The 72,089-nt window shown below is 36.3% G+C and overlaps 3 protein-coding genes and 1 pseudogene across 4 annotated transcripts; 1 reads left to right on the top strand and 3 right to left on the bottom strand.

The window, feature by feature from the left end:
* The first annotated feature begins 28,523 nt into the window (after window positions 1-28,523).
* Window positions 28,524-32,331, top strand: LOC141684119 (putative E3 ubiquitin-protein ligase RHY1A). Of its 2 annotated transcripts, XM_074488958.1 has the most exons (4): window positions 28,524-28,642; window positions 28,763-29,016; window positions 30,605-30,804; window positions 31,588-32,331. In XM_074488958.1, exons 2-4 carry the CDS (start codon window positions 28,780-28,782, stop codon window positions 32,006-32,008), a joined length of 858 nt encoding a protein of 285 aa, XP_074345059.1. In that variant the 5' UTR covers window positions 28,524-28,642; window positions 28,763-28,779; the 3' UTR covers window positions 32,009-32,331. The 2 variants fall into 2 exon arrangements, with proteins under 2 accessions (XP_074345059.1, XP_074345060.1); XM_074488959.1 differs by lacking the exon at window positions 28,524-28,642 and having other exon boundaries at window positions 28,652-29,016.
* A 624-nt stretch (window positions 32,332-32,955) lies between these two features.
* On the bottom strand, window positions 32,956-34,372 carry LOC141682468 ((S)-8-oxocitronellyl enol synthase ISY1-like). Its single transcript, XM_074487165.1, has 2 exons — window positions 34,219-34,372; window positions 32,956-34,113 (listed from the first exon to the last, which is right to left on the bottom strand). The coding sequence occupies exons 1-2, from the start codon at window positions 34,255-34,257 to the stop codon at window positions 32,986-32,988; spliced, it is 1,167 nt and encodes a 388-aa protein (XP_074343266.1). The 5' UTR covers window positions 34,258-34,372; the 3' UTR covers window positions 32,956-32,985.
* Window positions 34,373-38,761: 4,389 nt separating this feature from the next.
* Window positions 38,762-40,402, bottom strand: LOC141684448 ((S)-8-oxocitronellyl enol synthase ISY1-like; annotated as a pseudogene).
* An 810-nt stretch (window positions 40,403-41,212) lies between these two features.
* LOC141684983 (uncharacterized) lies at window positions 41,213-42,866 on the bottom strand. Its single transcript, XM_074490112.1, has 4 exons — window positions 42,775-42,866; window positions 42,332-42,669; window positions 41,798-42,145; window positions 41,213-41,427 (listed from the first exon to the last, which is right to left on the bottom strand). The coding sequence occupies exons 1-4, from the start codon at window positions 42,864-42,866 to the stop codon at window positions 41,213-41,215; spliced, it is 993 nt and encodes a 330-aa protein (XP_074346213.1).
* Between the last annotated feature and the right edge of the window lie 29,223 nt (window positions 42,867-72,089).

Genomic DNA, 72,089 nt, shown 5'->3' with positions numbered 1-72,089 from the left:
AGGATGAAGTTGTAGAGCGCAAGATGCTCGGACCCGCAGTAGTCCAAAGGACCAAGGATATGATAGATCTAATCAGAGGACGGCTGGTAGTAGCCCAAGATGGACATGATAAGTATATTGATTTGACACGAAAGGATAAAGAGTACGAAATAGGGAACCTAGTAATGTTATAGGTATCCCTTGGAAAGGATTGATGAGATTCGGAAAGAAAGGAAAGCTAAGTCCACCAATTGTTGGACCCTTGGATATATTAAGGAGTATTGGGAAGTTAGCATATGAGCTAGCCTTACCCCAGAACATGTAGCAAGTCATAGCGTGTTTCACGTATCAATGTTAAGAAAGTGTAATTCAGATGCCAGATAAATAGAGGCATATGAGCGCATAGATATGCAACCCGACGTAACCTATATGGAGCAACCAGGAAGGGTTATAGAGTAAAAAGGAACAAGTGCTTAGGAGAAGGATTATCAAACTAGGCAGAGTTGGTGGTAGGACCACAATGTGGAAAATTGACTTGAGAGTTAGAAAGTGCAATACTAAGAAAGTATCCCTATTCATCTCTATCTGATTCCGGGACGGAATCCTTTTAAGGAGGGGAGACTGTAATAACCCCAATTTTTGAGAAATTTTGAAACCCTTATGAATAGTGTTTTTGCTGAACGAGAAAACTTTTCATGCCACACTATGTAGGGGTTCTGATATGAATATTCTGGGATATTATTAGTACTCTATGTAGTATATAAGTGTATGTAAAGATCGTCAGAATCCAAATCCGAACACTTTGATTTTTCCCGGAAATCCAATAGATACGGAAAGAATTGAGTATAAGGTAACAGGATAAAAAGGATTTAAATTAAAGGATTATAAGAGAGGATCATAAAAGGAATACAATATATTGAGAAAGGTTAAGGGAACCTAAGTAATAAGATCCCGGGTATGATCCCTCAAACGATAAACGAGAACGAAAGTTAAGCGAACCGTATAACAGATCAGCGGTCATTAGGCAAACAATTAGGAAGTTAATCAAAGGGATTAGAGAGGATGATGTCACCCAACCAATGAGAAGAGGACAAGGAGGGGAGGATGACATCATGAGGATGACACAAGCATGACATAGAAGGGAAGGAAGTGTGGTTGAATTATAACCACATAAAATCAAGGTTAATTAAGTCATTAACCAAAAACAACACAAAAATCTAGCAACCAAGCAAAACAAATCAAAAAACACCAAAACTCTCTTTTTTCCATGGAAGCTCTCGGCTTCTTTCTTAGGAAAATGGAAGTCCAAGCTCCTCCACTTACTATTTAGCAAGGTAATTATCCTAGCTTCTCCTAGTTAAGTTACATACTTCCTATAAGTTTAAGCTTCTAATTCCAAGCCAATCTTTTTCTATAAATCAAGGAAGAAGATGGTGAATAGTAACCTTCAAGAAATAACTTTAGTTTTCTTGAATTTTTATGAAAGATTAAGGTTATACAAGCAAGGATCAAGGTTCTTTTAGGCATTCAAAGCTCTTGGGTTGTGTTAGGAAGCTTCAAGGAGGTATAAACAACTTTCACCTTTAACTTATAGTTTGAACTTTGAGTTTTGATGAGTTTATGGATGGATTAATGTATGTATAGAAATATCCATGTATGTATAGCAAGATTCATGTATGTTAGATAGTTTGGTTGGATTTGTGGTGATTTTGGATATGAATCTTGGTTAATGGTTAATGAATTTTTAAGTTATGGTTAGTAGATCATGTTTGTGATTGAATAAGATGGAAAACCTTGAGATTATGGACTGACTTTGCCTTGATATAAGTTGTGTTTGATGTATTGATGATGGTTGGGTGGGTTGTAGTGAATTGGTAAAGAATTGGAGTGGTATAAATATTGGAAATCGCGTAAACATAGCCGTCGTAACGTCCGATTTTCTTTGGACTGTTTTTGTGCATAGCATTAGGACCCGAGAACCCCCTGCTAGATTATGACCACTGCCATGTTTAGATAGCTCATGTTACGAGCTTCGTTTTGATATGTAGTTCGTTCGATTCCGATTTACGGTTTAGGAGAAACGACCGTTTCAAGTAACGGCGTTTCGCGAACGAAACTTTTTCCCTCGCCTTACTTTGAAACATAGGTTAAAGACCAAAAAGGGTTAATTAATGTATGAAACATTTATGGTAAGTGTGTTAGGCAGTTGGTAAGACACCCGCGAAGGAATCGCTTTAAAACTCGTAAAGGTTAAATTATTAAAAATGGTGGAGCCGAGGGTACCCGTGTGACTTAAGCGAATCAGTGAGCGCAAAACTAGCGTTAGAGTCTAAGTTAGTTAAAGTATAGATTTACAAGTGATTTTGGTTTAATTCCAACTTACTTGTTGTTTATAGGTTACCAGACTCGTCCCGAGCCTTTTATCACCCCAAGTCGCTCAGGCAAGTTTTCTATCCGTTATACTGTTGTTGTGATGTATACACTTGTATATGCATTATCTTGCGATAAATGCATGATGTTTATATTAGCAAATGTTGCAATATATTGAAGCATGCTGCTATGGTATATATATATGCATGCCTGTTTCATATTCTTCCATATATAATTGTTGATTCAGTTGATAATACCTATGCTAGAGGATAGCGGTATTTGCGTATACCCTTAGTATAGGGACCCAAAGGTGAAAATATTTTCTAAAACCGGGAGTCGAGGATCCCGAGTAGATTTTGTATATATGGATATATATGGATATATATATATATACTTATATATATATATATGGTCATAGTTTCAAAACTATTAATCGAATAAGGTTTATTCGATTACTTTATCTTTATTTTATTATTGAATATTATTTTTGAATATTCATTCGAGGACTTATGACTCCTTTTATTTATTTATCTGAATATTATTTGAATATTCATTCGAGGACTTATGACTCCTTTTATATTATTTATTGAATATTATTTGAATATTCATTCGAGGGCTTATGACTCAATTTATATTATTTATTGAATAATATTTGAATATTCATTCGAGGGCTTATGACTCAGTTTATATTATTTATTGAATATTATTTGAATATTCATTTGAGGATCTATGACTCCGATTATTTACTGAGATATATTCTGTATTTTATTAAAGAATAATGTTTCGATAATCAAACAAATTTTCGATTATTCAAATAAAGATAATACCTTCATATAAATATATCTTTGGTTATTTAATACTCGTTTCAAGTATAAATTTTAATACTTCTACTTCAATTATTTTTATAAAGATTATTCTTTATGGGAATATTATTTAAATAATAATATTCAGTCATTTTCTAAATATTCTGGGGACTGATTTACTTCATTAAATCAGCTTTACTCCAAACACTCTATAAGTGTTTTCGAGTCTTCAAAATGATTTTTAAAAGTTAGAGCGGGTCCCAAAACTCAATTTTATATTTAAGATCTTCCTTTTTAAGGGGATTTAAATACTCGCTTAAAACCTGAGGGATCCGGCTCTGTGGTGTATTTTATATTCGCAACAAGGTTGCAGTTTTGGTAAATGAATTGATTACTTACCCAACGTTCGGGAAGTAAGTCCATCTATTGAGTCGGCATAAGCAACATGGGCTCAGTGGGCGTCCATGATAGTGTAAGTGGCTCAGTGGGAGTCCATCAAATGCATAAGTGGCTGAGTGGCAGTCCAGCATAAGGTCCTAATTACGACCAGGGTGATGACCAGTGGGGAATTCGTCCATCTACTAGTAGAAAAGGTTACTAATGGGTATCTTTGCCTGATCAGCAAGATATCTAGTTTATGCCAAAATTCTTTTCCTTTCCAAAATTCATTGGATGTTACAAACTCTGTTCATACTTTACATAACAGAGGTTCCAGGAAATGTTTAAAGAGATATATATGTGGATATACATATATCGGGATTAAATAAAGTATCTCATAACCTTTTCATTCAATAATATTTCAAAGATTGAATCTATTCAAGTCTTATCTTGTGGTCTCATCTATGGGATGTTTTTCTTAAAACTTATAATACTTTGAACAGTGGTAGTTCAAGTAGCTTTATAAAGGATATAAGTGTGGGGAAGTATTGGTAACTTCATTCCTTGTTTTTATTTATATCTAGTAAGTAATTATCTTACTCAGGATAGAGATTCTATTAAGTATCCATTTAGATACTTATATTATTGTTATCACTATATATTATCTTGCGAGCTGTAAGGCTCACTCTTGCTTTATTTCTTCATCACACAACAACAGTTAGGAAAGATGGCCAGACTCCAGCAGACCCAGCGCAAGCGCGTGGGAAGCGTCCCGCGCCTTCCCGATGATGTTGTGGCTGCTATAGCTCAGAGGTAGATCTATTGGTAGATCAGGCATTCTATTGTTGAGAATCAAATTATGTATAATTATAACTTGTGGCAGATAATGGCAATTAACTGTAAATTTATCAAGTAATCATTTTGGATTGTAATAACTTTTAAATTGTGGATTCAAAGACTTGTACTTATTTGAATTTCATCTCTGAGACTATAATGGGTTGTGGTGTGTGTTAGTGTGGGGTCACAGCATAAGGTTGTTTATTATTAATTACGTGAAGTGATATTGTGGAAAGAAAGACCGTGACGACCCGGATCCCCGACCCCGGATCTGGGGGCGTTACAACCAGTAGTAAAGATAATGTCCCAATCTGGGTTCATCTATGAGAAAAACAATTTCATAGCTTTGGTGGAAAAGAAAGAAGCCCACTCGGATTATCACAAGATGATGGATTTCATCAAGAACTGCAAACTAAGCTATGCAATGCTGGAGGCCCCAATGATTTACTGTGAAGTAGTTGAGGAGATTTGGACAACTGCTGAGTTCAATCCCACTGATATGACTGTCTCCTTCTCTCTCAAAGGTAAAGATTACTGTATTAACTGTGATGATATACAGTCATGTCTTAAATTACCTGAGAACAATGCCATGACACCACACACTGATAATGATGTATCTAGCATGTTAGATTCCATAGGCTACTCACTCAACTCTGCTAGTCTAGGCAGTATTAAAAGAAAAGGCCTTAGGAAAGAATGGAGTTTTCTTGGTGATGCCTTTATCAAGGTTTTCTTTGGGAAAATTAGTAATTTTGATGCAATAACTTCATCTCTTGTTAATATGCTCTATATGCTAGTTTCTGATAGGTACTTTAACTTTAGCAATTATGAAATGCTAGAATTGGGTACTAGGTTAGGTAACAAGGCTAATAGACCAAATAATGTCTACTATACTAGATTCTTTATGTTATTGGCTAACCATGTTGCTGAAGGTTTAGTCATAATCAATGAGAATAGTAAGCTCAAGTGTTGGGCACAAGAGAAGAGGGTCCTTGCAGACCTTTTAAAGATGGATCTAAACAGCAGTGTGACATTGGTATATTTACCAATCATGAATGTACCTCAGGTAAGTGAGGTAAATGCTTCTTCAACTCCTGCTACTTTCAACCCCATTGTTTATTTGCCTTCAAGTGTGGCCATGGAATCTGGGTCTTTGCCCCAACAGATTCCTACCAAGGTCACCAAACCTAAAGTTTCAAAACCAAAGTCAAAGAAAGCCACCTCTGTTGTTTCTCAAAAGGCAACAGTTGTAACAACTCCCATAAACCCTGAGGGGAGTGAACAGGGTGTAAGTGGTGAGGGGAGGGGTGAACATCAAGAAAACCCCCAGGATAAGGTAGGAGAGGTGAGTGATACCCCAGCTAGCCAAGCCACAGTTTCTCAAAAGACTGTGGTGATTGAAAAGGATTCAAGCTCATCCCTAGTTGCATCCTCCCAAAAGGGTGCAACTATTGAAAATAGTCCCCATCCAGGGACACAGAACAAAAGAGGGAGGGACACTGAAGCCACACACTCACCTGCAAAATCCTTTACAAGAAGAAAGAGGGTCAAAACCCAAATTTCTACACAGGGTGCACACACTGCACAGATACACCCACATGTATCTATGCCTTCTCAAATTCAGCTTGATGTGACTTCAACAAATGTGGAGTCACAGCCTCATTCTCTAACAATTGACACACATCAATCACCAAATTCTCCATCACCATCTCTGGATGTGGACATGTTATTCACATCAATTCCCGATTCTCCCTCTTTATAACTCAGGGAGAAGCCCCACTCAAATACAGGTGATCATCATCTTTTAGATGATTTGTTGGATCATCCGCCAATTCTTTCAGACCTAGTTGAAGGATCTGTGTCACCTAAGTTAAAATCAATCCACACAGATTCAACAATTATGTCACTTTCAATTTCTACTTCTTTTCCTTCTTCAACGGATATCACTCATCCGTTGACAAGTGGTTATTCTTCAACGGATAAGCTTAACAGCAGTTATCCGTTGATACCATCAGTTTCCACTTCAACGGCTATTCCTTATCCGTTGATGGTCTCTACAAAAACAAATGAATTGATTCCAAGTGTAAAAGAAATGGTTACTGTACAATCACTTCTAGGGCTGAGGGAAGGGAGTGAAAATTTGAGTGAGCGGCTGGGTTGCTCCCAGGCAAAAGGAGAGCTTGAGAGTACAAATATGCATGCTATTTCTTCCAGCATGGAAAAAGAAAGTGAAAGGAGTACCACCTTAGTAGGTGAAGGTTAGGGTGTAAGGAGTGTGAGCCAGGGGGGGCCCTGATGCAAGAAAATAGAGAAATTGAGAGAAAGGCAGGTATAGAGGATATAAGGTTGGATCCAGCCATTGCAAGTGAGTCAATGATTGTGGATGATGTTGAAAAGGAAAGACAATTTCAGCAACATTACAAAGCTGTAATTGATAACATTTCCATGGATGCTGACACTTTTACTCATCCTGTGTCAGCCTATCAATTGTTAGCTACTCAGGGCAATGAGGAGGCAGAAAAGACTTTACATCTAGTACACACTTCAGAATCTCTTCAAAGGGATAAAACTGCTATCAATAGAATGCCTTCTACAGTTGGTGAGCCATCTGAGGAATTTGGAGTAAATTCTAATGATGATAACTCTGTTTCATTTGATGGAAGCATGAACTTAGGGGGAGATGAAGGCCCTAGTTCTATTCCAGATTTACCTGAATGGGCATTGACAAAGGAGTCTACACCAGGGCAGTTTAATGTCTCCTTAGTCAAACAAGTCATGTCTATCCAAAAGGCCATCCAGAACACTTCACATGCTGGTACCAAGGCTATTCTTCAAGCCCACTTGGATTCTCTCCATCTCATGAAGCTCCAATAACTAAGACAGAATCTAAGTGTGGATGAACTCAAATAAGAAATTGCTGACTTGAAGTCCTACAATTCTGAGAAGCTGGACTCAATCATGCCCTTTGGTACCACGCATGAACTATTGCTGAGACTGCGAAAAGAATCAGATGCTGATAAGAAGATGGCCAACTTGGAAGAAAGAGTTCAAGTTATTGAAACCTCTTTGGTCACAATTCTTCAAAATCAACAGTCTCAGACCAATCTTCTCATGCAGCTGGCTAAAGCATAGGGCTTAACCCCTCTCCTTGATGATAACAAAAAGGGGGAGAATAAAGGAGAAAGTAAGGGGGAGCCATCTACCAAAGTTCAAATATCCAAAGTGCTAGTTCCTGCCATCACTACTTCTCCAGCACTTCAACTCAAAGGAAAGCTTGATGGAATTGACCTAATCCAGATAGCAGCAGCTGAGATTCAGGTGAAAGAGCAATGGAAGAAAATTGATGAAAGGATAAACCAAGTGTTTGGCTCTACAACTTCAAAATCTTTATCTGTGAAACACAGCACAAAAGTTGAGGCAATCACTATGGAGCAAAAGCCAGTAAGAAGGAATAAGGGTGGAGAAACTTCTTCAAGGAACCTAAAACCTATGATACTCAAGCCAACCACCAAATTCAACAAGGACTCTACAAAGAACCCTCTAAACTTTGCTCAACTAAAGGAAGTGGATTTTCCCCTTCCAAAACCTGATGAAGACAAAGTTTTGGGAGTTAATATCATAAAGCACAAAGAGACCAAGGATGCAGTGGAAAGAATGAACATGGCTATCATTTATAGAGAAGGAAAGAGAATCTGTGTGATTCAAGGTCATCCCAAATTCTCAATAGCCAAGAAGGAAGAGATCACGAGGTTAAAGGAAGAAGGTAGAAAGTTGGAAGCTGACAAAAGAGCACATGCAAAAGCTGAAAAAACAGCTAAAGTCAAACCAACTTGAAGAAAAGAAGAAAGGGATTGAAGATAGGAGTGAAGACAAGACTGAAAACACAAATGAGGATGTTGGGAATCTACTTGGTGAAAGAGTGGAGGAAAGGAGTGAGGAAAGAAAGGAATGGCAGAAGGGGAACAGAAGAAAGCCAAGGCACAAGAGTGAAGATAACACTGAGGAAACCAAATCTCAATCTAAATCACTACCTTCCATTCCTGAGCCTGTTATTGCCGACCCCAATATAAATATCCATGGTGAACCAATCATCCCTAAAGAGGAACCTATTGATTGGGACACCATCAAATTGTCTACCTTCTTAACTACTCCTCCATCACCAAAGAAACAGAAAAGAAAATCCAAATCTACACCTCCCCCAACCTCAATGAAATTCACTCATAAACAAAAACCTAAGCCCAAGCCACAAACCTCAAAAGATGATTATGTTCATTCATCCCAGAGCATGGAACTACAATTCATAAATCACCTCATTGGTTGATGGAGTTCAGAGACAATAAAGGAGTCAGAAGATTCTTCAGACTTGAAGACCAGCTCAAGATTTCCAGCAATGAAACTCTCAAGGACTAACAATGAGATTTACAGAAGGGGGGTTGAATGTAAATCTCAAAACTTTTTCAAGTTTTGAGCAGTTTCAAGGCTAAGTGAATGCAATACAAATATGTGTGAATTGCTTTAAGCAGGTACAGACATATGTAAATTCAGAAACACAAATGTAAATAAAACAAAGACCTTAAAAACTTTTCTGGTGGATTTGTTGTTCCACTAGAGATGGTATTTCAGAAAATCTGAGATTCAAAGAATTGATCACAGCTGCGTCCTAGTACAAACTAGATGATTTTCTCTCAAGGTTTTTCTAAACAGCTCTGGAAAATTCATACCTAATTACTAGCTGTAACTTGGTTTATATATCACCAAGTTTTACAAGTGAAGACAAAGATAAAGTACAATAATAAAATAGTTCTCCACTTGTTTCTACTCCATTTTTATCCAGTACAATATAGGATTATCTGTTGACTTTCCTTTTTATACCAGAATGAAAACGGCTGCTTTTTCTGCTGTTTCTCAGAGAGGCTGCCGCATTCCAGTTGTCTCTATCAACCCATGTGCCTCTGTCTGCTTTGTTAACTGTCACTATCAACTGCTATGGAACTGAGCATCCGTTGAAGCTTTTATCCGTTGATGGCTTTATCCGTTGATGCTTTAGCAGTTGAAGCTTTATCCGTTGATGCACTCATCCGTTGAAGGATGTTATCCGTTGAAGCTTTAGAGACATCCATTGAAGCTTTGTTTCTCATCCGTTGAAGGCATTTAAGTTATCAGTTGATACCACTTCATTTATACAAAATTACAAGGCATGAAGTATTTACAATTAGGCCTCCTATTTGCATATCCTCTAGTAGTCAACATGACTTATAATTTCCCACAACTTCTAAGACTTATATCTCAAATACAGAGACTAAAATGTTCTACAAAACTAGAATTATTTCTAAGTAAAGCTACACCATCAACGGATAGCCAAAGTGGTCTTATCCGTTGAGGCTACAAACACTAGATTTCTACTTAAGTGTTTTGTTTATCATATCATCAAACTAATGCACATATATCCTAACAATCTCCCCCTATTTATGTCTATAAGAATTGTAGGCATAAATTCAGGGTTAACTTGATGATACAAAAACACTTAACAAATATATGAGTTGAAACTAAGTAGAAATTCAAAAGTGCTGCAAAAGTATATGTACTAGGATGGAATTGAAGATTTATAGTATTTCCATGGGTGTTCCTCTAGCCTGAGCAGATCATCTTCTTTTCCTTTGTTCCCTTATTTTCTTTCCTAGCCCCTTGTCATTTTCCTCAACTTGGAGTTGGAGTTGTCTGTAGAACTCAGCTTCATCTTCATCACTGATATCCAACTTAGATTGCATGTCCTTGAGAGTTTCATTGCTGACAATGTTGAGCTGGTCTTCAAGTCTGAAAAATCTTCTGACTCCTTTTTCATCTCTGAACTCCATCAACCCATGAGGTGATTTATGAATTGTAATTCCATGCTCTGGGATGAATAATGTTCTAGGCAATGAATTTGGCTCCCTCCAAGTCTTCATTATGCTGGAAACCTTGTTAAGAATCTCAGTCTTTGCAATTCTGGTGAAACCAGTGTCCCTTTTTATAGCAGAGTGAATTCTAATCAAGGTAGAATAGCCCTCATTTAGAACTCTATGAAGTGGCCAAGTCCTCTCATTTCTGATGCCTTTATACCTGAACACTAGCCTTTCTGGTAGATGTCTGTAAGCATCTATTCCCCTTACATCCTCCAGCTCATCCAGGTAGAGTTCAATATCTGAGCATTCTTTTATGTCACAGATGTGAACATAATCATCCTTAGAGATTGGTGGTTTGGGCTTAGGTTTGAGTTTCTGAGTGAATTTCATTAAGGTTAGGGGAGGTGTAGATTTGGATTTCCTTTTCTGTTTCTTTGGTGGTGGAGGAGTAGTTAAGAAGGTAGGCAATTTGATGGTGTCCCAATCAATAGGTTCCTCTTTAGGGATGATTGGTTCACCATGAATATTTATACTAGGATCAGCAATAAAAGGTTCAGGAATGGAAGGTAGTGGTTTAGATATTGATTGAGTTATCTCAGTGTTATCTTCACTCCTCCTTTGTGCCTTGGCCTTTCTTCTGTTCCCCTTCTGCCATTCCTTTCTTTCCTCACTCCTTTCCACCACTCTTTCACCAAGTAGACTCCCAACATCCTCATTTGTGTTTTCAGTTTTGTCTTCACTCCTGTCTTCAATCCCTTTCTTCTTTCCTTCAAGTTGGTTTGACTTTAGCTGTTTTTCAGCTTTTGCTTGTGCTCTTTTGTCAGCTTCTAACTTTCTGCCTTCTTCCCTTAACCTCATGATCTCTTCCTTCTTGGCTATTGAGAATTTGGGATGACCTTGAATCACACAGATTCTCTTCCCTTCTCTATAAATGATAGCCATATTCATTCTTTCCACTGCATCCTTGGTCTCTTTGTGCTTTATGATATTGACTCCCAAAACTTTGTCTTCATCAGGCTTTGGAAGGGGAAAGTCCACTTCCTTTAGTTGAGCAAAGTTTAGAGGGTTCTTTGTAGAGTCCTTGTTGAATCTGGTGGTTGGCTTGAGTATCATAGGTTTTAGGTTCTTTGAAGAAGTTTCTCCACCCTTATTCCTCCTTTCTGGCTCTTGCTCCATAGTGATTGGCTTAACTTTTGTGTTGTGTTTCACAGATAAAGAATTTGAAGTTGTAGAGCCAAACACTTGTTTTATCCTTCCATCAAGTTTCTTCCATTGCTCTTTCACCTGAATTTCAACTGCTACTATCTGGATTAGGTCAATTCCATCAAGCTTTCCTTTGAGTTGAAGTGCTGGAGTTACAGTGATGGCAGGAACTAGCACTTTGGATATTTGAACTTGTGTAGATGGCTCCCCCTTACTTTCCCCTTTATTCTCCCCCTTTTTGTTATCATCAAGGAGAGGGGTTAAGCCCTGTGCTTTAGCCAGCTGCATGAGAAGATTAGTCTGAGACTGTTGATTTTGAAGAATGGTGACCAAAGAGGTTTCAATAACTTGAACTCTTTCTTCCAAGTTGGCCATCTTCCTATCAGCTTCTGATTCTTTTCTCAGTCTCAGCAATAGTTCTTGCATGGTACCAAAGGGCATGATTGAGTCCAGCTTCTCAGAGTTGTAGAACTTCAAGTCAGATATGTCCTTTTTGAGTTCATCCACACTTAGATTTTGTCTCAGTTGTTGTAGCTTCATGAGATGTAGAGAGTCCAAGTGGGCTTGAAGAATAGCCTTGGTACCAGCATGTGAGGTTTTCTGAATGGCCTGTTGGATATAACTGATTTGTTTAACTAAGGATATACTGAATTGTCCTGGTGTAGACTCCTTTGTCAAGGCCCATTCAGATAAATTTGGAATTGAACTAAGGTCTTCATCTCCCCCTAAGTTCATGCCTCCATCAAATGAAACAGAGTCATCATCATTGGAATTTACTCCAAAGTCCTCAGATGGCTCACCAGCTGTAGAAGGGATTCTATTGACAGCAGCTTTATCCCTTTGAAGAGATTCTGTGGTATGTACTAGATTTAGTGTCTTTTCTGCCTCCTCATTGCCCTGAGCAGCCAACAGCTGATAGGCTGACACAGGATGAGTAAAAGTGTCAGCATCCAAGGAAATGTTATCAATTATAGCTTTAAATGTTGCTGAAATTGTCTTTCCTTTTCAGCATCATCCACAATCATTGACTCACTAGCAATGGCTAGATCCACCCTTATATCTTCTGTACCTGCCTTTCTCTCAATTTCTCTATTTTCTTGCATCAGGGGCTCCCCCTGGCTCACACTCCTCACACCCTCACCTTCACCTACTAAGGTGGTACTCCTCTCACTTTCTTTTGCCATGCTGGAAGAAATAGCATGCATATTTGTGCTCTCAAGCTCTCCTTTTGCCTGGGAGCAACCCAGCCTCTCACTCAAATTATCACTCCCTTCCCTCAGTCCTAAGAGTGATTGTACAATAATCATGTCTTCTACACTTGGAATTGATTCAGTTGTTTGTGTAGAGACCATCAACGGATAAGGAATAGCCGTTGAAGGTGAAACTGATGGTATCAACGGATAACTGCTGTTAAGCTTATCCGTTGAAGAACAACCACTTGTCAACGGATGAGTGATATCCGTTGAAGAAGGAAAAGAAGTAGAAATTGAAAGTGACATAATTGTTGAATCTGTGTGGATTGATTTTAATTTAGGCGACACAGATTCTCCAACTAAGTTTGAAAGAATTGGCGGATGATCCAACAAATCATCTAAAAGATGATGATCACCTGTATTTGAGTGGGGCTTCTTCCTGAGTTTTAAAGAGGGAGAATCAGGTATTGATGTGAATAACATGTCCACATCCAGAGATGGTGATGGAGAATTTGGTGATTGATGTGTGTCAATTGTTAGAGAATGAGGCTGTGACTCCACATTTTTTGGAGTCACATCAACTGAATTTGAGAAGGCATAGATACAGGTGGGTGTATCTGTGCAGTGTGTGCACCCTGTGTAGAAATATGGGTTTTAACCCTCTTTCTTCTTGTAAAAGCTTTTGCAGGTGAGTATGTGACTTCAGTGTCCCTCCCTCTTTTGTTCTGTGTTCCTGGTTGGGAACTATTTTCAATAGTTGCATCCTTTTGGGAAGATGCAGCTAGGGATGTGCTTGAAACCTTTTCAACCACCACAGCTTTTTGAGAAACTGTGGCTTGGCTAGCTTGGGTACCACTCACCTTTCCTACCTTATCCTGGGGGTTTTCTTGATGTTCACCCCTCCCCTCACCACTCACACCCTGTTCACTCCCCTCAGGGTTCATGGTAGTTATTACAACTGTTGTCTTTTGAGAAACAACAGAGGTGGCTTTCTTTGTCCTTGATTTTGGAACTTTAGGTTTGGTGACCTTGGTAGGAATCTGTTGGGGCATTGACACAGATTCCATGGCCACTCTTGAAGGCAAAGAAATAGTGGGGTTGGAAGTAGTAGGAGTTGAAGAAGCATTTACCTCACTTACCTGAGGTACATTCATGATTGGTAAATATACCAATGGCACACTGCTGTTAAGATCCATCCTCAATCGATCTGCAAGAACCCTTTTCTCTTGTGCCCAGCACTTGAGCTTACTATTCTCATTCGTTATGACCAAACCTTCAGCAACATGGTTAGCCAATAACATAAAGAATCTAGCATAGTAGATGTTATTAGGTCTATTAGCTTTGTTACCTAATCTAATACCCAATTCTAGCATAACATAATTGTTAAAATTAAAATACCTATCAGAAACAAGCATATAGAGCATATTAACAAGAGATGAAGTTATGGCATCAAAACTACTAATTTTACCTTGATAAAGGCATCACCAAGAAAACTCCATTCTTTCCTAAGGCCTTTTCTTTTAATACTGCCTAGACTAGCAGAGTTGAGTGAATAGCCTATGGAATCTAACATGCTAGATACATCATTATCAGTGTGTGGTGTTATGGCATTGTTCTCAGGTAATTTAAAACATGACAGTAAATCATCACAGTTAACACAGTGATTTTTACCTTTGAGAGTGAAGGAGATGGTCATATCTATGGAGTTGAACTCAGCAGTTGTCCAAATCTCCTCAACTACTTCACAGTAAATCATTGGGGCTTCCAGCATTGCATAGCTAAGTTTGCAATTTTTGATGAAATCCATCATCTTGTAATAATCTGAGTGGGCTTCATTCTTTTCTACCAAAGCTATGAAATTGTTCTTCTCATAGATGAACCCAGATTGGGACATTATCTTTACTACTGGTGCCATTGTTGTGAGTAGAGGTTGCAGAGAATAGATTAGGGGTTTTGCAGAGAGAAAATGGTAAAAGCTTTTGAAGATTCAAGAAAGTGTAAAGTAAAGATAAGAAATCAAAAGGGCTTATATACTTTCTCAAATTAAAAAGCATAAAAAAAATTAAACAATATATATATAAGTAGATTACAGCAGTTTAAGAATAAACTGTAAGTATTCTAAAAACTACCTTTAATACAAATACATACAGCTGTATATATAAGTATCAACGGTTAAGAGAATAGAATCAACGGCTGTGAACCACTTGAAACGACTGATGTGACATCTCAACGGATAAAGTAAACAGTCATCCGTTGAAGAGTAACACAGTTTTATCTATTGACGGATAAAATATCCAGAAATGTATTTGTCTTTCAACGGATAATGGACATCCGTTGATAGAACAATTTTGACATTCAACGGATAGGGAACATCCGTTGATAAAATAAACTATATTAAAAGCCAACTTTGTTCTTGCAACACATTCATTTCAGGCTCCAATACAAACTGCAATTGACAAGAATTTTAAGAGTAATTAAGCATACCTAGCTCACTTACCAACCCTGTGAATGTTGATTCATCAAGTGGCTTGGTAAAGATGTCTGCAATTTGTTGTTCACTTGGAACAAAATGTAGTTCCACTGTACCATTCATGACATGCTCCCTTATGAAATGGTACTTGATGTCAATGTGCTTGGTCCTTGAATGCTATACTGGATTCTCTGTTATGGCTATGGCACTTGTGTTGTCACAAAAGATAGGAATTCTATCAACATGAAGTCCATAATCAAGGAGTTGATTCCTCATCTATAACACTTGAGAGCAGCAACTTCCTGCAGCAATATATTCAGCCTCAGCTGTAGAAGTAGAGACTGAATTTTGCTTCTTGCTGAATAATGACACAAGCTTGTTTCCTAGAAATTGGAAGGTGCCTGTTGTACTTTTCCTGTCTATTTTACAACCTGCATAGTCTGCATCTGAATAGCCAATTAGATCAAAGCCAGATTCTCTAGGGTACCAAATACCTAAATTTGGTGTACCCTTGAGATATCTGAAAATTCTCTTGATAGCAATTAAGTGAGACTCCCTAGGATCAGCTTGAAATCTAGCACAAAGACATGTAGCAAACATTATATCTGGTCTACTAGCAGTTAAATATAAAAGTGAACCAACCAAGCCTCTATAACTTGTAATGTCCACAGACTTTTCAGCCTTGTTTAATTCAAGTTTGGTGGCAGTGGCCATAGGAGTTTTTGCAGATGAACATTCCATTAAGTCAAACTTCTTTAAAATATCATAAATATATTTAGTTTGACTAATGAAAATTCCATCACTAACTTGTTTAACTTGTAAACCAATAAAATAAGTTAGTTCTCCCATCATGCTCATTTCATATTTACTTTGCATTAGCTTAGCAAACTTTTTACAAAGTTTATCATCTGTAGAACCAAATATTATGTCATCCACATAAATTTGAACAAGTATACTTGAGCCATTAACATTCCTAAAGAAGAGAGTTTTTTCAACAGTACCTCTAGTGAAGTGATTCTCCAAAAGGAATTTTGACAAGGTTTCATACCAGGCTCTAGGTGCTTGCTTCAGTCCATAAAGTGCTTTCAATAGATAGTACACATAGTCTGGAAAATTTGGATCTTCAAACCCTGGAGGTTGGCTCACATAAACTTCTTCCTTCAATTACACTCTTGACATCCATTTGATAGACTTTGAAATTGGCATGGGCTGCATAGGCTAGAAAGATTCTGATGGCTTCAAGTCTTGCAACAGGAGCAAATGTCTCATCAAAATCTATTCCCTCTTGTTAAGAGTAGCCCTTGGCAACCAATCTAGCTTTATTCCTTATGACAATGCCATTTTCATCTATCTTGTTTCTGAATACCCATTTTGTGTCAATAGAACTCTTGTTCTTTGGTTTGGGTACCAGCTTCCAAACTTTGTTTCTCTCAAATTGGTTTAGCTCTTCCTGCATAGCTAATATCCAATCTGGATCCAATAGAGCTTCTTCCACTCTCTTAGGCTCCTCCTGTGATAGAAAACTACTGTACAGACATTCATCTTGAGTAGCCCTTCTAGTTCGCACTTTAGATGTTGCATCACCAATGATCAGTTCAAAGGGATGACTCTTGATCCATTTCCTTTGAGGTGGAAGATTTGCTATAGATGAGGTGGCCTCAGTATTGTCATGATGTGAGATAGAGTATTGATTGGTTGAAACTCCCCCTGAGTTGTTGGTCCTTTGCAAGGAACTTGGAGTTCTATCAACTGATGATGTAATTCGATTATCCGTTGATGAACTATGATCAACGGATGCTTCATTATGTACTTCAACGGATGATGCACTATGTCTTTCAACGGATACTGCATTGCCTCTATCAACGAATGCTGAATTATGACTTTTAACGGATACAGTATTTTGTGCATTATCCAAAGGCAGGTTTTGAATCCTTTTTGAAGTGTCATCTCCACCATTTTCATCTTCACTATCATCATAATATATCTCAATGTTGTCAAATTTGAGTCCTTCATGGTGTCCCTCATCTGTTAGTCCATCAATCTTTTTATCATCAAACACAACATGCACAGATTCCATAACAATGTTGGTTCTTAGATTGTAGACCCTATAAGATTTTCCAGCTGAATAACCAACAAATATCCCTTCATCAGCCTTTGCATCAAATTTCCCTTTGTGGTTAGGTTGATTCCTTAGTATAAAATATTTACATCCAAAGACATGAAGAAAGTTTAGAGTTGGTTTTCTTCTCTTGAACAACTGATAAGGAGTCATGCCTTTAGCTTGATTGATCAAAGAGATATTTTGAGTGTAGCAATCACAATTAACAGCTTCAGCCCAGAAATATGTTGGTAGCTTTGATTCTTCAAGCATTGTTATAGCAGCTTCAATCAAGGATCTGTTCTTTCTTTCAACTACCCCATTTTGCTGTGGTGTTCTTGGAGCTGAGAACTCATGCATGATTCCATTTTCTTCACAGAACAGCCTCATTGTTGAATTCTTGAACTCAGTTCCATTGTCACTCCTGACATTCCTAACCTTCAAGCCAGGATGATTGTTGACTTGCCTAATGTGATTGATAATGATTTCACTTGCTTCATCCTTTGAGCCAAGAAAATATGTCCATAAAAACTTGGAGAAATCATCTACAATCACTAAACAATATCTTTTTCTTGCAATTGACAATACATTGACTGGTCCAAACAAATCCATATGCAGTAGCTGTAGTGGTTCATCAAGTGTTGTTTCAAGCTTCTTTTTGAATGATGCTTTCCTTTGTTTACCTTTCTGGAAAGCATCACACAAACCATCCTTTGAAAATTCAACTAGAGGGATTCCTCTAACTAATTCCTTCTTAACTAGATCATTCATTGTCTTGAAATTCAAATGGGATAGCTTCTTGTGCCATAGCCAACTTTCCTCTTGACTTGCTTTGCTGAAAAGACAAGTGATGGATTCTGCATCTGTATTGTTGAAGTCAGCCAAGTACACATTTCCTTTTCTAACTCCAGTTAGAACCACTTTGTTGTCTTTCTTGCTGGTGACAACACATGCTTCAGAATTGAAGGAAACAGTATTCCCTCTGTCACATAGTTGACTGATGCTCAGTAAATTGTGTTTGAGACCATCAACTAATGCAACTTCATCAAGGATGAGATTTCCTGTTGAAATCAAGCCATATCCCATAGTAAACCCTTTGCTGTCATCTCCAAATGTTATGCTAGGGCCAGCTCTCTCCTTAAACTCTGTGAGCAGGGTGAAATCTCCTGTCATGTGCCTTGAACAACCACTGTCCAAGTACCATAAATTCCTTCTTTTTCCCTGCACACAACAAAATCAATCAAGTTGATTTTGGTACCCAAGTTTCCTTGGGTCCATTCTTGATCTCAGATGTAGTTGGTTGAAGTGTAGGGTTAGTCACAGAATCATTTAGCACATTTGGAATATGATAAGGCATGGATTGTGCAAACATGTTATTCCACATAGGCATGTTGTATGGCATTTGAGGCATACTAAATGCAGCAAAATAGGGATTATTAACATATGGCATGTTTGCAAAATGAGCATAAGGATTATGTTGAAACATAACAGGCATAACATGCAGAGGTGACATAGACATGTTAGTCATGGAAGGAGTTAAAGGCATGGGAGCATTCTTAACATATTTGCAGTTATCAGATAGATGATTAACACTTTTACAATGCACACAGCTTTTTCTAGGAGCATACTTATCAGGTGTGTAATTGTTATGTTTGTTAATCCCTACCTTCCCATTTCTATTAGATTTTCTTTTAGTTTCCTTTTTATCCTCAACCAACTTAAGCCTATTTTTCAACTGTTCTAAAGTCATGTGTCCTATATTCACCTTACTGGCATCTTTGGATGTGCTAGCTTCTCCTTTGACAAAGTTCTTGGAAGTTGAACCAAACTTCTTGTTGAGATTCTTCAGATTTTCTCTTTTAGAAACATCTGCCTGTTTTAATTGACGAGCCTTCAATATATGCTCTTTTTCTTCCTTCAACGGATGACTTTCATCATCCGTTGATTCCACATCCGTTGATAATCCATCAATTAACTCTATTTTCTTCTTGTTTTTCTCCCAGGCATTCTCACAGAATGATTCAATTCCTTGAACTTTGGCAATTTGAGCACTAACATCCCTAGATGTTTTCCAGGCTTTAATCACCTCTTGTTCTCTCTCTAATTGTTTAGAAAGTATTTCTACTTTCTTAACAGATTCAGCTAGTTCATTTTCAACAGATAAACAATGCAATTTAATTTTCTCAAGGTCAATCAACTTATCTTCAAGCACAACATTTCTATCACTTAAAAACAAATTGTTCTCTTTAATCCTACTATTTTCTTTAGCAAGTAATTTAAGAGACACACACAAATGATACAATTCAGTGGATATGTCATTAAAAGCATCATTGCATTCTTCTTTAGTAAGCTGTGATACATCAGTAGTGATTACCTGGTTGCTAGATGAACTAACTTCATTTTCCTCAGAATCAGCCATGAGAGCCAAGTTGACATATTCCACATCTTCATCCTCTTCAGCTCCATCAGCTGCCCAGTCTTTCTCTTGAGTAATGAAAGCCCTCTCCTTTTGCTTGAGCAGTTCAAAATATTTCTTTTTGTAATCCACTTGCTCAAATTTCTTCTTTTCAGAAGCTGGCTTTCTGCACTCACTTGCAAAGTGTCCACTTGTACCACAATTATAACACTTAAACTTGGATTTGTCCACCATATTCTTATGTGGTTTAGTGGCTCTAGTGTTTTTACTGAATTTCATCTTTGCAAATCTCCTGGACAGGAATGCAAGATGCTCATTAATTCCATCAGAGTCATCTTGACTGGAGTTGTCCTCAATGTCAACAGCTGCTTCCTTTCCCTTGCTTGATTCTTGCTTGCTTACACCAACCTTGAAGCTTGATGTTGATCTCACAGTCTCTTGTCTGCATTCCTTTTCATTTTCAGCTACCAAAGCAACTGAACCTCCTTTCTTTCTCCCCTTTTCCAGCACCTCATCCTGTTCCAACTCTAGTTCATAGGTCTTCAAAATTCCATATAATCTTTCAAGAGTGAAGTCCTTATAATCTTGAGAGTTTCTCAAGGAAACAATCATGGGTTTCCATTCCTCTGGCAAGGATCTTAAAATTTTAAGATTTGAATCCTTCACCTGGTACACTCTACCATACAACTTCAGTCCATTCAATAGCTTTTGGAATCTATTGAATGTGTCATTTAAAGATTCATTTTCTTCAAAATGAAAATACTCATACTGTTGAATGAGAAGCTGCATCTTGTTCTCTCTTACTTGCTCTGTACCTTCACATAGTAGCTGAACTGTGTCCCAAACCTCTTTGGCAGTTGTACAATTGATCACATTATCAAACATGTCTTTGTCCAGACCATTAAACAAAATGTTCATAGCCTTCTTATCCTTGTAGACTTCTTCTGTGTCTTCCATTGTCCATTCTGCTCTAGGTTTTGGAATGGATTGGCCAACAACAACTGTGGCTGTAGCAACTGTGGGTACTTTGTGGGGAATGTGAGGACCATTCTCAATGCAGTTTACATAACCTTCATCTTGGGAGAGAAGATGAAGGTGCATTTTCACCTTCCAGTGGTGATAACTGTCTTTGTCAAGAACTGGGATCTTTACACCAATATCCTTCTTGCTCATCTTTGTTAGCTTCCAAGATCTTTAAACTCTTTGTGCGTCAAGAGCTTGCTTTGATACCAATTATTATTCATAAAGAACTAACAATGAGATTTACAGAAGGAAGGTTGAATGTAAATCTCAAAACTTTTTCAAGTTTTGAGCAGTTTCAAGGCTAAGTGAATGCAATACAAATGTGTGTGAATTGCTTTAAGCAGGTGCAGACATATTTAAATTCAGAAACACAAATGTAAATAACACAAAGAACTTAAAAACTTTTCTGGTGGATTTGTTGTTCCACCAGAGATGGTATTTCAGAAAATCTGTGATTCAAAGAATTGATCACAGCTACGTCCTAGTACAAACTAGATGATTTTCTCTCAAGGTTTTTCTAAACAGCTCTGGAAAATTCACACCTAATTACTAGCTGCAACTTGGTTTATATATCACCAAGTTTTACAAGTGAAGACAAAGATAAAGTACAATAATAAAATAGTTCTCCACTTGTTTCTACTCCATTTTTATCCAATACAATATAGGATTATCTGTTGACTTTCCTTTTTGTACCAGAATGAAAACGGCTGCTTTTTCTGCTGTTCCTCAGAGAGGCTACCGCATTCCAGTTGTCTCTGTCAACCCATGTGCCTCTGTCTGCTTTGTTAACTGTCACTATCAACTGCTATGGAACTGAGCATCCGTTGAAGCTTTCATCCGTTGATAGCTTTATCCGTTGATGCTTTAGCAGTTGAAGCTTTATCCGTTGATGCACTCATCCGTTGAAGGATGTTATCCGTTGAAGCTTTAGAGACATCCGTTGAAGCTTTGTTTCTCATCCGTTGAAGGCCTTTAAGTTATCAGTTGATACCACTTCATTTATACAAAATTACAAGGCATGAAGTATTTACAATTAGGCCTCCTATTTGCATATCCTCTAGTAGTCAACATGACTTATAATTTCCCACAACTTCTAAGACTTATATCTCAAATACAGAGACTGAAATGTGCTACAAAACTAGACTTATTTCTAAGTAAAGCTACACCATCAACATATAGCCAAAGTGGTCTTATCCGTTGAGGCTAAAAACACTAGATTTCTACTTAAGTGTTTTGTTTATCATATCATCAAACTAATGCACATATATCCTAACACTAGAAAATGGATGTCAAAATCAGTTTCTTAAATGGGAGCCTTGAAGAAGATGCATATATGATACAACCTGAGTGTTTTGTCGATCCAAAATTTACTAAGATGGTGTGTAAATTACTTCTATCTATTTATAGATTGAAGCAAGCCTCGAGGAGATGGAATGTTCATTTTGATGATACAATCAAAGAGTTTGGCTTTATTTAAAATGAAGATGAACAACGGTAGCTATTAGGACTTGGTTGAAAAATAACTTCTCGATGAAAGGTGTCGGCGATGATTCCTATATATTAGGAATCAAGATCTATACAGATAGATCAAGAAGATTAATCAGGCCTAAGTCAGATTAGATACATTGATAAAGTGTTACATCATTTTGGAATGCACGAGGCAAATAGGTGATATGCCCCGATTTCTCATGGGATAGTGATCTCAAAGGATAATTTCCCTATATCATTAGATGATGAGGGTCGTTTGAGCAAAGTTCCATATGCTTCGACAATTGAATCTATAATATATGCAATGATATATAATTATCCTGATATATCATATGTATTGAGAATGACGAGGACTAAAAATTTATTCTTGGTGTATGGAGAAGATAGGGAACTGGTTGTAAAGGGTTACACTGATGCTAGTTTCTGAAAACAGTTTTTGGACATATATGGATAATTTTATGTCTAAGTTTGGTTTTATGTTTTTTCTAAATATAAGCGATGTTAGCTGAAATAGTTCACATTAAGAACATTAATATTTCTATAATGGAATCCGAATATATTGATGCTTTCGAAACATCCAAGGAGACTGTTTGGGCATGTTCTTAGGAGATATCACCTTATTAATGAGATTAATGATCAAGGAGATATATATGTGAAATGCATACTAGTTCCATGAGTATTAGATACATGGGTGATTGACTCGAGTGTAATTGGGAGATTGTTAGTGTTTGTGCCCTATATAAAACAATATAATATTTTAGTTTAAGACATTTGGATTTTTAATGCTTATGTTCTATCAAATATTTTCTTTATAATTTATTATGTCTTTATTTAATGCGATATAAATTTTAGATTAATAAATATACTTGAAATATGATATGCATTATATATCTATAAGTGTGTGACTTAGAAATAAGATTATGAGAATAGTATCAGTATTTCTAAAGGTCCATAGTCAAGTATTATTACAAGGGATAATAATAATACAATAAGACTAGTGTGTTTGTTGATTGATGATCGGAGTGATGACTAGAGGATCATCCTGAGGAAACTTCAAACCATCAAGGTCGGGGTCACCGAACTCAAGCGTCATCTCTGTCTTAGAACACTTAGACGACACTCCTACTATACTCATTAATTCTTTCGCATAAGCTTTTTGAGAGTTCCTTGTAGTCCCACCTTCTATCCGGCCTCCTGAAATCATGTTGATTACTGGCCCTCGGGGACGTGGGTTACGATCTCGGTCATTACCCTTTCGGTCGTCGTCTTTTCGATCGTTATCTCTTTTTTGGCCTCCAGCCTCTTTACCCTTAGTTAAGCGTTCGAATTTTTCTCTTTGAATCAAATACTCAATCTCATTCGTGAGTTGCCTACAATCATCAGTATCATGACCAACATCTTTATGAAACCTACGGTATCGACCCTTGTCTCTTTTTTGGGGTCTCACCTTAGTGGCTTCAGCCATCTCAACTCTTTGTCCTTCTCAATTTTCATAAGGATTTGGCTCCTTAGAGCGTTCAACCTTGCATATTCAGTGAACCTTAATGGTTGATTCTTCTTAGAAGAGAAGTCAGAGGTTTTTCCAGTTCGAGGATACTTGTCACTGGCGTCATACTCATGAACTGTCTTTTGCTTCTTGTTGCCCGCAGGCTCATTATTCACCACCGTCTTCTTCGTACTTTTATCTACCTTGATATAGTTTCCGGATATATCCTGGAGCTGCAACATGTTTTCAATAGGGCGTTTCTCTAGGGACATCTTGAAGAACTCATTTCTAGTCCCTTGCTGTAGGGCTATCATAGCTACCTTGTCATCGAGATTCGGGACCTTCGGGGCTTCTTTCATGAATCGGTTTAGGTAGTCTCTTAGGGACTCCTTTGCTCCTTGGACAAGACCTATGAGGGAAGCCAAACTCTTCTCGTGTATTATGCCACTAATGAATTTGCTTGATGAAAGCTTGGCTCAAATATTTGAAAGATCCAATCGAATTGCGGGGTAGGCGGCTATACCATCTTTGAGTCATACCTGACAGGGTTTGAGAAAAGGCCCGACACTTGATAGAATCATTCACGGGTTATAGTAACAGGGCATTAGAGAAAGTCCCAACATGATTAGCTGGGTCGCCAGTTTCATCAAATGCCTTGATAGTGGGCATCTTAAACTTCCTTGATACGCGGACATTCATTATCTTTTCAGTGAATGGTGGGTTTGGATCATCAGGATCTCCCAGGGGCATCAAATCACTTGGAACAACCCTTGAGGTCGCAACTTTTGTCTTAGTGTTGGACCTTTCAGGTCTATAACGGGAGGAAAGTCCCTTAGTCTTGCTTCATGTGGAGGTCTTGGTGTTTGGTGCATATCCAGATCACGCTTCACTGGCTTAAGCCTTTGGATCTAAGCTTCATCAGCCCTGATCCTCTTCTGTACATCTTGGTGAATTGTCCCTTGAGTGCTCCTGGGCTGTTGATAACCACTAGACATTGGCTCCTTACCAGCACGCCTCCTCCTTTAAGCGACTTCATCGTCCGACGAATCAGAGTCTCTAGCGAAGTATGGTCCAAAGAATTCTCGATTTTCAGGGATGGGAGCCAAGAAATGGATGTATAAGGGTGTCCGCCATTGTCCTTCGCCTTGATTATAGGGTCCATTTCCTCCGACCTCGGGGTATAAAGGCATGCCGTAAGGTGGGTTGGTGGTCCCTGGGGTCACAATAGTTGTGTACCCATACCCAACTTGTCGAGGGTTTATTGTTACCTGTAGTTGTTGAAATTGAGGATTCGTCCCTTGAGGAGCTGGGGGATTCATCCCTAGGGGCGGGATCTTGGATGCCTCTACAGGGGCTCCTCCTTGGGTGGGGGCATAGGTTGAGTGCATGGGTATCTCCACTATTGCTGATATTGTTTGTGATGGGACGGGATCATCAGTTTCACTATTGTTTCTTCTCCGTGTAAGTACCATGGTTGTTGTTGTCTTCCCACAAACTGCGCCAAATGTTGTGGAATAAAACTAGGGTTCGTTAGTATTTAATGCTAGGGTTTGTGAGTTTCGAGCTTTAATATCTGTTCCCGCGGTGGGGACTGGCTATCCTCGCAAGATGCCTACGTATCTCTCTATTGTAGAGAATCAAGCCAAAAATATAATTCTTGATAATGCCCTCGGGGCTATGACGGCGGGGGCACACCAAGGACGTAGTGGCTTGTATGTCCTTGTTCGAGGATTAAGTCAAAACCTAGTTCTAGGTTAAGGGTTAGAGCCCTTTATATAGAGGTGGGTCTAGGGTTAGACTTGTATTGGGAGACTTGGTGTACATGTTGGACGTCATGTCTCTGTTCTTTCATCCGTATTGGGCCTAGTCCGTGAACAGCTTGTGTTCGTGGACTTGACGACCTTGGATCGTGAATCATGACGACTTGGGCCGTTTTTAATCTGTAACAGGCCTTGATCGACCTGATTTATATTGGGCTTTGGACAAGATTTACAAGCGTAATTAAAGCAATATTTAATGTATATTTAGAATGTATATTCTATCCATATCAAGTGAGATTTTAAGTAATTTTTTTGTGAGTTCTTTGAATAGGTATTGAAAAATTTTCATATAGTTCATAATTACATGAACCAAGGCTATATGAAACTTTTTTCGGTATCATATATGCGACTTTATATAGACTGGACACCTGGAACTTTTGTTATGATGGTTTTCCGTCTGTCACTAACAAATATTATATCCAACATTTTGTATAATTATCTTTCCTTAGTTTTTTACGAGAGATTGAGAATTCAAATTTGATGAATACGTTAAAAAATGTCAATATGCTTAATTGAAAAAAATAATAATAACAATAAAATATAATACTTCATTTTGATATCTTGAAACAATATTTAACTAAACTTACTCAAACAAAAACATAAATGATTGATTTTGCCTTAAATCTCAGGTCGTTAGTACATGGGTTGAAAGCACAGGCAGGGGACATCGCGCATGGGAACAACAGTGTATGAGAAACTTCACAAGTCCGGGTGAAGGTGAATATTTACACGGCTCTGTTTGCAGAACTGAATTATATTGGATTAAGGGGTGTTTGGATAGCATATCGGAATGAGAATCGGGAATGGGAATGGGGGTAACGGTAATAGGAATGACTTAACCAGAGGTGTTTGGATCATCCTGGAATCAGAATGAGATTACTGAATCAAACTGGTTTGAATTACCCTGGAATGGGAATGGAATGGAATGGGAATGATGATTGAAGGAGAGATAACGAGAGAGGGAGAGAGATGAGCGAAGAAACAGAAGAGGGAGAGAGAGATAGAAGGAGAAAATAGCGAGAGAGTAGAGAAATCGACAGAGAAGAGAAGAAAGAAATATCGAATAAGATAGTCGGGAATGAATTTGAAATCCCGGGATATCGATAAGGTTTGGGTTACCCGGTTAATAGGAAACGGGTTCCCATTCCTGGACTTCTAAAATTTAATCCAAACAACATAGTTAGGGAGTAGGGTTCCCATTCCCATTAACCAAGCCCATTAACCCCCAACCAAACAACCCCTAAGTAGTGCCGTTTGTGATGCGTCCAAAGATAGAGTATGTAATAGTCAGCTGCAGATAGACCTTTCGTTCGTGTCGTATACTTTCGTGTCGTTTATTTTTATGTTTCGTGTAGAGATGCACAAAAATTCCGGACCCGAAAATTTGTACGGCCCGATCCGGTCAAAGCCCGGTCAAGTCAAACCCGGGCTTCGGGCCTCGACGGGCCCAACATTTTTAGGCAAAGCCCGACCCGGTTAAAAGCCCGGGCTTCGGCCCGGCCCGGCCGGATTAAAAACCCGAAAAAGCCCAGTTATACTCTGATTATTCTAATATATTTCCCTATATATTTATAAATTCACATTTACTATAAATATAAATAATACTTTAAACATATATATATTTACATATTTGTGATTAATAATATTATTTATATACTTCGTTGCATAAATAATGAAAGAAGATATATTTGGATATCATTGTTATCATAACAATGATAAAACATATTATTCTATAAACATGTTTATTTTTTGCCGAACTTAAATATTTTCAATGAAGTAATGTTTTCATAAAATATTCCATATGAACTAGTACATTTTTACGATGATCTAGTTGTTGACATATGTATTCTTCGGAATCTCTAATAATACTCGATCCGATTTAAATTAGAAAAAAGCCCGGCCTGATCCAATCCGGCTCGAAAAAAAGCCCGGTTAGGCCCGCCTCGAGGGCCCAAACGGGCTTTGACATTTTTGGAAAGGCTGGCCCGGCCCGGTCAAAGTCAAAGCCCGAAAAGCCCGGCCCGGTCAAAGCCCGTGCTTTTTAAGGCCCGGTCAAAACCCAGTCCGATGGGTCTTTTATGCATCTCTAATTTCGTGTACTTGAATGCCAAATACAAAACCCGACATGTTTAGCGTTCATGTACATTCGTGTTCGTGTACTTTCGTTTTGTGTCGTTTCGTGTTGTGTATGTCGTGTTAATTGAATATTAATATATATTAAATTTAATATTAATATAAATTAAAATATAAGATTTTTAGGTAAAAAAATTATAAAAAATATAAAAAATATATATTTAGATCTCAATTATATACAATATAATGAAATCAAATAATATATTAAAAATAAATATGCATACATTTATTATATTTCTACATATATATATAAAAATCTTAAAATTAATTATAATATTTATTTATGTCGTATACTTCGTATCGTGTCGTGTCGTGTCGTGTACTCGAAGGTTAAACACAAAACCAACACTAAATCTCGACCGTGTGCTTTCGTGTTCGTGTACATTCGTGTCATGTACTAAAAATGTAAATACAAACACTAAATTTTCGTGTCGTTTCGTGTCGTGTAAGTCGTGTCGTGTCGTGTCCAAAGTTGCCGAGTCTAGGTGCAGACAATATGAATGTCAGATCGCTCTTAAGGCTGAAGAAGTTTTAGGGTTAAAAAAATTGTAAAATTGTATAATGGATAAATACAAAATTAATTTAGGCAAAGGCTCTTGCTGCTTAAATGCAGTTTACCTTAATTCACTTGATTTGCAGATTATTGTGTGAGCTCATAAGGTTTACCCGGTGCACAGCCGAAGGTTAGCGGATTCGGGTTATCTACGATAAAAAAAATCATTTTTGACACTTTATCATCAATTATATCAATTTGTTTAAGTATTCTGATAATATGCGGGTAGTTTTTACTTAAAAATTTGTTAATGTTCATATGTTAGCACATGAGGTAATGCTAGACTTTCATGAGAGCTTAGAATGAGTTATGAGATTATCATAGAAAATGCATGTTCTTTTTTACTTAAAAAAAGAAAGGAAAAAGAACAAATTTTTTTACCAAAAGAAAAGAAAAAGAAAGTACACTTAACAAAAAAATCTCCCCACTTTATATCACTTTCCTAATATTCAATTTCTTGTTATTTCAACCGAACAACACAAAATACATAAAATTCGGTCGCTATCGATTGTAATCTTCTCGCTCTTTGCCACACCAATTCAATCCAATTGCCACCTATACATACACTCTTATTCATTTTTGTATCTATATCTGCGTTTAATTGCTCTGAACTTTGTGTTTATTCAACAGGTTAGGGCATGAATTGAATGACGAGTGCTTCGGAGTTGTTTAGTAGCCGCCGGTTCCGGTTCGGCCGGAACCCTAACGAACTCGGACCTTTTGATTCCGGCGCCGGCGATGGGCATTCGTTTCATCCTAATCGGCGCCGGAATAATAATAATAATAATCATCATAGCCACGGCTCTCGCCGGCGTCATCATGATGTGGAGGGATGTGATCATCCGAGACGAGGCGATAATCATGTTGTTCGGAGAGCTAGTTTGGTAATTTACGAGAAAGTTTTGATTTTTATGTAATTTTAGTTGTGCTTGATTGATAAATTTGTGTGTATGTGTGAGAGAGAGAGAAACTGAAAGAGAGAGAGAGACTGAGGTCTGAGAGAGAGAGAGACTGAGAGAGAGATTGTGCTGATAAGTTTGGTTTTAGGTTAATTTGTGAGATTAGGTTGTTGAGATTGATTTGTACGAGTGTTGGTTTTGTTTCGGGAATGGCTTTAGATGCTATTTTTGCGAGGGAGGATAGTGTGAAGGAAGTTGGTTGTAGTTTATTTAGTATGGAAAATAGGAAATGAGCGCGGGAAGTTTGAATGAAGGTGTGAGTGACGGTTATGAATTTTGATTGTTTTGGTGCATTTTTTTGTTTTCTTTCGTAATAGGTGTAGTAGCCAATAGAGAATTAAAGATGGGAAACTTTTCCGCCACCAAGGTGGAGGGAAAGGATTGTGACGCGTAGCGTTTTAAATATTGAAATGAATAGGATAGGATGACGATTGACGGCGGAATGGCGTGTAAGGTACATTTTAGGTCTATTATGTTATTACAACTCATGAATATCTACGGTAGATGATCATTCTTGTTTTACCAAAATATTGGATTGATACGGAACAGGTTTTTGGATCATTTCGATTTCCATGATCTCATTTATGCCGTTTGATATTTACCATAAAAGAATAAGGTATATTCAAGATTACAGGATGATAAGTTGCTTAGGTCTTTACAGCATCATCATCCATAATCTTCGCTCTATTGACTATGAATTCTCGTCTTAGAACACTGAAAGCTGCTTATTTGAGGCATAGAGTTGGTTGCAATTACAGGCTAATAGGAAACCTTAGACCTAATAGGGAAGTTCACAACTTACCTTTTATAACTCTCACCCCTCACTGTTTAAACAGTGTTAATTGTGTAGTGGGGCAAGGTTGATGCTAAAAAGATGTGCATACCTCACCTCCTTAGGCTTAAGGCATGTGTATGGCAAGTTGCACCTTCGTCTAAGTGAGGCACAATTTTTTAGAAAGGAAAGTTAAACCATAGGATTCATTTATCTAAGACAACATGTGATCAGCTATCAGTGGAGGCCTAGTGAGATGCTCAGAAGCAAAGCTCAAGTCATTCTATGAATTCCTTTGGTGTTATCTCTCTTCTTTTCCCTTCCATTTTATGCTCTCTGTGGTATGTTTTAACTTCTGTTTGATTTGGTTCTTTGAAGTTGTGACTTGTGATGTTAAAAACAAGCAACAGATATGACACTTGCAGTGGTGACGCTAAAATCATTCTTCTGCAACTCAGAATGATTGTTTGCATCATGTCATTATGTTTGTATCCATCTTTTGCTTTTTGTATCTATCTTTTGCTATATGTTCCTTTCTGACATCGATCCACTGAAGACGTATGGCTTGAGTGTATAATGAATTCTCGCAATAGTGTGATTTTTTTATTCCTTTGTTGTACAATTTTGGCCATATTTTAGAGTTATAATTGTTGTTTTGTGGATATGCTTTTCGTGAATTCTTTAGTAATGTGGAACTTTACCTGTTTTTAGAGGATTACTGAGTTGCACTATTGTTCTCAGGAGCGTGAATCAGTTAGATTTGATCAAGGAGGGGGCTCTTCTAGCAGTCAGCCTATTCAGGCCAATGTTGACTTGGGAGTTTTTACAAGCATACCTACTCGTGCGAGATTTGTTCGGAGTGAAAGGCTTCCGGGAGATGTCTTGCTTGCAAGAGAAAGGCTTCTTGAAAGATTAAGAGGCATTCAATTAGCTGGACGGAGGTTTGTAATACATTTTGTGCAATCTTCTTTTCGCTGTTGCTATTATTCACTTTGGATGCAAGTTGATCTGATTTTGTATGGTAGTTCTTGATTTGGTGTTGGTCATTTAATTTGTCATCCTGACTGATTTCTGATGCAATAATTAAGGTGTTGCAGACATATACCTTTCTTTCAAAGCATAAGTACTTCAATATGTCACTCATAATGATAGTCTGATTTTTAAAACAAAGGCCGGTTTCATGTCTTCCACTAGACACAGAAGAAACTTTAGTTGGACTCGAGGATCCTGCAGATTATACTGGGCATTCAAGGGATTTATTTCACTTGAAATTTGAATCTTGAAACATTCTTATGTCAAGATTTTCATTTCCTTCTCTTTCTCTTTTTGTAGTGCCAGCCACATATTTTCCATTGACAATGCTACTATATTCCATGTTCCATTATGTAATTGAGGTTCCTTCGACTCTCTCTTAGGCTTGTTCATTACAATGGTGTGGTCCACTTACGAAATTGGAAATGTGAATTTTTGTGTCTAGTCGTAGTAATGAGCTCTTTTCGACCCAAAATGAGGTAGCTTTCTCTAGGGTTTTTGGTTTCCTTGTGACATTTTCTTCATTTGTTTAGGTTTGTGACGCACGAGTTTGGCAAGTTATTTATTAATTGTAAAATCTGATCTTGGGCTTATTATTACACCGTCAAATGTGTTCTTATCATTGTTGTCAAAGTGACTTGCTGTATTAAGTGGAAGTGGATGTTTTCACCTAAATTCTTATTTTCCTGAAGTGATCCTAGGGGAAACATAAGAGCCTCATACCGTGAGTTGCATAGAAATATGAGGGATATTGAGGAGTGGCGCATGTTGGCTAGACTTAACCCATCTATCAGATCTAACTCTGACATGGGATCATACATAGCATCAGAATCTACAAAAAACCGCCCTTCTGGACTTACTCAAGATGATTTGGATCATTTGAACATCGAGGTTTTCACCACTACAGAGAAGGGCGATGAAGAAAATATCTCTAGGGCGTCACTTGAGTGTAGCATTTGTTTAGAGAATTTCGTGGAGGGAGCTGAACTCGTATGCTTGCCTTGTGGGCATAAATATCATCAGTGCTGCTTGTATCCATGGGTTCGTGCTTGTGGGGACTGCCCTTACTGTCGAGCAGCTATCATAGTTACTGTTGATGAAGCTGCAGAATGACCATTGTATTTTCTCATGGCAATTTTCATCTGTCTCGTTTTGTATACTTTCCGGCTTAGATGTATAACTTCGACTCTGTAACGGTGTGTGACTTGAACATAGATCAGGGATGTTTTGTAACTTATCCTTTTGCACTACTTTGTTGTAATAGTTGTAATCTTATACCCCACACATTTTACCTTCAAAAAGACTTGGGGCTTGTTTATCGGACTTATCTCGGACTGGTTGCTGACCCAACTTGTAAGTTGAATTTACAACTTATAAGTTGATAAGTTGAATGTTGGTAACGATGTATTTTTTCTCAATTTAATTTTAATTTTTCACCTTTTTGTTAATATTAGTTTTTAAATGTTAAGTTTATTTAAAAGTCATGAATTAAGATAATTATATTTAAAAATTATTTATTTTAGTTCATTTAAGTTAAAAAAAATTGACTTATAAGTAAAATTAACCAAATACTTACATAACTTATAAGTATTCATTTACTTTTCACTTTTAAGTCACTTATTAATTTTAAGTCATAAATTATTTATTTTAAGATTTCCTAAACTGGCTCTTAAACTTCAAAATAATTACAACGATGCTCTTATTGGGAAATACAGTTTGAAATAATTTAACTGATTAATTAACTTGAAACTGCAAAAGTTGTTTAGGATCCGTATTCTATATTTGACTGTTCTTAAGTTGGGATTCTCTTCCTGTTTTTAGGTTTCTTCACCTTCCTTTAACAATTGTTGTTTTTATATTAAAGCATACAACTTTTATTAATTGAACAGGTTATCTTCTTTTGCCAAAGTTTTTTACCATACTAAGAAAGACATACCATCAAGAAGGTGAAAAACATTTATTTTAGAAGCATTGCCAATGCTTTCCTTTATTTTCTATGTAGTTTATTACTTTATTGAACACTTTGCAAAAAAGAAAAATACAAATCAAACACATTAAACATGAAAACACCAGAAGGAAGCAGGATGAACCTAAGGAACAATTTTGGAATCTTTGAGCTTATTTATCCAATGAATGAACGAGGATTTGGAGTTTCTGAAACCCGAGAATCCATGCTCCTTGCTCTTGTTCATGGTATCTAAAGGATACTCAACTCCAAGTATGTAATCAACAAACCACCACAGTCCAATATCTTCTAATTTAGTAGGCACCAAATTGTTCTGTTTCACAATCTCATCCCACACACTCTCTTTATCCTTCATCAACTCTACTAATGTCAATCTCTCTCCGCCTTCAAATTCTCCACATTCCACCTCAAATAGCTCGGCCAACACCTTCCAGAAATGCTTCCACTTGAACACATCCCCGTTACTGCAATTAAACGCTTCATTCTTGGCGTTTATATCCAATGCAGCCCATATCTCTTGCTCAGCAATTAAGTCAGCATCCGAAGCTCCTGAATACGAACTCCAAGCTTCCTTAGTCCCTGGAAACCTCAGAACCGCACCCTCGTGTTTGCATATTGAAGCATAAACACACAGATTACAAATTATATTCATCATACTGTAAGGCGAAAAGCCAAATATAGTTCCAGGCCTATGAACTGACCAAGTCAAGCCATCTTTCTTTTCCACTTGCTCAAACAAGATATCCTCAAGATTATAGTAAAAATTTGGAGCATTCAGCCTCGGAAGATCTTCAATATATGGAGGTTCATGTGCTACCATCCCTAATGAATCAAAAGACCCGAGATAATGTTTTATCCCAGTTTGTAAACAAATATGTTGCAGCTTTTGCGCATTTGGAATAATGCAACTCAACAAGTTTGTAAACATTTTACTATTAATTTTGCAGTTTTCAGTTTCTGTTGATCCATTAGCCCAAGTGACATAAAAGAGGTGAGTCGCATCTTTAAGGCCAGAGAGTCTAGAATGAGTTTCCTCAGGATTGGAAATGTCACATTGGATGTACTCAACAGGATGGTTTGCATCCCATGGTGGTCTTGGACGACGAGCAACGCCATATACTTTCCAGGGGCCTCCCGGGGTGTCAGGAAGAGGAAGAATCTCAGCCAGACTGTTGCCAACGATGCCTGTAATGCCCACAACTAGGGCCACACTTTCGTAGTTCAACGGAACATTTTCTTGATTCAGAGGTCTCTAAAATAAACAAAAAAATGGACAGCTTACTACAAAAGTATGCATTAACAAAAGTGATTAACGAAAAGATTAGTAATTAGAAAAGAAGAGAGATTAGAGGATCACCCTTGCAACGCCAACTGCAGCAGACGACCACCAGCTCATTGTTTGTTTAATAGTCTTTGATTTTGAATTTTGATAAGAGAAATGAAAACATATATAGACAACAATGAAGTAGGAAAGTGATGAAGGAGCATTATTTTTTTGTCAGGAGTGATGATAAGGTTATAATGTGGAATTGTTGCACTGATAGTTCTCAGTTTCGGACTTTCATTATCACCTGGTCGACCATCTTTCTTGTTCATTCACGTAGGTACTAATCCAAATCAATTTCAAGTTATTTAAAAGTTAGTTTATGCGCCAAGACTATAAGATCAGATCCCGTTATTGTCTTTCTCTACCATCTTAAGGTATCAGAGCAACTAATTATTTATCACGATATCAGAGCTCGGTCTAGGAGTTCCCGGGTTCAAGAGTGCACACCATATACGTGCACATGCACAAGTCATGATATAGCACAACTAGAGGTGGCCATTCGATCGGGCCGTGCGGGCCGGGCCGAATATAATCCGGGCCGGTTTGATTAGAGCTAAATTCGTGAACGGACCGTTATGAAGTACGGGCCGTGCCGGTTCGGGCCGTGCAACGAGAATAATGAACCGTGAACAGACCGCAAATTGAACGAATAATGCGGTTAATGGAGAGGAGAGGTTATTCGCGGTTATTCGCGAATGGCGAATTAAACGAATAAAATGAAAGCAAAGCTTCCCGGCCGCCTGCCTCCTTGTGCGAATTGGCGAGTTATTCGAATAATGTTTGTTTATTCATTCCCTGTCCGATCTTTTTCTTTTTATGTGTACACATTTTAACTTGGATTAATTTATTTTCATAAATTAACTAATTGATGTAATTAATTAATAGAAAATTAAATCAATTTCTTGATTCGGGTCTCTAAAAAAATGGTGTTAATTTTCTTTCCCGAATTTGTAAAACTATAATGTGTTAAAATAAAATAGGGAAAAGAGGACGATAACTCTATAAATTTTATTAATTTAAAAAAAATGTTACAATTGATTTGAGAGGACTCCTCTCCAAAAAAAACAGAACAAACGGTGTTTACATTTTAAAGAAAATATAAAACATAACAAATTCTAAAAATACATGGCAAAAATATTTTGTTAACTATTCAAATTCTTCTTCTTCTTGTGGATCGTTCGCTGACGTGCCCGATTCCGATGAAGTGTCCATCGTCATCCAAGTATCCTCTTCACCGTCCGAGTCAATCAATTCCCCACTTTTTGGGTATTAATCCGTTTTCTCTACACAATTTTTTATATTGTCTCTTTAATGTGTGTGCGATACGTAAATACTTAATTATTTTTCTAATAGGTGCTAAAAATTCGGTTATTTGTTGAATACCCTTTTGAGCCGATAAGTTGATTATATGTGCACAACATCTAACATGCAAGAAAACACCATCTGAAGTAGTAGGAATATCTTGTGCAATATAGTAAATAGCTTTATCATTTGCCGAAGCATTATCTAAAGAAATAGTAAACACCTTGTGTTGCAAATTAAATTCGTTAATTGTTTCGACTATTCGTGTCTTTATGTTATAACCCGTGTGTGACTCGTCCATAACATCAAAGGCAATTATTCGTTTTTGTAAAAAATAATCGGAATCAATCCAATGAACGGTAACACAAATAAAAGGCTCACCACAACTCGAACTACAACAATCACTAGTTAAAGAAACCATGCCATCATAATCACGAAAAAATTCAATTAATTGTGCTCGTTGACTATAATATTGTTTTTGTGTGTGACGTTTAAGCGTGTTCCTAGGAATTCTTTTAAATGCCGGATTTATTGATTCTTTCATCATGTGCTCTAAATCTCTGACTCTCACCGTGAGAAAAAGGTAACTCGTCTAGTGTAACATAAGTAGCAAAAGACTCGATCATTTTATCTCTACTATAGTGGAAAGGCATACCTCCACCGGGAGTCGATGTCACGAAACCACCAATTTGTGTTTGTTGCGGTGATTGTCCACGTGCCTCTCCACTTTCGTGACTTTGTTTCGAAATTCCGTGATTAACTTTCAAGTGTCGATCAAGTGTACCCGTACCTGCCCCTTTAGAGTGAAGAAAAGGAGATTGATTTCGGCCACTTTGAATACAAAGCAAACAAAAACATTTAAATCTGTTGGGTTCTTCCGTTGCTTGTCTCGAAAAGTAATTCCAAACGTGTGAGGATTGTCTCGAAGAAGTACAAGTGGTGCCTGCATATTTTTAATATAAAAAAATTAACAAAATATTCGAAACTCACAAACAAGTTTTGTATTATTAATGTTTTCCTTATATAACGATTAATTTTTTGTAAATACAATAAAATTTTTAAATAAGGGGATAAAACATTAAGCGAGACATAAATGAGTAAATATGAGTGAAACCGAATGTTAATGAGAATGATCCATAAATTTAAAATTAAAAATAATATAGACAGCTAATTAAATTTAACCTACACCCTCAAATAAATAAAAACCTATTTCAAAACAGATTTAAAAAAACAAAAACTCATAGATTTTTTACCAGTTTCGGGTCGGGGGGTCGCATCGTATGTGCTTGACTCGATCCTTGAGATGATTGTGTGCCGGTGCCCCTTCCTTCTTCCATTTGCTCGAATATGCTTGCCTGATTTTTTTTTCGGTTTCGCCGGAATATTTCGCCGGAATATTTCGCCGGAATATTTGAGATGATTAAGAATGAAACGAGAAAGAAAGAAAGAGATGGAGAGAGATTAAGAGTGAAGAGAGAAAGAAAGTTTGGACTAATATTTATAGTTAACAATAGCTGAAGAACGTTGAAGAATTGAACGTTGGATTCCAACCGTTATGTTTATGAACGTTGCAGAACAGCAGAAGGCCAGAGGGAGAGGGAGGCAGGCAGGTGACCGTTGGAGGCGCGTGCACTGCAGAGGCGATCCACGAATAACCGCGGGCCGGTTAACCGGTTCGTTGGCGAATTTCTTGTGCTGGTTCGTTGGCGAATTAACCGGTTCGGGCCGGTTCGGTTCCGGGCCGGTTCCGGTTTCTGAAAATGTTATTCGTATTCAGTTCGTATAATTTCACGGTTTGTGCGAATAATTAACCGTTCGGTTGGCGTGCCGAATAAGACGAATTTTAACGATCCGAATTGCGAACGGGCCGAGCCAAACCGCTCGTTTGGCCAGCTCTAAGCACAACTGCACAAGACATTTCTCATCATAAAAACTACTCCCCCGTGGTTTTGAAATATTCAATTTTTTCAATCAATTATGAGGACAAAAGTCATATATAGGCCCGCTAGTTTGTCCCAATCTGATAAAAAAAACTACTCCCTCCATGGTTTGATTTTTGGAAAATGGTTAGTGTACGGAATTGTGTACATAATGATATGTGGTGTGTTTTAATTGAAATGAGCCCCTGTATTCATATCAACAAAATTAATTAAAATACGAGACATCAATTGCCCATGTCATTATGTACAAATTTTTTGTACAAAATTCTGTAAATCTAGTACTGCTCTTGATTTTTTTTAGGGAAAAACGAAAAATAACTCCAGGCCTTTGGACTGACCAAGTTAAGGCATCCTTTTTTTGGCTCCATTTTCAAACAATATATATCCTCTTGATTATAATAAAAGTTTGAAGCATATAGCCCCGCAAGATCTTTGCTATACGGAGGCTTAGATGTGTAACTTAACTCTCAAACAGTGTTAAACTTGAACATGGATCAGATCACGGATGTTTTGTATTGTAATTTTATAATTTGTATCATATTGTTCATTCATTTTGCAGAATGTTTAATTATGTATATATATTTAGGGTCTGCATATTCTTATTCTGATTGAGCATTCACCTTAACAAGAATTAAAATTCAGCTTCCCGTAAGGGTAACCCTACGCATTCTTGCCTTTAACAAGACTTAAACTTCAACTTCCCGTAAGGGTAACCCTCAGTGGAGGGGCGGAAGGCAATATGATTATAAGAAAAAAAAATGTCTGAAGCAGTTTCCCGTAAGGGTAACCCTCAGTGGAGGGGCGGAAGGCAATATGATTATAAGAAAAAAAATGTCTGAAGCAGTCTACTTCTTGCATCATACAAGTTCCTTGCTTGAAAAAATAATTTTTGAAAAAGAAAATCTAACAATCAATTTTCCCTGGTGTGTTTAGATAGAGGCACCATCTATACTTTTAAGCGGACAGTTTCAAACATTTTTATAACAACTTCAATCAACTTCTTGATTTTGTGGTACTAATTCCTAGACGTAGACCTGCTATGTCAATCTGGTCGCTTATTTCATTTGTTCATATCTGGACCACTGGTTCAAAATTTATTATCTTTCTTTTTGAACAATTAAACTAGATATTAAACAATTTATAACAAATGACTTTTCTCAAGTTTGTAGTCTCTATTTGATTTTTGTCTTCTTAACCTTCCTTTAACAATTGATGTTTTTACTATTTCAGCATACAAATTCTATTGATTGATTGATGATTGAACAAATAATCTGCAACAAATGTTATATTCTTTTGCGAACATTTTTTAACATACTAAGAAAGACAAACCATCAGGGGAAACACATTGGTATTAGAAGCATTGCCAATGCTTTCCTTTATTTTCTATGTAGTTTATTACTTTATTGAACATTTTGCAAAAAAGAAAAATACAAATCAAACACATTAAACATGAAAACACCAGAAGGAAGCAGGATGAACCTAAGGAACAATTTTGGAATCTTTGAGCTTATTTATCCAATGAATGAACGAGGATTTGGAGTTTCTGAAACCCGAGAATCCATGCTCCTTGCTCTTGTTCATGGTATCTAAAGGATACTCAACTCCAAGTATGTAATCAACAAACCACCACAGTCCAATATCTTCTAATTTAGTAGGCACCAAATTGTTCTGTTTCACAATCTCATCCCACACACTCTCTTTATCCTTCATCAACTCTACTAATGTCAATCTCTCTCCGCCTTCAAATTCTCCGCATTCCACCTCAAATAGCTCGGCCAACACCTTCCAGAAATGCTTCCACTTGAACACATCTCCGTTACTGCAATTAAATGCTTCATTCTTGGCATTTGGATCTACTGCAGCCCATATCTCTTGCTCAGCAATTAAGTCAGCATCCGAAGCTTCTGAATAGGAACTCCAAGCTTCCTTAGTCCCTGGAAACCTCATAACCACACCCTCCTGTTTGCATATTGCAGCATAAACACACAGAGTACAAATCATATTCATCATACTGTAAGGCGAAAAAACCAAATATAGTTCCAGGCCTATGAACTGACCAAGTCAAGCCCTCTTTCTTGGCCACTTGCTCAAACAAGATATCCTCCAGATTATAGTAAAAATTAGGAGCATTCAGCCTCGGAAGATCTTCACTAAAGGGAGGATCATGTGCTACCATCCCAAACGAATCAAAAGACCCGAAATAATGTTTTTTCCCAGTTTGTAAACAAATATGTTGCAGCTTTGGTGCATTTGGAATAATACAATTTAACAAATTTCCAAACATTCTACTATTGATTTCACAATTTTCAACCTCAGTTGATCTACTAGCCCAAGTGACATAAAAGAGGTGAGTCACATCTTTAAGGCCAGAGAGTCTGGATTGAGTTTCTTCAGGATTGGAAATGTCGCACTGGATGTACTCAACCGGGTGATTTGCATCCCACTGTGGTCTCGGACGACGAGCAACGCCATAGACTTTCCAGGGGCCTCCCGGGGTGTCAGGGAGAGGAAGAATCTCAGCCAGACTATTGCCAACTATGCCTGTAATACCCACAACCAGGGCCACACTTTCGTAGTCCAACGTAACATTTTCTTGATTGCGAGGTTTCTAAAATAAATATACATTTGCATGAAGGATTGTATCAGCACATAACAAAAAAAAGGACAACTTAATACAAAAGTATGCATAAACATAAAGGAGATAAGAAGATTAATACCCTTGCAGCGCCAACTGCACCAGACCACCACCAGCTCATTGTTTGTTTAATTGTCTTTGCTTTTGAATTTTGATAAGATTTGTAGAAATATATGTAGAGAATAATGGGGTAGGAACATTAATGCGATGATAGACTTTGGAAATATTGAAGAAGCTTGGCGAGAAGATAAGTTTTTTTTTTTTGTTTTGTCAGGAGTGACGGGCGATAAGGTTAATAATGTTGAATCGTTGAGCACATATTTCTCAGTTTCTGACTTTTCAGTATTACGTAGTCGACCATCTTTCTTGGCTTTATGATAGAGCTGGCTTTGAAATTGTTTGCGTTCACCTCTGCACTGGACTAAATCAATTTCAAGTTATTTAATGTTTATATGTGCACATCTCGATTTTAGTTACCATTATGCTTATGATGTTATAATACACCACTTTTGACTCTACTGCCCAGCATATCGAGAAGCGAAGAAATCACAAAATATTTACGAAAACTCTAAATTATAGAGTAAGAAATGGAGAAGAAAATTGAGAGATCTCAGAAATATTATTACTTTTTCTGTGATTGTTCAAGTACAAATGACTACGCAAAACTTTTTTTAGTAGAGTTTTATCAACTATACTAAGAAAATTTAATAAGTAAACAAAATCTTGATTTTCGTGACAAACTTCCAATATTAAATTAAGTATTTCTTGATAAATATCGCGAGTCTTCCTTAGTAAGTATTGCGAGTCTTCCTTAGTAAGATTTAACAATCATTATTATAATACTCCTCCATGGTTGTCAAATGTGAGTATCTCAAAGATTGATTGCCTCTTTAAAACCTTGCAAGAAAAAATCCGGTGAGATAAAAAACTTGATGAAGGAAAAAGAGTACAGTCTCCCCCTGAATAAAAATCTCACATATTGACATCTTGATGTAATATGTTCTTTAATCTTCGCATTCCGATGTAAATCCAAGATCAATTATCCCGCGAAGATATCTCTCAATATATGCTTGATTCCATTCCAATGTCTTTTAGTTGGATCTGAACTGAATCTTGCTAATAGATTCACATCAAAAGCAATATCAGGTCATGTGTTGTTTGCGAGGTACATAAGAGCGCCAATTGCACTGAGATATGGAACTTCTGGTCCAAGTGGATCTTCATCTTCTTTTCTGGGACGAAATAGATCCTTTTCAACTTCAAGTGACTGAACCACCATTGGTGTAGTCAGAGGATGAGATTTGTCCTTGTAAAATCGATCAAGAACCTTTTCTGTGTAGGTTGATTGATGAACAAATATTCCTGAAGATAAGTGTTCCACGGAAAAAGCATATACATCATTAATTTCAATACTCCCACGGAAAAAGTATATATATATAAGTGAAAAATGACTTTATTAAGATAAAAAAAGTACATAAAACTAGAACATAGAACAAGAACATAAAACAAGTACATGGAAGTAGATGTCGAAATAAGTAGATGCAACACATGACATAAAAGAAGTGCATATTAAAACTAGTCATCTAGGCTATAGTAGATATTAACACCATTTTCTAGTTCATCTGTGGTCTTAATCATCGGTTCATCATTATAGCTAGCCAAGTTTGTTTCCATCCTTTGTCCATTCTGCCTTTTAGATGACTCATAAATTCTACAAGATGTTTGGGTGTACGACAAGTATGAGTCCAATGCCCATGAGCCCCACATCTAAAGCAGATATCTCTAGTATCCCCTTCTGGTGGTGCCTTCCTTTTATTTGGCATCTCATTCTGCCACTTATGGTGGCCAGAGTTGTTGTTGTATCCATCACGCTGCCACTTCAGGTGACCAGAGTTATACTGATTACGAAACCGTCCACGAAAATATCCGTGTCCACGATTCCGTCCGTAATCTCGTCCTCCTCTATGCCCTTTCCCACGCCCATTCTTCCGGAATGACGTGTTATGTACTTCAGGTAACTGGGCAGAGCCTGTGGGACGTATCTGATGATTTTTCAATAACAACTCGTTGTTCTTCTCAGCTACAAGAAGGAGAGATATCAGCTCACTATATTTTTGAAAGTTGCGCTCCCGAAATTATTGCGCCAGAATCATAGTATTTGGGTGAAAGGTTGAAAGCGTCTTTTCAATCATGTCAGCATCAGTAAAATTCTCACCACACAAGGTCAGTTTTGAACTTATTTTGAATAAGGCAGAATTATACTCACCAATAGATTTGAAATCTTGTAACCTTATGTTAAGCCAGTCATATCGGGCATGAGGTAGATGAACAATTTTTTGGTGATCAAATCTATATTTGAGATTATTCCCAAGGGTTAGTGGGTTTTTGACGGTTAAGTACTCAGATTTTAAATTTTCATGAATGTGATGCCTAAGAAAAATGATAGCCTTGGCATTTTGTTCAACGTTTGGAGTTTTTCCCGATTCTATGATGTCTTTTAACCCGTTAGCACTAAGGTGTAATTCAGCATCGACTACCCAAGATAGATAATTATCCCCAGATACATCCAGGGCAAGAAACTCTAATTTTGCAAGATTTGCCATTCTGAATAGATTTAAACAAGATATAATATGTCACATAATATTTAAACAAGCAAGTTGAAATAATAACTTTATACAAAAGTTACGACAGCATAGCCGATCAAAAAACTTTTGATTATTATTTGACGGCAGCGCCATCTTTATAGTAGTATTACTTGACGGTAGAGCCATCTTTATAGTATTACTTGACGGCATAGCCATCTTTATAGTTTTCAATTAGTAACATAAATAAATATGTAACAATGATAAGAATAAAATGAGTAAAAGAAATCGTACCTCTTTTATGAAATAGTTTTAGTTGATAGAGACTCGTGAGTCAGAATAATACATACATCTTTCGAGAATCAAGCTTCAGTTGGAAGAGAATCGTGCTGATAATGTGTTATAAATAAACTATAAAATATAGATTAAGAAATGGAGAAGGAAAGAGAGAGATCTCAAAAGTATTATTACTTCTTCTGTGATTGTTCAAGTACAAATGACTAGGAAAAACTTCTTTTTATAGTAGAGTTTTATCAATTATACTAAGAAAACTTAATAGGTAAGTTTTCTTAGTCAGGTTAACAAAATCTTAATTTTGGTGACAAGCTTCCAATATTAAATTAAGTCTTTCTTGATAAGTATCGTGAGTCTTCCTTAGTAAGTATTGCAAGTCTTCCTTGGTAAAATTTGAAAATTATTATTATAATACGGAGTATATATACAGAAAAATAATTTTTTTATTTTTCTACAAAAATACGCATGCATGAAATTTTTATCTGATATTTTTAACGGACTATATATGCATGCACATTCATCAACAAAGTAAACACATAATATTCTTGCATGTAGCCTTGTAGGCATTAAATATTCCAAAGCAATATTCAGTATACGCATCTCTAATAGCGATTATTTTGGTCAGTCTTCCACTCAATTGGGTATTTTGATTTTTTTGGAGAGAAAAAATTATATTTTGATACAAGACCCTACTTGTATAATGATTTAAACAATAAAAAATATTTCATTTTTTAAATATTTACGAGAAAAAAATCATAGGCCCCGCTAGCTTGTCCCCATTATCATGATTAATTATGAAGACGAAAGTCATCTTCCAGTTATGTGCCTGTGTTGGTCTAGTGGTTCAAGCTCTTGTCTGTCATAAAATAGATCATGAATTCTAATCTACACATGTCCGTGTACGTGTGTTATAACTACTAGGTTAAATTTTGTGCGATACACAAGTTTCGTTAATATTTAAATACATTTTAAATTTATTTATTCAATCATATATGGAGTCCACCTTTTTATCGGAGTCCTCGGAGTCCATCTACGTTCTGCAAATAAAATATATTGTAAAACGTGTTATTTTGCAAAACATGTTACACAAATAGCATAACTTCAATAAAATCATGCAAATCTCATATATTTACGGTACAATATGTATGTTCTGCAATATGTTCTGCAATATGAACATTTATGTTCTGCAAACTAAACATGTTTTGTAGAATATATATTTTTGCAATGTTCTGCTTGTAAAATGTATGCAATCTACAAGATTTTTGATAGAATAGTGATGTTTGTCGAAAAATAATATGTTTTGCAATATTTTAAGCTATATTTTACTTGCAGAACATATATGGACTCCGAGGACTCCAATTAAAGGTGGACTCCATAGAACTTTACTCTTTTAATATATATATATAATTGTGTAATTATTATAGATTTAGCATAAAATAATTTTTTTTTAGGAAAAAGCTGTGTGATCGTAGTTTAGTAGAATGGTCGTAATTTAGCAGGATAAGGAGACTATATCAAGTAATTTAGAAATTTAGTAGTTTAGCATGTGTTAGAGAAAGTCCAACAATGTTCTAACATATGCCTTATAAATATAATAAATAATGGTGTCCTAGTGATTTAGGACATTAATTTGCTATATCAATTCCAACAATTTGCCTTATAGTTATGCCTTACTATTAAAATAATAATATGTTTGAATTGAAATTGGAGGGAAAGAAAAAAATGAGAGGACAGAGATGTGTAAAAAAGAAAGAAACAATTTTTTTATTGGTAGAAATGAAATAGGGCATGGTGTTGTGGTGCCCTAAAGATAAGGCACTTGAAAGACGTCCTAGCATTTAAAGGCATATTTAGGATATGTTGGAGCTCTAATTTTTATCAATTGCCTAAACTTTGATTTATGACATATTTTAAGTCATCTCTTGGACTTGCTCTTAAACTTTATTTATATTTAGTTTTAATAACTAAAATAAGGGAATAATTTGAACCAAAATATACTCCATTCCGGTTATTATAGTACAGTACTAGCATATAATCCGTGCGATGCATAGTTATGTTAAGTAATTGTTATTTTATTATTTTTATTTTAAATAATATAAATATTATAAATATAAAAAAAGACAAAATTATATAAACTCGTTATATTAACCAAATCAAAGTAATTTTATTTTATTTCTTTTTAATTTTAATTTTAGTCCGGGGTAAATATTATTTTGTTTTAGTCCGAAAGAGTAGTATGCATTATTTTTTTTGCCCAATGTTATTATATCGACTAACGAATTATCTTTCAATCGAGTTTTGTTTTAGTCACGTTCAATAATATAATTTTATTAACTGCATTTATTATTTTGTTTCACCCTGTACAACAAATCCAACTGACTATAATTAATTTTCTTTAACTCGTATCAATAGTATAATTTTGTTTAAATCCTAAAGAATAGATATTTTTTTTTATCTTAGGACTATTATATTTACCAACGATTTATCTTTGAATTTTAATTTTATTTTAGAGTGGTTCAAATATATGGGCTTAAATTAAGTACAGTTAACTTTAGATAATTATTTTAAGTTAATTTAAATTTCAATACAAAATCAAGACTAATTTTTTAATTGAATAGGAAATATTCTAGTTTTAGAAAAATATTATTCAACTTTTATATACAAAATTATATTCAGTTTTGATAACTTTTCTAAAGTTACTTTAGAACCCTTTTTTTCTTAATATGATTATATTGTAAATTTTAATTTATTAATGAGAGTGTTTTATATTAAATATAATTCTAAATTTAGAGCATAACCAAAATATAAATGTTTGAACGATTATAAACAAAACTTTCAATATTTCATTTTTAATATTATTTTAAATAGTATAGATATTATAAGTAAATGAGAAAATCAATAATTATATAAAGCCATTATATTAACATAATTCAAGTAATTGTATTTTATCTTTTGTTTTTTCTGAATGTCATCATTTCGACCAACAAATTACCATTTTTTTATTCTCACTTCAGTAGTATATTTTCTTCACCAAACTCAACTAACTATATTTATTTTCTTTAACCCATATAAATATTATATTTTTTTAATATCTGATGGATAAAGTATATTATTTTGATTTTTTTTTAATCTCAGGGCCATTATTGAAATTCAAAAGCACAATCTATATATTCGATATTTTAACTAATAAGACAAATGGGACTGTCTCTTTTATAAATGAGACATACCCTTTACGAATGAGACAGACTATGAGACAGTCTCAATTAATCTGCAGAATATAAATTACTCAAATGTAAAAGCAGTAAGAAAGAAATTAAACAGTGCAGAACACTAAGAGTTTTCACTTGGTTCATCCCCTACTCCTAGTCTATGGCCTACATCCAAGTCCTCATGCCAACTAGCATAGAGAATGTGTTATATCAACTTCAACGAAAGAACTTACAATCTTTTCTTTGATTACAAACGGATAGCCACGAAAAGAACCCTTTCCCTTAATACACTTACTACCTAGCACTACTGCTATAACCTATCCCACTGACTACCTTGGCTAATCATCTGAAATCAAACCCTTTCCACAACGCGACACAAGTTGATATAAACACGTACAATCAAATGAGTATGAAATTACAAGTCAAACTATTTTTTGTCAACTCGATATTGAGGATATAAAACAAGAAAGCTTTTCAGAAAGAATATGGATAGATCGTGAAGAACATTAGTCTTAAATCTGAAAACAGGAGTTGTATTTATAAGCAAGTAATCTAACGGATTTGATTTTCAAATAAGTAATTAGATAAGGTTGTTGAAATAGATTGTTTGAAAATGTTTTGAATAAGTCTGATAAGATATCCCTTAGTTAGTTTGAAAAAGATAAACCTTGATAAATATAAGTGTTAAATTGTTCAAATAGGTTTATCTTGAAAGAGTTTGTTTGAGATAAAATAGGAAGTAGATATCCAGTCAAACTAGAATACAACAAACTCTATCAAACTGAAACAGTTATTACTCCTGGAAGGTGTCTGATCGATCTGCATTATCTCGGATTAATGCTGCTTTGTTCTCAGTTATTTGTCTGAAAATATATCATCAGAAACCTGTGCAATAACATTCTCCCCCTTCTATGATGTTGACAAAGAGAACAAAAGCCCCCTATCAAAAACACTTTAAGTCCTTTTCAAGAGATTAGTAACAAAGTATACAGAAATGCAGATTATAACTTTTATGTAACAAATATATGAATGAGACAAGTAGCATTAAAGAGACAGTATAATGAGACAGTAAAAATATGAACAATGATAAAATAATCAGAACATCATATTAAACTAATGAAGTCTGAGAATAATTAAACCAGAGTTAATCCTAATTCAGAAACAAACCATCATTCAAAGCAAAATAAAGCAAAATAAAATCATAGTCTTAAACACCAAACCAAAATAAACAGAAACACAGTGTCATTATCACTTAAAAAAGCAGACTCTTTTCTCCCCTTCATCATAAAAAGGTCTTTAGTCAGAGTCAGACACATTGACTCAAACTTTTCCCTTGTCTTGAGGATAGACTGGTTCCTTCCCATACTCCGAAAACAACTTGTCAAAGTCATCTCTGTCAGGGGTTGTTCCATCGCATTCCTTCATCCATTGAAAAATCTTAAACTTGTACTCCTCGCGGGTCATCCAAAAAAATGATGGAGGAGGAACGGTAGGGAGAGGGAGAGGTGCAATGATTTCTTTCAATGTATAGTCGCCAATCCAGTCTTTCTTCCCATGCCAATACATTTTGGACTTATCCTGCATGGAAGAGAGCTGCTGTGATAAAAACTTGCTTTCAGAACTAAGTTGAAAGAATAGCTTAACAAATTCTTTCACCCAAGCCTTAACACTAGAACACATGCCCTCTTGTAAATTGCCAAACTCAAAATCCACAGTCTTTGCTGACCTCTTTCATGTTCATACTGAATGTTGAGCTTAGAATTAATAGCATCTAGAGATTGACAGACATGTTTATTGAACAACTCATAAGAAGCCCTCATCATACTGACCTAAGAAGTAAGGGAACCTAAAGAGTCAATAGAGGCAAAGTGCTGGTTGAAAGAAGCTAGGACTGCAGAGTTTTCATTTAACTTGGATAACAAAGAGTTAAGGACAGTCGAATTATCTAGATCATTTGGTTAAGAGGCATAATTGGGTGACTTAGGCAAATCACCGAACGTACGGTGAGCATCATCAAAACAAGGTCATTATAATCAGTAACAACAATGTTATTGGTAGACAAGACAGACACATAAAAAATAGTACTCAATTTCTCAACCTTAACAGAATCAAAGGAAACACAAAATAATTAAAAATCTTAGCCAATAGGGCTGGGTACGACAAATGCATGAACTCATGAGTCGAACAATGACTCATATTCCTAATGACCAACGAAGCTATGTCACAAGGAACTTTCTTAATAAACACTGACAACAAAATAGAATCCTGAAAAGTGACTTGATCTCTACCACTTTTCCTAGGTAAAACATTTGTATGGAACAATTTAAAGAGAAGCAAAGAAAGGGGGTTAAGTCTGATAACGAGGTTTGATGGACACATTAGTAAAGTTATCACCAACAATCATTTTGACCTATTTTCATACTGAAGACCGGGAATATCCATAAATGCCTGATGAGTCGTATACGGGCACACACCTTTGTCTGAGAGATCAACAATACGAGTGAGCATATCGGGATTGGACACTATTGGAGTGCCACGAACCTCTGAGAACACCATATCATCCTTTAATAACCAAAAATTAGCATAAAACTCTCAGACCAACTCCGGGTAGATGACATCCGATGGAAGACAACAACGATTCACATCCTTGCTCCTTGAAAAAAGTGACCACACCAACTTGATCGAGGAGACCAACATCATATAAATGTTCCTTCAAGATCTCTTAGAAAAAACTTTGGAAGATATAGGGGTTGCATGAATGGGAGATGATTCATGCGAATCATGACTTGAGACTTCGGAATCCACCTTGGAAACATAACGACATTTTGAGCCAGAAGCAGAAGCATTCAATGGCCTTGGAGCTACTGATCAAGAACGGGTATTGTTTGTGTTTTGGCAAGGCATTTTGTAGAAGAGAAAGGAAGAATGAGGGTAAAGAGAGACTGGGTATAGAGAGAGTTTGGGAATAACACTACGCCATATATGGCCTCTAGCAACAATTTTTTTGGTGTTACAAGCAAAAATGTTACCTTAGATGACTAAAAATGGATATATCATCCAGGGTTACCTTACACAAGATTAAGTTTATGTTGTAATATATAGTATGATGTTGCCTTTGATGTTTTGAAAAATGTTACTAAAATAGGAAATTTAGGCGGCCAATCTGGAATTTTTTTTGCTGGTCAAATTTTGACCAAAAATTTTAGGTGGCTAGAAACTGAAAATTAACCCGCCTTCTTATTTAGACAATAAAAGTGATCAGAATACACAAAACTCTCTCAAAAATCTTATCCCTAACCCCTCTTTACTGCACCTTTTTTCACGATATTCTTATAATTGCTTCACCACATGAATCGGGTTTCAATTGGGGATTTCAACAATAAGGGGTTTTTTTTTGATTTGGGGCTTTCAGTAGAAATTATTCTACAAGTATGCCTTTTCTTGCAAAGTTGTTTGTTTATAGCTTTTTTGTTTTTTCTTCTGATATCCTTGCATATTTGTCTATTTACATCTCTTATTTTGTCAATTTAGTGAATGTAAGTTCATGTTATTAGATAAAGAAGCACTGGCGTTTTAGTTTTGTTGATCAAAATGGATAGTATAGAGAACAGTATTATTTGTGTAACAGGTGGAACATGGATATGTTATCGACACCACTATTAGATTTAAACCTAGTAAGTTTATTCATTATTCGAAAGTTATACAGGTTCTTATAGTGATTTTTAGTGTACAAAATATTTTTAATCTATTTACTATAAATTTCTTACAGTGTGTATATTCAATGTTATAAAATAAATTTCTAAAAGAAATCAAAATGAAATGATTTTTTCCGAGAATGGTTATTGTGTTTGATGAGGGTTTTTTCCTGATATACAATTTACACACTATTGCCTTTTGTATTTGAATAAAGCTATCAAGACTATGTTTAATCTTGTTCCTTAAGAATGTTGTTAGTGCTTTCAAGAATTGAAGTTCAGTTCATTAATCTTATATTGTTGTAATTATTCATTATCTGGTTTTTTTATAATTCAAACATAGCATAAATTGTTTTTGTTGTTTCTTCCCTTGAACTTGCTCATTTTGTCTTTCTGTGGTTGCTGTTGGAATTGATTTTCCATTTCTTGGATATAAATTTAAGGTAAAAAAATGGTTTATTTTGAATAAATTTGGACATAATATGTAAGGAAACAATTGAACTTAGAATGAAGTGTTTGAGCAAATTATGGTTTAGTAGATATGGAAGCAATTTATAGTAGATTAGTAGAGTAAAGATGGAATTTTGTTGTGCAAGACATGCCTGTACTATAACAAGACTAAGTTAAATTGACAACCCTAAGTAAGTTGTATGATAATCTAAATTTGCATTCTAGATTGTATCACTTAAAGTCTGTAAAAGTGTAAATAGATTAGACTGGAGTATTTTTCTGTAAACAGTCTCAAGACTAAGAATAAACTCTAGAAGAAGATCATGAAGATCATGCCTCAGAGACAATATGAAAAAGCTTGGAGTTGAAAAAATCTGTTTTGGGAAAAACATTTTAAGTCAATAAATCTACAAGTCTTAAATTAAGTGTTATAGAGAAGTCATCCAAGAACTCCAGAATGACTTATCGAGAAGTCAAGAAAAGCTACTAGAGAACTCAGAGATATCAATAAGCCAAATGAAGATATGAAGATTGGAGATATCGACACATCATTTCTTCATTAGAGATCTCTGAGATATCGACAAGTCATTTCTTCACTAGAGATCTCTGAGATATCGACACGTCATTTCTTCACTAGAGAACTCAGAGATATCGATAAGCCAAAATGAAGACATGAAGATTAGAGACCTCGACAAGCCAAATTCTCTTATAGAGAACTCAGAGACTTCGATAAGTCATAACAGCTATAGAGTAATAAGAGATCTCGATAAGACATTATACTTATCGAGATGTCGAGTTCTCTATATAACTAACTGGAGATCTCGATGTAAAGCTCAAGTACAAAATGCATATCAGCTTAATATCCAAGATTATCAATCAACAAACAAGTCAATCACTGATTTGAAAAGTCTACAAAGTAGCTTGAAGAGTACAAGATTAAAGGCCAGGATTATCTGACAAAGTAAAGTCACAGACATGCACGATTTGCAAAGATACACTAAGCCAGAAATAGAAAGATTTAGTTATCCAAAAGTAGGGTTTAGTACATGCTATTGCATGCTTTGTAAAACCAGTGTTTACTGTTCTATAAAGTAAACACTGGATGCTTTGTTTTTAATGTAACAAATAGATCTGAAAAATCTTGTAACTCTCAAGAGAGAAGCTGAGTTCTTTATCAACAAAGAACCCAAAAATTTGTAGGAAAACATTAGTGTAATAACCCCAATTTTTGGATTTTTTTTAACCCTTATGAATAGTGATTTTGCTGATTATGCTGAATAAGAAAACTTTTCATGCCACACTATGTAGGGGTTCTTCTATTGTTATTCTGAGATCTTATTAGTACTTTATATGGGATATAAGTGTATGTAAAGATCGTCAGAATCCAAATTCGAATACTTTGATTTTTCCCGAAAATCCACCAGATACAGAAAGAATTGAGTATAAGGTAACAGGATAAAAAGGATTTAAATTCAAGGATTATAAGAGAGGATCATTAAAAGGAATTTAATGTATTGAGAAAGGTTAAGGGAACCCAAGTAATAAGATCCCGGGTATGATCCCTCAAACGATAAACGAGAATGAAAGTTAAGCGAACCGTATAACAGATCAGCGATCATTAGCCAAGTAATTAGGAGTTAATCAAAGAGGTTAATGATGATGAGGTCATAACACCAACAAGAAGAAGATAAGTGTGGGAAGATGACATAAGTGGATGATATAAGCATGACCAAATAAGAAGGTATTGTTGGTTGATTTCAAGCCACACAAATTTTACCATGGTAAAAGGTTAATTAACAACAAAAGATAGAAACCAAGACAAAACAAATCAAAAACACAAAACACAAGTTGACTTTCACTTTCAAGAACATCAAGCTCTCGGCTTTTCTTCATTTTCAAAGAGAAAAAAATCAAAATCCAAGATCCAAGCATTGTTAAATCATGAGGTAATTATCCAAGGTTCCTTATACATAGATATAGCTATCCCATGAATCTAAGCTTCAATTTCCTTCACAATCTCTTCCAATAATTCAAGGAAGAAGATGGTGAATAGTAACTTTCAAAAAATAACTTTAGTTTTCTTGAATTTTTATGAAAGTTTAAGGTTATACAAGCAAGGATCAAGGTTCTTTTAGGCATTCAAAGCTCTTGTATTGTGTTAAGAAGCTTCAAGAAGGTATAAACTCCAAACCCTAGCTTTAGTTTTGAGTAATTAGGAAAGGATATGATTGATATAGTATATGTGAAGCATGATGCTTGTTTGTTTAAAGTGTGGTTGAGTTTGTAGAGATTTTGATGGTTGAATCTTGGTTATTAGTTAATGAACCTTAATATGGTTAGTAGCTTTTGTTGTGATTGAATGAGTTGGTTAAAATATGAAGTAATGGACTGATGTGGTTAGTTTTGGAGGGAGTTTGAGTTGTAATGTTGATTGTGGGTTGATTGTGGATTGATTTGGAGTTGTACAAATTTGGTAATCGCGTAAACATAGCCGTTGTAATGTCCGATTATCCTAGACTGTTTTTTTTCATAACATCAGGACCCGAGAACTCACTGTTAGGTTTTGACCATTGCCATTATTAGATAGTTTATGTTACGAGCTTCGTTTTGATATGTGGTTCGTTTGAATCCGATGTACGGTTTAGGAGAAACGACCGTTTTAAGTAACGGCATTTCGTGACCGAACCATTACCCCTCGCCTTACTTTGAAACATTGGTTAAAGACCTTAAATGACTAATTGGAGTATGAAACATTTATATAAAGTGTATTAGGCATTTGGTAAGGCACTCGCGAAAGAATTGCCTTAAAAATCTTAATGGTTAATTTATTAAAAATGGTGGAGCCGAGGGTACTCGAACGACTTAAGTGAATCGTTAAGTGCAAAAGCGAGTGTTAGAGTCTAGTTGGTTAAAGTATAGATTCTTAAGCGACTTTGGTTTAATTCTGACTTATGTTGTTGTTCATAGGTTATCGGACCCACTCTAAGCTTAAGTCTATCCGGGAGCACTCAGGCAAGTTTTCTACCCGTTATACTGTTATTGTGATGTATATATGTATATGCATTATCTTGTGATAAGTGCATGAATGTTATTAGCAAATCTTGCGATATATTGGAGCATGCTGATATGGTATATATGCATGTCTGTTTCGTAATCTTGATATCTAATTGTTGATTCAATTGCTTATAAGTTGCATAATACCTATGCTAGAGATAAGTAGTAGTTGCGTATACCCTTAGTATAGGGGACCCAAATTAGGTGAACATATTTCTAAACCGGGAGTCGATGTTCTCGAGTATAATATATATATATATATATTTTTATATATATATTTTTTTATATATATATAGAAATAGTTTTCAAAACTATTAATCGAATAAGGTTTATTCGATAACTTTATTTTATTTAATGAATATTATTTTGAATATTCATTCGAGGACTTATGACTCCGTTTAGTTTATTTAATGAATATTATTTTGAATATTCATTCGAGGACTTAAGACTCCGTTTATTTTATTTAATGAATATTATTTTGAATAGTCATTTGAGGACTTATGACTCCGCTTATTTATTAAATAATATTCTTTATTTTATTAAAGAATAATATTTCGATAATCAAACTTATTTTCGATTATTCAAATAAAGATCGTACTTTCGTATAAGTATATCTTCGGTTATTTATTATTCATTTCAAGTATGAGTTTTAAAACTTCTACTTCGATTATTTTTATAAGGATTATCCTTATGGGAATATTATTTAAATAATAATATTCATATATTTTCTAATATATCGGGACTGATTTATTTTATTAAATCAACATTACTCCAAACATTCTTAAAAATGTTTTCGAGTCTTTAAAATGATTTTAAAAGTTAGAGGCGATCCCAAAACTCGTTTTCAAATTTAAGATCTTCCTTTCGAAGGGGACTTAAATACTCGCTCAAAAATCTGAGGGATCCGGCTCCGTGATGTATTTTTATATTCGCAACAAGGTTGCTGTTTTAATAAAAGAGTTTTTGATTACTTACCCAACACTCGGGAAGTAAAATTCTTGGAATAAGTTAATCCATTAACAGGCATCGCCTGGGAAATATCGGTGAGTTTTTTTTCTTTCCAACTAGATGCGACTTCTTGGTGGAGTCGTATCAACAAGTTCCTACTTGGGAAAGGGGAGACGAGCTTTACGTTTCAGAGTCATGGATTTCATCTGAACTAGGAGTGGCGTAAGTGGTCGAGTGGCGCCGGCCCAGCCTTATTTATTGGCCCAAATGGCCCGGAAGTTTCGTTAAGACGGTCCATTCCTTAGGAGTCCAGTGTTCGGTTGACAAGTAAATCCGACTGTTCTCCTCTACATGCAGAAAATGGTGGGGTTGCACTACTACTGACTGATCATCGTAAGTGGTCTTCCTGGCGCGTCAAACTCCCGTAATGAGTTCATCATCCAATTGGATATTTCTGCAACACTACCCAGAGCACTTCGATAGAAAGGCTACGGTTGGGCGATTGTTGAGTGTTGGCAGGGTCAAGTTTTCAAAATAATGTTTGCATCAAATGAAGTATCTCGTAACTTCATTTTATTTTGATGATATTTTAAAGATTGATTCTATACAAGTTTTGTCTTGTAGCTTAATCTATGCGATGAACTATTTATACATTGAACGGTGGTAGTTCAAGTAGTATTCGGGAAAGATATAAGTATATTGGAGTATCTTTTAACTTCATCTTTTAAACTTATATCTAGTTAATGATTGTCTTATGAATGACAAAGGTTTCAGAAAAACGTTGAGACAAGGTTAGATATATGAGATCACCTTGCAACAATATTTTTATACAGTTATAAACTAGAACTCTGTGGATGTTATACATGTCAGAGGATTTCAAATATTGTGAAAAGTATATATATATGTATATATATATATATACTGAATATTTTGCGACTTGGTCACGTTAAGATATCAGCTTGGTTCATTTCTTTTGACCAAGACTTTCATGAGTACTATGAGAATGCTCATATATTGTTAATCATTATACATATTATTTTGGTGGGCTTGTTGCTCACCCTTGCTTTCTTCTTTCATCACACAACAACAGATAGAAAAGATGAACAAGACCAAGCTTCCAATTCGCAAGCGGTTAGAAAATGTTCCCCAGTTTTCTGGAAGCGTTGATGCCGCCGTAGCTGAGGTAGGAACTACCAATAGGCTAGGTTTTCAACTTTTGATGTACCAGACTTAAGTATATTTACAAATTGTAATAATGGCAAAGAATATGTAAATTATTCAGAAACCCTTTTAAGGTGTAATGGTTTATAATTGTGGAATAAGATGACTTGTGTTATTTTTTTGGATATTCATCTCTGAGACTATAACTTGTGGTGTGTATGTTTATTGTGGGGTCGTAGTACGGAGTAGTTGATTGTTTATTTAAATTGTGTGTTATTAAGGGAAATGGAACTCGTGACAACCCGGATCCCCGACCCCGGATTTGGGGGTGTTACAGAAATGGTATCAGAGCCAAGCGTTATAAACCTCAGAGATGATGTGACGTTAAGATAATAAGTTCACAAAGATAATAAGAACTCTTGCCAAGTTCATAGTCGGGCTACCTAACGTAGTACTGACAGTTAAAACCCTTACGGGAACCCTTATAAATATTATGATAGTAACATAGTTCGTTCTTGTATAGGGCAGCGGGGCACCGAACCCTGAGGTTCAGGAGCATTAGTATGATGATGTTTTATTACATGTTGGAGATCAAATTGTGTATCCGATAAAGTAACCTAACGAGGGACCGGATGAGATTCATATTGAGAATGTTGCAGTTGAGGATGTTATCCCAGAAGGGATAATTGCTGAGGAGGATCTCGTGGAGGATCCTGACGGGAATGAAGAGAGGATCGCTGAGGAATTGATGACCGTAGTCAGGGCGACTACCAGAGCAAGAATGGCCGCGAGGGTGGCACTAGAGGATGAAGAGTTACCAAGGGCATAAAGGGTAATGAGGGCAGAAGGAGTGGGGCCTTCCACAGAACCAATTACATCAGTATCAGACCCTCTTCCAGAGGTTCCTAGTAGACACCCATGAGGTTCCACCAATTCCTGTTCCCTCCCCTGTACAGAGCCCAGCACCTACTGAGGAAATGCCACCTTTATCTCCTGCACCATTGTCACCTGATACCGTGCTTGGTTATCCATTTGGATCCCCTGGGCCTGCACCACCTACACCCCATGGACTGCTAGATGCTACCACTCAGGCTTCTCTTATCGCCGATTATTATATGACTTTGGGTGGCCTTTCTGAGGCCCGTACTGTTAGGAGTGATCTGTTGGATCGACTTACTGCACCGAGGATTGAGGGTGGGGTACTTCCGGCAGGACTAGCTTATAGCATGGAAAGGATTGAGGCTACCACCCGAATTACAGCTAGAGGCCATCTTGAGGGTCAGGTTGATCCAGCTCTACTTGCAACTATCTTAGACCTCATCACCTCTGTGATGGAGCAGGTTAGGGATGTCGTGCGTGCCCGCATTTCTTGATCCATGGTAGTGTGCAGAGCCAGAACGATCAGACAAGGGTTTCATGTAGCACCGCTTTTGGAGGATTAGCCTAAGTTATGAATGATTAGTTTTAATGACTAGATGATTATCTATGGTAGTACTCTTAGGATAGAAGCAATCAGATCAAACGATGTAATTCTCTTTAATGTGTTCAGTTGTTGTACCCTCGAACAAATGGTTATGTATATATTCGTTAATTTCAGTTCAGATCAGTTTGTTGTGATAAGTTCATATTGTTAATTGCACTATTAACACTTAAGAGAGTGTCATGAAGTTTATAGAACTTGAGAATTCATAATTTGCAATCATGCAAGGATGGAACGAGGGAAAGACTTAAGCAAAGTAAATAAGACAAATATCCAAAGATTCTCAAAAATTTTCCAAGCATTGTGCCCCCATGAGGAATAAGATTAGGGGCAAACCTTGAATGTGATAATCAGGGAGGTCGTAATTAAGATATAAGGAACCCAGAATATAATGAAGTGGAAAATGAGGATTTTAAATTAAAAGATGACCCCAATTATGGGGAGTAGGAAGAAATATTTAGACTGAGAAAACAGAAGTCGAGCAAGATAGGAAGAACCAGGATGGTACTCCTATTATGCAATCCATGGACTTGCCTAAAACAAAACTTATACTTTTACCCCTAACCACCACCTTGAGGAAATAATGTGGTGTGAAATTCTTTCAGGACCTTTAAGTCGCTAAGCTCTTAGAGTTCCAAGGGACAAGCTGACCCAGTCGAGGCAAGAGCCTGGCTAAAGGAAATACAGGAATCATTTGAGATTCTGAACGATTGACGAATCACAAAAGACTGTTTTGTCACTTACCCTCCTAAGAGAGAGACCATCCACTGGTGAAAAACCAAGAAAGGCACGGAGCAAGAGGTTATGATAAACTGATTAAAGTTCAGTCAAAATTTTTTCGAGAAAGTAAATCCCAAGGTTATGGAGATAGGGTAAAAGCTTTAAGAGCCAGAACAAAGGCGGACGAATATGATGAATTATGAATCTAAGATTGTAAAAGTTGTCAAGATTCGTCTGGAGGACAAGAATCCCAGAACGACGTGATGTTTGAAGTCAATGATTAGTGGGTACGTGAAATGATTGTAATAGAAAGGAAAATAAAAAGAAATTGAAGTGGAAAGGAGCATAAAGGCAATAGAGTTTGAGGAATGATAAGGGAGTCGGGTATGAGGAAACCCTAAAGACTCGTAGCAATAGAAATAGAAAAGTATGTAATCGTCAGGATGATGGTGATTCACCATGAGTTAAAATTGATACATATATTTTATCCCTTGTAAGTTGGGAGGATTCCAGGAAACCTGGAGATAGTTCGAAGGATAAATACTGAGACGCGGATAGACTGAGGAGACAAGGAAGTAAGAAATTAGGAAAATGGGATGAAGGAAGTGACCTTCAAGAATGTGAAGTGTAAGACCGGTGGCTTGATACCCAGAAAGGGAGACGCCAGGTATGAGCGATATCCCAACATTGAGATGACTGTTGAGATAAACACCAAGAGTAAATAAGGAATTATTAAGAAGATGTTCACGTTGAACACGACCAATATCTTCCAGAACATCCTTGTTATCGTTACCAAATTAGGCAAGAAAAGCGAATAACCGTTATTATCTTTTGGAGGCCATATTGATTGACCTCATTTTGAATACAGATGTTATTGTGAAATTAGGCATATACTATCGAGGTGGGAATGATTGAATAAGACACCCTTATCAGGGATATATGACTTGATTTATCCATGGAAGGATGCATATACCTTTTTAAAGGTGGAATTAAGGATAGAACATCGGTAACTTAAAACGAATCCTAGGGGAATGCATAAAGGTTGGCATTTCACCCTTAATAGGGATAGTATGAGTTTTGACAGTATGAATTGGAAAAGATTAAGGTAATAACAACCTTTAAGTATCAGTGGAGAAATTTTTTTCAGAAACATATAGACAATGGTTCTAGTATTAGTAAATGGTATTTTGATATGCCCTGTATCTAGGGAATACGGGAGGAACGATTCAAGGATAACCTTAGAGGTTTTACAAGGAGAAAGGTAATATTCAAAGTTCTCAAGAATAGAAATTTTGATAACGGAATTGTGACGTAATTATAATAATGCCAAGTGGGGCACATGTTAAACCATGAGAAAGTATAGATTGAACCAACAGAGGTCATAACTGTCAAAATAAGAAGGACCCAAGATAAAGGACGTCCTAAGTATGATCGAGAGTCAGTCGTGGCAATATTCACATCTAAAGACTAAGGCAATGACTTATGGAAAAATGGTGATTTTTTTTCTCACCAGGACTTAATAGAAGCATTTTCACATAAGCAGTGATTGAAGTGAGGTAGAAAATTTAGTTTGAGGTGGTTAAAAAGACATTGATTGTAAGGAAATTTTACTATCAGGAAAGGCCAAAGAGGTGGCCGACACTTTAAGTGTAAGAGAGCAATTATAGGCGCTCGTGCCAGAGGAATACAATGATAATGGTTGAAGCTGTAAAGGTTGTATTATGGTTTGGAAGATTGACATTCCTTCTGATGACTGTGCAATACCCAACCGTAATAGTAGTTTGGTAAAGGTTTAATTCGTATAATCGCCATGAGCGGGCTACTTATCTTAGAAGGTCCTATCTTGAGAAAAAGCCAGGATCATGTTTCAAAAAGGACTAAACAAACCTTTGAGTTAAGTCTTCTATTGAAGGCATTTGATTAAGAATGGTATTAACCTGCCATCGTTGTTTTGATTGAAACTCTTCTGCAATTTATCTGCTTCATGTCATATGTACGTCAAGTTTAGGAGTGTTCTTCATGAATCATGAACGGTGATCATGTTAACTCCTTAGAAGAATTCTATACGACATGTATGGACTCCGTATGGTTAGATACTAAGATTTCATTGAAAGTGAATGACGACAGTAGGTCAGTGGTGGACCATAGTAATGCAGCAATGATTCTGCGAGTAATGAGTTGATCACAACCGTGAGAGTTGTATTGGAATGGATGTTGAGATTGAGTCCCACTAATCGGGTCGTGTTGATGTATAAGTTATCTTTGATAGAAAAACTATATCAATTATTTACCTATTGAATATTTATTCCTTCTATCAATAGAGAGTCGTATTACTATACGAGGAAGGTTGCAGTGCAAGCATAGAATTCTAGTAACGATGATGTATAAAATGAGATTCCAGATTCGATTTTCGATGTCGAGGGAGTTTCAAAGGTGATTAAGTATAAGCTCGAGGAAGAGCATGGGTCCATAGAATGATGGACGGAATAGCAAAAATATTTAAGCATGCGAAATGCGATGCGATAATAATTGATGTTAATATATATACACATATGTTTTGTTCTCCTATGACAAACCTCTATAGTTCAGAGGTAGGTTCCAAGCCAGATATTTTGTGGCAGTATATTTTTTTTCATATATACAATTCTCTTCAATTCGTTCTTTTCTCTCCTTTTCAATTCATATAAGCTGAGAAGAACAATCCTTCCAGAAGGGGAGGTATTGCCGAATGACTATCTATCTGTGTGATAGAAGCCTAGTAGGATACCATCTATTGTTTAATTGCTTGTTAAGTACTAAAGGATGGCCACCTTCTGTACTAACTATGCGATATAACAAGTGTTCATGATCATAGTGATCTCTCAATAAATTCTTTTACTTCTATATGAAGGACCAAGCTTTCGAAGATGGAAGCAACTAAAGGAAGTAGTATCAGTACGGTGGTATTCCGATTCTAACGCGTTCGTGATACTAAGGTTGACGTGGTTATTAAAAGGTTATAGAACGATAACGAGCAAAAGTATAACCAATATAATATTAGGAACGGAAGGTAGTAGCGATTACGAACTGGAAAAGAATGGGTATTGAGAAGCAAAAGCTCTAACGCTAGAAGCTATGATGAGAGTCTGTTCGATAGACTTGAAAGAATTTGGAATGATCACTTAGCACGTATCGAGTTTTCTTACAACGATAGAGGGTATGTCAATATCGAGATGTCGCCTTATGAGATCCTTGAGGGAAGACAATGTCGATCTCCCTTATGTTAGGATTGAAAGGCATATGTCATAGCCTACTCGTTTATTCGAGTATTTAACTCAACTCAAATAAGAATGTAATAAGTAAATAGTGGATCAATCATCAGAGAGATCTCACAATGTAACATCTGTCAAAGAATAAAGAAACATTGTTCATCTGCAGACTTGAAGATTCACTAGAAGAAGTTCAAGAATTTGATCATGCCTCAGTGATATAAATCAAGATCGTGGATTTAATCAAGTGACAGAGATCTCGTCAAGGTATCATTTATTACAAGGATTCAATCAGAATATCAAAGTCAAGACATGAAGAAACGTCACGAAAGTTAGTCACTCATGAACCAGACAGTACATCGAGTGTCAGTATTGAAGTGGCGGAATTGATTCATAAGTCTCAGTGACTTTTAGAAGATTGTCAGAAGAATGGATGCTGCTCAGGGTTAGTATTAATTCTCTATTAATTAATTAAGTCATATAATTTAATTAAGAAAATAGATTATATCTGCAAAGATTAATTTATTGATTAATTGAATTAAATTGATTAATTAATTTAGAATTAATATTAAGGATTTACAAGAATTTAATTGGTTTAAAATCTGCTTAAATTCAGCAAGACAATTTATTTGAACTAGTATGACAATCGGTATGACAATTGATAGTCATACCGAAAGTCATGCCAATACATATAATTGTCTTATTAGAATTTCTGTTTAGATTAAAATCTGTTATTAATTCAGCAAGACAATTTATTTGAACTAATATGACAATCGGTATGACAATCTATAGTCATACCGAAAGTCTTGCTAGCTCATTTTTAATTGTCTTTCTAGTTGTAAACATTGTCCTACCGAAAGTCTCACAAGCTTAAAGGATTGTCATTCCAATTCAATCTACTCGGCTGTGTTGTTTAAAAGAAGCAGAAGACCAGTTCATAAAAAAAGGAAGGCAATAAAACAGAACAAAACTCAAGAACAAAAGCAAAAGGAGCAGATAAAATATTTCATCTCATCTGCAACTTCAAGATCAATTTCTAGATTGTAAAGTTAAATCCAATCAACTAGAAATACTTATCTTGTTCTTGTGTATCAATCTAGCGGATTAAAATCCCTAGAACTTAATCTCAAATCGCATTTAGCATTTGATCTTTTAATTACAAAAATAGAAAAAGTTCATGTCGAATTTATTCTAGATTTGTAATAATTGATTTGAGATTAATCCCTTGTAACCGATACCGTAGTTGTAACACCTTTCAAGTTTAATAAAAGTTTTATTTAACTTGAATTTTGTTTCACAATTTTATTCCGCATTTTATTCGACTAAACGGTATTGTTTGCATTCAACCCCCCCTTCTACAAACAAATTGGGACCTAACAATTGGTATCAGAGCCTTCTGATTAACGTACAAATCTAGATCCTAGACTTTTGTGTTTCTTTCACTTCTTGAATTTTTTATTCACTCAAAAAATTCATAATGACTACACAAAAAGTTGGAACCGTTAAAATTCCACTTTTCGATAAAGAAAATTATGTTATGTGGAAGAAGAAGATGCTACTGTTTTTACAGGTTGCTAATCCCAAATATTTGCAAGTGTTGAAGAAGGGTCCAAAAATTCCTATGGTTATGGAACCAGAGGTAATAGAAAATGATGTGGTGATCACCAAAGCGAGAACTTATGTGAAGGATCCTGAGGACTTCTCTCCTGCTGAAATAGAAGAAGCTTCCCTGGATGCTAGCCTTCAATTAATCTTAGTAGATTCCCTTAATCCCCTGATGAATAGACATGTGATGAATTGTAAAGATTCCAAACATATCTGGGAAACTATTGAGATTATTAATGAAGGCACAGAGGAAGTTAGGGAGAACAAACTAGAAATCCTAACCTCTGAGTATGAATACTTTAAATCCAATCCAGGAGAAGGAATCACTGAAGTGTTTGAGAGGTACAATGCATTGATCAACAACCTGAACATTAATGGTAAATACTATTCCATCAGGGAGGTCAACAAAAAGTTCCTTTTAACACTGCCAACTCATCTCGAACATAGAATCACTGCCATAAGAGAAGCAAGAGATCTGAGTGAGATTTCTTTGGAAAGGCTCTATGGTGTGTTAAAGACTTATGAGTTGGAGCAGATTCAGCAGAAGGAAGTTTACGGGAAAGGAAGAGTGGTCAGCACGTCTACTGCTCTAGTAGCTGATGAACAACAACAACAACCACAATATCAACAACAATCTCAACAGTCAGAAAGAATGGTACAGTCTTCCAAGGTTGAAGATAATGTGATAGTAGCAGAATTTGATTCTCCTACTACAAATCAATCAGGAGATGATTATTATTCCTTGGAAGAACTGGAGCAATTGGAGGATGAGTCAATGGCCCTGATTGTCAAGAGATTCTCAAATGTCAGATTCAAAAGGAATCCCAAGTTCAAGTACAAGTCCAACTACAACAGATTCCAGAAAGGTGGATCTTCATCCTCTAACACCAGCAGTGGTGGGTATAAAACAGGGATGGTTGATCGAAGCACCATTCGATGCTTCAACTGTAATGAGTTGGGACACTTTGCCACAGAATGCAGGAAGCCAAAACAAGCTAGGAAGAACTCTTACGATTCTAATCAAAGAGTAAATCTGAAAGGGCGTACCTGGCAAAGGGAAGAAGCTGGGATGATACTGACAGTGAAGATGAAGAAGTTGGGAATCTTGCTCTCATGGCTAGTAATGCAAGCACCTCATCGTCAAGAAAAGAGGTAAAATTTACTGATGCTGAATTAGTTTATCATCTAGGAGGTTCCTTAGATTGTGCTCGTCGTGATAATGAATTGTTAAATCAACAAATCAAAGACCTTGAGAAAGAGGTCAATGAATTAAGACTTGTGCACATTAATCAAGATAAACTAAAAGAACAAGTATCTTTTCTAGAGAATAGAGTTGACTGTTATAGACAACTCGAAACTATTCTCAAAGACAAGATCACCGGTCTTGAGGCTAAGGTTAAAGCTTACTTTAATTCTTGTTCGAAGTCCAAAGAGTTTTACAATAAGCAAGCTGTTAATCAAACACATGGAATAGGTTATGATTACAATGCTGCTATTGGAAAATTAGGCATAAACTCCCCTCCTCATGTATGTGCTAAAGGCAGGGAAGTACCACATGTGCTTAAGGGTGTTGATGAACCCCTCTATAAAGAATCAATTGCTGAACCATTTGATGAGACCTCTTTTATTATTCAAGAAGAAATCCGTGCTGGAAGATAATGCTAATGGGAAAGATGTCTCCAAGTCAAGTGTGTCAAAAGTTCCAGTCAAGGTTGTGAAAGCAACTGAGACTAACTCAGACACACATGAGTTGGATAACACAAATGCCATGTCTACCATGCATAAGTTGCCTATTGTTAATCCTTCTCATAAAGCATGTGGTGTTCCTGATTGTATGTCTTGTGCTTTTAATCTGTTGTTTGCTTATTTTAATGGTAAGCATGTTTCTAATGATAAGACTACTCCTCGTCAGCATGTGAATAATAGAAAGCATGATAGGTCTAAGACTGCTAGTCCTCCTAAAGCTAGAAAGGAGACATTTGTGCCTAAGCCTAACCAGAAATTTGTCAAGGCTGTTCACAAGGTCAAATGTTCAGTCATTGAGAACGTTGAGAATATTGAAATTAAGAATGTTGTTTTGCCTGATAAAGGCCAATTTTACAAGTATGCCGGACCCAGCCAAGCTTGGGTTCCGAAGAAGTTCTAATCCATTTGTATTGCAGGGCATTAAACAGGTACAACCGGTAGTGTGGATTCTTGACAGCGGATCGTCAAGACATATGACCGGAGATAGAGCCCTGCTATCAAATGTGGTTGAGAAAGCTGGCCCAGTGGTTACCTTTGGAGATAACAGCAAAGGTTTAACGGAGGGATATGGCTGTTTGCTAGCTGGAAATGTTATCATTGAAAATGTATATGTTGTGCAAGGACTTGAACACAATCTGCTTAGCATTAGTCAGTTCTGTGACAACGGCTACAATGTTTTATTCGACAAGCTGAAGTGTCAGATTCTGCACAAGAAAAGTGAAAAACCCTCCTTAATGGGAATCCGGAAAGGAAATCTGTTCGTAGCTGACATGAACTCTGGAAGCAATCTTGAAGTCAATTGTTTCTATGCAAAGGCATCGTCAGATGAGAGTTGGCTATGGCACAAGAGACTTTCTCATCTCAATTTCAAAACAATGAATTCTCTTGTCAAAAGAGAATTGGTAAGAGGTCTGCCTCAGCTGGAATTCTCTCCAGAAGGACTATGTGAGGCTTGCCAGAAAGGAAAGTCAAAGAAAGCAAGTCACAAAGGCACTGACACATCTTCCATAACTGGTGTTCTGCAATTATTGCACATGGATTTATTTGGTCCAGTTAATATCCTTTCTATGTCAAAGAAGTGTTACTGTCTTGTGATAGTTGATGACTATTCCAAGTATACGTGGGTTTTATTTCTTCACTCTAAGGATGAAACACCACAAGTTGTGATTGATCATATCAAGATGATTGAGTTAGATTCTAACGTCCCTGTTAGAGCAATAAGGTCAGATAATGGGACAGAATTCAAGAATGCACTTCTCAATGGATTCTGTACAGACAAAGGGATTACCAGACAATTTTCAGCTCCTAGAACCCCTCAGCAAAATGGAGTGGTAGAAAGGAAGAATCGTACATTGATTGAAGCTGCAAGAACGATGTTAAGTGAATCAGGTCTTCCAATGTACTTTTGGGCTGAAGCTGTCAATACTGCATGTTATACTCAGAATCGAACTCTAATCAACAAAGACTTCATGAAAACTCCTTATGAGATTTTGAATGAACAGAAACCTTCTATCAAATACTTTCATGTATTTGGTGCCAGATGCTTCGTGCTCAAGGATGGAGATGATCGTCGTGGTAAGTTCGAGGCAAAGGCATATGAGGGTATTTTTGTTGGATATGGAAGAAGATCATATAGAGTGTATATCATTGATCAACACAAAGTAACTGAAAGTGTCAATGTTACATTTGATGACACTAAACTCCCTAGTATCCAAACTGAAGATCCTTCTGAGAAACTGAAGTTTGATGATACGTCAGATTCAGAATCAGAACATGGTCAAGAACCTGAGGTTGTTGCTGGTGAAGAACCTGTTAATCCTGATGATACTCAAGGTAATAGTGATGGAAACTTTGGCAACAATGGAGATACCACTGCTACTGACGGAGAATCTTCAAGTCAACATGGCAACAACTCAGGGGGAGATGCTGAAGGATCATCTAGTAGGACACAACATCACAATGAATTTCAAGGCGAATCATCAAGATCAAATCTTCCAAGACAGACTGTCTGGAATAAAGCTCACCCTTTTGAGTTGATTATTGGTGATCCAGATGTTGGAGTCAGAACTAGACGTGCTACTCAAAATGAGTGTCTGTTCTCAGGATTTCTTTCTGAGATGGAACCTAAGAAAATTGAAGAAGCACTGACTGATCCAGATTGGGTGATTGCTATGCAAGATGAACTCAATCAGTTTGAAAGTCAACAAGTCTGGAAACTGGTACCTAGGCCTGTACACAAGAAAGCTGTTGGTACTAGGTGGGTATTCAGGAATAAACTAGATGAAGATGGTGTGGTTACAAGAAACAAGGCAAGACTGGTAGCTAAAGGGTATTCTCAAGCTGAAGGCATTGATTATGATGAAACCTATGCTCCAGTGGCTAGACTTGAGGCCATCAGGATATTTCTGGCATTCGCAGCATTTTCAAACTTTAAAGTTTATCAAATGGATGTCAAGAGCGCCTTTCTGAATGGAAAGCTGGATGAAGAGGTATATGTAGAGCAACCTCCTGGTTTTGAAGATCCAGATCATTTGGATTTTGTCTTCTTTCTTTTCAAGGCTATCTATGGGCTAAAACAGTCTCCAAGAAAATGGTATGACACTCTCTCTGAATTTCTTATTGAAAATAGCTTTATTAGAGGTGTCATAGACAAAACTCTCTTTTCTAAAACACATAAGAAGGATACTATATTAGTCCAAGTCTATGTGGATGATATAATATTTGGGTCTACTAATGATAATCTCTGTAAGAGATTTGCTAAGTTAATGCACAGCAAGTTTGAAATGAGCATGATGGGAGAGCTGAAGTTCTTTCTTGGATTACAAGTAAATCAAAGGTTAGATGGAACATTTATTTGTCAATCCAAGTATCTCAAGGAACTCCTCAAAAAGTACAATCTAGAGGATTCTGCATCAGCAAGGACTCCATCAACTACAGCTGTCAAGCTTGGACCATGTGAAAACTCCATTAAGGTAGATGTCACAAGCTACAGAGGTATGATTGGCTCGTTACTCTATCTTACTGCAAGTAGACCAGATATTATGTATGCTACATGTTTATGTGCAAGGTTCCAAGCGGATCCTAGAGATATTCATCTCGTTGCTGTTAAACGAATCTTAAGATATCTTAAGGGAACACCAAATCTAGGTATTTGGTACCCTAAAGAATCTGGTTTTAACCTTGTCGGATATACAGATTCAGATTATGCAGGAAGTGTTGTTGATAGGAAAAGCACCTCAGGAAGTTGTCAATTCCTAGGAAGCAGGCTAGTCTCATGGTACAGCAAGAAACAGCAAACAGTTTCCAACTCAACGGCCGAGGCTGAATATATTGCTGCTGGAAGCTGCTGTGCTCAGATCTTGTGGATTAGGAACCAACTACGAGACTATGGCTCTGTATTGAACAAGATTCCTATTTTATGTGACAACACAAGTGCAATAGCCATCACCAACAACCCTGTGCAGCACTCGAGGACAAAGCACATTGACATCAGGTATCATTTTATTAGAGAGCACGTCATGAATGGTACTGTTGAACTATTTTTTGTTCCAACAGAAGAACAAATAGCAGATATTTTCACTAAACCACTTGACGAATCCACATTTACCAGATTAGTTGGTAAATTGGGCATGTTGAATAGTTTTAGTGATTAATTTAGTTAATATCTGAGATCTGTTCTTGAATGAATTTACAAATGAATTTTCATAAATGAAAAATTCATTTGCAAATTTATTTATCATTTTATCATATTTCTTGCTTATTTCTATGTAATTTATATATATCTTTATTTTCCTCTTGTTAATTTAAAATATCTCAGAATATTTATTTTCTCTAAAATATTTTTCTATGAATTTTATTTGCTAAAATTCAACAGAAATCTATTTTGGAATAAAAATAATTAATTCTGAAATATTGTCTTTGATTTTGTAAATATTTTTGTATTTTACTAATATGTCTTTATTAGTACTTTATATATGGTGTTTCTGTGTTTAAAGCTGATATGACAATCGGCAAGACAATTGAAATTGTCTTGCCGATGTCATATCAGCTTAAACACAGAAAACACAATAATAAATATGTACTGGAATAAAGACTCATATAACTTAGTAAAAATATCAGAAAATATTTACAAAATCAAAGACAATATTTCAGAATTAATTATTTTTATTCCAAGAATAGATTTCTGTTGAATTTTAGCAAATAAAATTCATAGAAAAATATTTTTAGAGAAAATAAAATATTCTGAGATATTTTAAATTAACAAGAAGGGAAAATAAAACAGATAAGATACTATAAATTACATAGAATTAAGCAAGAAATATGATAAAATGATAACATAAATTTGCAAATGAATTTTTCATTTATGAAAAATTCATTTGTAAATTCATTCAAGAACAGATCTCAGATATTAACTAAATTAATCACTAAAACTATTCAACATGCCCAATTTACCAACTAATCTGGTAAATGTGGATTCGTCAAGTGGTTTAGTGAAAATATCTGCTATTTGTTCTTCTGTTGGAACAAAAAATAGTTCAACAGTACCATTCATGACGTGCTCTCTAATAAAATGATACCTGATGTCAATGTGCTTTGTCCTCGAGTGCTGCACAGGGTTGTTGGTGATGGCTATTGCACTTGTGTTGTCACATAAAATAGGAATCTTGTTCAATACAGAGCCATAGTCTCGTAGTTGGTTCCTAATCCACAAGATCTGAGCACAGCAGCTTCCAGCAGCAATATATTCAGCCTCGGCCGTTGAGTTGGAAACTGTTTGCTGTTTCTTGCTGTACCATGAGACTAGCCTGCTTCCTAGGAATTGACAACTTCCTGAGGTGCTTTTCCTATCAACAACACTTCCTGCATAATCTGAATCTGTATATCCGACAAGGTTAAAACCAGATTCTTTAGGGTACCAAATACCTAGATTTGGTGTTCCCTTAAGATATCTTAAGATTCGTTTAACAGCAACGAGATGAATATCTCTAGGATCCGCTTGGAACCTTGCACATAAACATGTAGCATACATAATATCTGGTCTACTTGCAGTAAGATAGAGTAACGAGCCAATCATACCTCTGTAGCTTGTGACATCTACCTTAATGGAGTTTTCACATGGTCCAAGCTTGACAGCTGTAGTTGATGGAGTCCTTGCTGATGCAGAATCCTCTAGATTGTACTTTTTGAGGAGTTCCTTGAGATACTTGGATTGACAAATAAATGTTCCATCTAACCTTTGATTTACTTGTAATCCAAGAAAGAACTTCAGCTCTCCCATCATGCTCATTTCAAACTTGCTGTGCATTAACTTAGCAAATCTCTTACAGAGATTATCATTAGTAGACCCAAATATTATATCATCCACATAGACTTGGACTAATATAGTATCCTTCTTATGTGTTTTAGAAAAGAGAGTTTTGTCTATGACACCTCTAATAAAGCTATTTTCAATAAGAAATTCAGAGAGAGTGTCATACCATTTTCTTGGAGACTGTTTTAGCCCATAGATAGCCTTGAAAAGAAAGAAGACAAAATCCAAATGATCTGGATCTTCAAAACCAGGAGGTTGCTCTACATATACCTCTTCATCCAGCTTTCCATTCAGAAAGGCGCTCTTGACATCCATTTGATAAACTTTAAAGTTTGAAAATGCTGCGAATGCCAGAAATATCCTGATGGCCTCAAGTCTAGCCACTGGAGCATAGGTTTCATCATAATCAATGCCTTCAGCTTGAGAATACCCTTTAGCTACCAGTCTTGCCTTGTTTCTTGTAACCACACCATCTTCATCTAGTTTATTCCTGAATACCCACCTAGTACCAACAGCTTTCTTGTGTACAGGCCTAGGTACCAGTTTCCAGACTTGTTGACTTTCAAACTGATTGAGTTCATCTTGCATAGCAATCACCCAATCTGGATCAGTCAGTGCTTCTTCAATTTTCTTAGGTTCCATCTCAGAAAGAAATCCTGAGAACAGACACTCATTTTGAGTAGCACGTCTAGTTCTGACTCCAACATCTGGATCACCAATAATCAACTCAAAAGGGTGAGCTTTATTCCAGACAGTCTGTCTTGGAAGATTTGATCTTGATGATTCGCCTTGAAATTCATTGTGATGTTGTGTCCTACTAGATGATCCTTCAGCATCTCCCCCTGAGTTGTTGCCATGTTGACTTGAAGATTCTCCGTCAGTAGCAGTGGTATCTCCATTGTTGCCAAAGTTTCCATCACTATTACCTTGAGTATCATCAGGATTAACAGGTTCTTCACCAGCAACAACCTCAGGTTCTTGACCATGTTCTGATTCTGAATCTGACGTATCATCAAACTTCAGTTTCTCAGAAGGATCTTCAGTTTGGATACTAGGGAGTTTAGTGTCATCAAATGTAACATTGACACTTTCAGTTACTTTGTGTTGATCAATGATATACACTCTATATGATCTTCTTCCATATCCAACAAAAATACCCTCATATGCCTTTGCCTCGAACTTACCACGACGATCATCTCCATCCTTGAGCACGAAGCATCTGGCACCAAATACATGAAAGTATTTGATAGAAGGTTTCTGTTCATTCAAAATCTCATAAGGAGTTTTCATGAAGTCTTTGTTGATTAGAGTTCGATTCTGAGTATAACATGCAGTATTGACAGCTTTCAGCCCAAAAGTACATTGGAAGACCTGATTCACTTAACATCGTTCTTGCAGCTTCAATCAATGTACGATTCTTCCTTTCTACCACTCCATTTTGCTGAGGGGTTCTAGGAGCTGAAAATTGTCTGGTAATCCCTTTGTCTGTACAGAATCCATTGAGAAGTGCATTCTTGAATTCTGTCCCATTATCTGACCTTATTGCTCTAACAGGGACGTTAGAATCTAACTCAATCATCTTGATATGATCAATCACAACTTGTGGTGTTTCATCCTTAGAGTGAAGAAATAAAACCCACGTATACTTGGAATAGTCATCAACTATCACAAGACAGTAACACTTCTTTGACATAGAAAGGATATTAACTGGACCAAATAAATCCATGTGCAATAATTGCAGAACACCAGTTATGGAAGATGTGTCAGTGCCTTTGTGACTTGCTTTCTTTGACTTTCCTTTCTGGCAAGCCTCACATAGTCCTTCTGGAGAGAATTCCAGCTGAGGCAGACCTCTTACCAATTCTCTTTTGACAAGAGAATTCATTGTTTTGAAATTGAGATGAGAAAGTCTCTTGTGCCATAGCCAACTCTCATCTGATGATGCCTTTGCATAGAAACAATTGACTTCAAGATTGCTTCCAGAGTTCATGTCAGCTACGAATAGATTTCCTTTCCGGATTCCCATTAAGGAGGGTTTTTCACTTTTCTTGTACAGAATCTGACACTTCAGCTTGTCGAATAAAACATTGTAGCCGTTGTCACAGAACTGACTAATGCTAAGCAGATTGTGTTCAAGTCCTTGCACAACATATACATTTTCAATGATAACATTTCCAGCTAGCAAACAGCCATATCCCTCCGTTAAACCTTTGCTGTTATCTCCAAAGGTAACCACTGGGCCAGCTTTCTCAACCACATTTGATAGCAGGGCTCTATCTCCGGTCATATGTCTTGACGATCCGCTGTCAAGAATCCACACTACCGGTTGTACCTGTTTAATGCCCTGCAATACAAATGGATTAGAACTTCTTCGGAACCCAAGCTTGGCTGGGTCCGGCATACTTGTAAAATTGGCCTTTATCAGGCAAAACAACATTCTTAATTTCAATATTCTCAACGTTCTCAATGACTGAACATTTGACCTTGTGAACAGCCTTGACAAATTTCTGGTTAGGCTTAG

Source organism: Apium graveolens, chromosome 9 (genome assembly GCF_009905375.1).
Source record: "Apium graveolens cultivar Ventura chromosome 9, ASM990537v1, whole genome shotgun sequence".
NCBI classification, from domain to species: Eukaryota; Viridiplantae; Streptophyta; class Magnoliopsida; order Apiales; family Apiaceae; genus Apium; species Apium graveolens.
The sequence above is the reverse complement of the archived record's forward strand: the minus strand, read 5'-3'. Positions and strand labels throughout refer to the sequence as shown.

Coding starts and splice junctions, on each gene's coding strand:
- LOC141684983 (XM_074490112.1), bottom strand. CDS start 42,866: ATGGCTATGCCGTCAAGTAATACTATAAAGATGGCTCTACCGTCAAGT. Junction 42,670..42,774: donor CCGTCAAATAATAATCAAAA/GTTTTTTGATCG, acceptor AAATCTATTCAG/AATGGCAAATCTTGCAAAAT. Junction 41,428..41,797: donor GCATTGGACTCATACTTGTC/GTACACCCAAAC, acceptor ACTTATCTTCAG/GAATATTTGTTCATCAATCA.
- LOC141682468 (XM_074487165.1), bottom strand. CDS start 34,257: ATGAGCTGGTGGTCGTCTGCTGCAGTTGGCGTTGCAAGG. Junction 34,114..34,218: donor CTGCAGTTGGCGTTGCAAGG/GTGATCCTCTAA, acceptor TGTTTATTTTAG/AGACCTCTGAATCAAGAAAA.
- LOC141684119 (XM_074488958.1), top strand. CDS start 28,780: ATGACGAGTGCTTCGGAGTTGTTTAGTAGCCGCCGGTTCCGGTTCGGC. Junction 29,017..30,604: donor TTGTTCGGAGAGCTAGTTTG/GTAATTTACGAG, acceptor TATTGTTCTCAG/GAGCGTGAATCAGTTAGATT. Junction 30,805..31,587: donor ATTCAATTAGCTGGACGGAG/GTTTGTAATACA, acceptor ATTTTCCTGAAG/TGATCCTAGGGGAAACATAA.